This window comes from Ascaphus truei, chromosome 2 (assembly GCF_040206685.1).
Source record: "Ascaphus truei isolate aAscTru1 chromosome 2, aAscTru1.hap1, whole genome shotgun sequence".
NCBI lineage: Eukaryota > Metazoa > Chordata > Amphibia > Anura > Ascaphidae > Ascaphus > Ascaphus truei.
This window is the reverse complement of record NC_134484.1, coordinates 5,773,950-5,846,038: the sequence shown is the minus strand read 5'-3', so window position 1 is coordinate 5,846,038 and position 72,089 is coordinate 5,773,950. Positions and strand designations below refer to the sequence as shown.

The following is a 72,089-nucleotide window of genomic DNA, read 5'->3' as shown; positions in this document are numbered from 1 at the left end:
GCAATCTGCCCTTAGCAGAGTTTACACACAGGAGGAGGATAGAACTATAGCCCCATTTCTTACCAGGGCTACATAAGCACTTTCTGCCATGAAGAAAAGAGCAGATATTACAATTGGATATGGCTTGTTATAACGAAATACTGCTGTATACCTGGGCTTATTAAAAGGGGACATTAACAAAAGGTTCAATGGTTGCCTTTTAAATGCTATTCTCCCTGGATTATACGGGGGGGGGGGAGCAAATGCTCTTTTTATAAATACTGGCATCGACGCATCACTACCTTTTCCGGTACGACACAAAAAGGTAACACAAGGGAACTAAAATCAGTGCACCGGTAAACGTCAAATTGAAATGTGTGGTTTTGTTTCCCATTAACTTCGTTAAAGTGGAGTTAAGATTTGTAAGCAAACCCTTCAAAAGTCTGGACATTTTGAAATTAAAATAAACAGGTTTTTACAATACAATAAACACCAGAATCCCTAATTGTACCAATCCTTCTTTTTTTTTTTTTTAAGGCAGCTTCTGTCTTTAAAAGGCTGTGTCCTCACTTTCGTTGGGATTCCATATAGTGGGAAGTAAATGGATTTTTCCTGATCACCCTGGCAGTGGGCACCATTGGGTTAATCCCTTCTCACTCTAGGTAGGACAGGAAGTAGACTTTTGCAGGTAGGCCATATAAGGCCCCTCCCTCTACCTGCACCTTAGTCTTTTTCCTGTCCTCACAGCTAGGAGTAGGATTTTTTATTTTCTAACAGGGCTCACCTACTGCACCTTGTGCAGATAGCCAGGGTCTCAGCCTCTCTGCCCTGAAGCTCCGCGATGCGCCCTACGGGTGGCGAGACGGAGACCCCTTAGAGTCGGGGGAGCCCCTGTTGGGGGGGAACAGCTGCAGCCGCGGGCGGGGAAGCTTAGGTGCAAAGCCTGGGACCGATCGAAGGCGCACAGCAGCTGCAGCTGGGAGCCGTGGAGGCCCAGACTCACCGCATAAGCGTATGGTACGCTGCGGTAAAGTACCCAGCAGCCCGCTACAGGCGGAGGGGGGAGCAGCCATAGCTGCGAGCAGAGGAGGCTCAATTGACCGCACTAGCGTATGGAACGCGGCGGTGAACTACCACAGTAATTCTGCTGCGAACCGAAGGAGGTTCATATTGACCGCATGTGTATCTGAGATACTGCGGTAAAAGGGTACAGTGCACGCGGCCGCTCGGGAGCGCGCGCGTCACGGCACGCCGGCAAATGCGTGCACAGACACACGAGCCGTGCACGAGCACTTGATGACGTCAGAGAAGCGACGACCACACGGTGTATGTGTGAGTGAAAGCTGCAGCATGGAACGCTCAGCAGGGAGAAGCCAAGTGCTGGATATGGATTCAAAAATGGAAACACCCAAACTTCAGTTCCCAAGACTAGGTGAGTCCTTAGTTTTAGTTCTGCATGGGAAAGAGAGATGGTATATATACATTAGGGTGTATGTTTAGTATTTATTTTGTTTTTATAAATTAGTTCGGTGGTTACCCTCCCAGAAGCAGGATCTTCAAAAGGGACGGGGGAATCCCTGCAACATAAATGAAAGGTTGCTAAGAAAAACTAAATGGTGTTCAGCTTGTGAGAAACCAGCCCTAATAGGGAAGTAATTATGTGAAGATTGTCTTAAGACACCTGCAGGTGATACCAATGAACAAATGAGCATTTTTCTTTATTGATGAAGGAGGCTGTTAAACAGAGAGTTGATGCGGAAGTACAGCAAGCTGTTAACCCTGCGCAGGAAAGATCTAGATCCCAGACCAGTCTGGATAAGGGGAAAAGTTTTTCATCATATGGGTCTGAAATTGATTGTTTTCATGTGTCAGAGAGTGAAATGGATTCATCAGATCAAGATATTCAGGAAGGAATCTGAATTTGATGTAGAAAGGGTGGATCCACTCATCAAAGCCATGATACAGGTTTTGGAACTGGAAGACATTGAGGAGTTAACCCACAAAAAAGATAAAATTTTTGGGGCGAGACAAAAAGTGTCCTGGCTGCTTCAAAAGTTTCTGTACTGGCCTGCTTTGACAGGCTAAGCAGGCTGCTGCTACTGCTACTGCTACTGCTACTGCTGCTGCTGCTGCTGCTGCTGCTGCTGCTGCTACTGCTGCTGCTTTAAAAAGGTAGAGTCTTTACTATCCATCAAGTAGTTAAGGACCTCATTCAGGTGGAGTTGGCGCAACCAGACGCCAGAGTATTTACGCCTAAAAGGTTTGGGAAGATGTATCCATTCCCACAAGAGGAGGTAAAATTTTGGGATGTCAGCCCAAAGGTGGATACTACTATTTCCAGAATAGTAGAGAAGACCACAATTCCAATAAGGAACTTGCGTAATTGGAGGACGCTATGGATAGGAAGATGGATACGTATGGAAGAAAACATACGTTACCGCAGGAACATCCTCATACCTGCCATAGTTGCCAACATTGAAGAAGCAATACACAAAGCTGTGGAAAGAAGTGCTATTATTAAGCACTGTCCGAAGTAAAATGAGCAGCAAAATCTATGGTGCTGGCGGTATCAGCAAGAAGGGCTTTATGGCTCAGACAGTGGATGGCTGACACAGCATCAAAGAACAATTTGTGTGGATTACCATTGAAGGTGAGTTCCTCTTCGGTAACAAACGGAATGCAATAATAACAAAAGCATCAGGAGGTAAGAGCATTTTTACCTCAAGAAAGCAGAAGATTCGGTTTCCAACAGGCTAATAGAAACCAATATAAGGAAGCAAAGGCATATAGACCTGGCAGGTCATCTCCAAGACAAACAACATGGAGGGACGGCCAGGACCGTTTTCTTTGTGACAGTTGCCAGTAGGAGGGCGACTGAAGCAGTTTTTCTGCAACATGGGCCCAAACGATACAGGGCAATTGGATATTACAGACCATTCATCAGGGGTACAGTATAGAATTTAGAGAGATGCCAAGAAGAAATATGTTCTTAATAACATGGATACAGTCCAAGGAGAAAAGAAGGCAGAATAATTTGGCTTTAAAGAAATTATTACAAGCAGAAGTAATAAAGAAGGTACCTCAGGAAGAGGAAGTGAAATTTCCAGAATTTTTCTAGTAAGGAAACCTACAAGGGAATACAGAGCAATTCTAGACCTAAGAAGTGTGAACCTGATTATTCAAGAGCTACAACCAGGAGACTGGATGGTGGCAATAAGACTTAGAAGATGCTTATCTACAGGTGCCCATAGCAAAGGGACACCAAAGATGCCTAAGGTTTACAGTAAATCAAGATCATTATCAGTACACAGCACTGCCATTTGGTCTGGCGACTTCCCCAAGGACGTTTATAAAGGTTCTAGCCCCTCTAGTGGCAGAAATGAGAAGAGGGGTAGAAATATACCCATACCTGGACGACATCCGGGTAAAATCAGGGAGTCTGGAGAAACTCCAACAAGACCAGAAGATGGTATAACCTTCCTGGAACACCACGGTTGGTTAATAAACATAAACAAGAGCCATCTCATGCCACTCAGCTGTTAAGATTTCTGGGGGTAGAATTTGATACAGCAAAAGGAGAAGTGAGACTACCAGACGCAAAGAGGCAAGACATAGCCATGCAACAAAGAAACTCAGGAAAGCTACCAGGACTTCAGCAGAAGAATGCATGAAGCTCATAGGGAAATTCGCTTCAACATTAAGCGTCAGAAAATGGGCAGCAATACATATGACACCAAGAATCTTGTTACACCCACACACAAAACAAGAATTAAAGTGGAGGAAAGATACCCGAAACCTAAAAAAAAGACAAACACTACACCCAGTACACTGGGTAAGAATTACAACAGATGTGAGCAACACAGGTCGGGGTGCCCATATGGGAGAAACATTGGTGCAAGGAACCTGGACAAACCAGGAAAAGCATCTTCCATCAAATCTGCTGGAATTAAAAGCAGTACAAGGGCCTTAGAAACTTTCTAAGACCATATACGAGGTGGCTGTATAAAAATAGAATCAAACAACAGGTCAGTTGTCAAGTATATAGCCGAACAAAGAGGAACCAGGAGCAGAAAGCTGATGAACCTCACAGCAGAAATCCTCTTTTGGGCAGAGTGCCACTTGTAGGAAATTACAGCCATACATATCCCAGGACTAGAAAATGTCACAGCAGACTTTCTAAGTCGGAGCATCATACACCCAGGAGAAGGGGCATTATAGCCACAGGTGTCAAGAACTGGTAGAGCGATGGGGTCAGCCAGACATAGATCTCATGGCGACACACCAAAACCGCAAGGTAAGGAACTACTGTGCCAGACAGTTTCATCCAAGCGCACAGGGTACAGATGCTCTCAGTTTCAAATGGCACTTCAAGTTGGTATACCTGTTCCCTCCAATTCCCTTAATTCCGGAAACAATCAGGAAAACAGGGAAGACCAAGCAGAGGTGATATTCATAGCACCCTACTGGCCAAGAAGGCTTTGGTTCACACACTTGGTAAATATGGCAGTAGATACACCATGGCACATACCAGATCGCAAAGGGTTGATGCGACAGGGGTCAATATGTCATCCGAATGCCAAACAATGGGCTTTGATGGCATGGCAATTGAGCAGGAAACATTGAGACTGAAAGGTGGTTCAGACAAAACAATCCAAACCCTTTTACAAGCAAGGGAAAGTTCCACATCGAAAGTATACCATAGAATCTGGCTTTGCTTTCGCGATTGGGGTGAAAAGGGAAAACAGAAGTCCTTTCACCTAGAATTGTATCAATTGTGGAGTTCCTGCAAAAAGGATTTGAGAAAGGTCTCAGTCTTAGCTCATTGAAAGTACAGGTGTCTGCACTATCAGCCTTGTTGGAAAGAAATCTGGCAATGGAAAGATTGATCATCAGATTCTTTCAGGCAGTTAAAGGTTAAGGCCTCAAATCAAGAACAGGGTACCTACAGGGGACTGGTCCCTAGTATTGGATGTACTAACAGCAGCTCCGTTTGAACCTATACAGGAGATAACCATTTCAAGCCTATCATGGGAAATGGCGTTTGATAGCAATCACCTCAGCAAGGAGAGTGGGAGAACTACAGGCTCTATCAGCCAAGGAACCATTCCTAGTCATACATCAGGACAAGGCAGTTCTCAGACCAGTACATCAATTCCTGCCAAAAGTTGTATCACAGTTCCACATGAATCAAGAAATTGTGATTCCGACATTCTGTCCAGAACCAAAGAATAAGAAAGAAGAAAGACTACACAAATTAGACGTGGTAAGATGTCTAAAAGTGTACCTGGAAGGATGCGAGATATCAGAAAGTCAGACAGACTATTCATCAATTCCAGAGGGACCGAAGAAGGTCAAGAAGCTTCAAAGACAACAAATTCCCAGTGGATAGTGTCTTGTATTAAAAGGCTTATGAAAGCAAAGGACAAGATAAACCTTTGAACATTAAAGCTCATTCTACAAGGGCCATGTCTACTTCATGGGCATTTAAAGCCCAGGATACACTAGGACAGATTTGCATAGCGGCAGTCTGGTCCTCATTCAATACATTCTTGAAATACTACAGACTAGACGTACAATCATCAGCTGACGCAAGCTTTGGGCGTTAAGAACTGTAGTAAAATAAAGTGTAAAGTGTATTAATAAAGGTCAAACTGATAAGGCATTAAACTGGTGTTGTCTATTCTGATGTATCCCTCCCTAAAATTTGCACTGCTTGGGTATGTCCCAATGGTGCCCACTGCCAGGGTGATCAGGAAAGGAGAAAATTTAAACAACTTACCGTAATTTTCTTTTCCTGGAACCATGGCAGTGGGCACATAGTTACCCTCCCTATGTATGTCTAATGCCTATCAGTTATATATTTCAGCTATGGAAGAATCGTAAGACTAAGGTGCAGGTAGAGGGAGGGGCCTTATATGGCCTACCTGCAAAAGTCTATTTCCTGTCCTACCTAGAGTGAGAAGGGATTAACCCAATGGTGCCCACTGCCATGGTTCCAGGAAAAGAAAATTACGGTAAGTTTAAATTTTCTCCTTTCTCCCCCCCGCCCCCTCCATGAAGGACCCTGATATCCCATTCCATTTAACCCCAGCTCCAATGCAGCTTCTTTTCTTCCTTGGCGTGATCGGCATGTGTGTGGGAATAATGGCAGATCCTTCCTGTTCTCCAGGTCTGGACGGTAAGGACTACTTCTTGGCTCACCCTAACCATGTTGTATTTGAAAGGAGCACTCGCATGTATCCAGGTAGTCGGCTGCCAACGGGGCTCAGCCTGCCACAGCGAGCGGCACATACAATTAGGAACATTATTAATAGCTGGCACACAGTGGCACTCCAAAGGAGTTGGTAACAAATTGAAGCATTTATTAAGTAATCGGATTAACATTTCATCCCTATTAGGAGTTCTTGACAAAGGCCCTAATAGTGACCCAAACGTTAATCTGATTACCTAATACATTTTTCACCAACTCCCGTGGAGTGCCGGCTATTAAGTTTTCCTCACCATAACCATGGCTGTCTTCCCACACCTTCTTTCAATGGCAGAAGTGTAGTGTGTTTGTGTGGATGTTGTAACATACCTTGTTGGTCATATGACTATCAGTCATAATGGTAAATACCACAATGGACAAAAAACGTATTAAATTCCCTATGCATGCACAATAACCCAAAGATCACAAATAGAGAGCGGAATCCTAAATCCAGATCAACTTATAAAGGCTTGAGGTGCACCTGTCATGTTACAGGATTGAATCGGGATCTAGATACAACTCCCAGCATGCTCCAAAACAAGCGGGTTGGCACAGACACCAATACGGGATAGGCTGGTGTGTAGTTAGGAATCACATATTAACAATGGGTTTCAATTTATTATAGCAGCAATCCTCCAGTTTCTTTATAATATACTATATTTGTTATGGTACCTCAACTGGGGGGCCCTTATAAATCATTGGACCCCATATATCTTGGGAACAAGAGATTTACGCCCTCCCCCTTCTAAAATTACGTTGCTTGATAACATAGCAGCTTCTATACGTCTATTGGGCCCCTCTGTGTGTGTTGGGCAACAAAGTTTGTAGGCTTAATCGAGCCACTAAGGCCATCTTGGGGCTCCTCCCAGAAAGGAAGAAGTCAGGGGTAGACTGAGTGACCTACACTGGTGTTTGAGGAAATCACCTCTGTGAGGCATACGTCTCCTCCCCTAACACCCTATAAGGTAGTGCCCCGGTTGGGACTGATCCTGATACCACGGTATCCTTCTCGTGGCTGTTCTTTAAAGACTATTTGGCACTCTTTCCTGGGGGTTTCTCTGCCAATGTCAGTCTGTAATAATGCCAACCTGCCTAGTTACCACCCTCCCCAGAGCTTCCTAATATTGGCTGTCCACTGGCTGCTGACCACAACCTAAATTGGTCATAGGAAAATTGCTGTTTTTTTTAATTTTATTTCCTGATAGTGGTTCTTTGATCTCTTTGGGGGTCCCTTACATCGACAAACCAGCCATCTACACATGTACAGTAAAGGGGTTGTCCATATACAATGCTGTTATTGCCTAGTTAAGTTGCCATTCTTCTCCCTCACATTGACGACCCCGCCTTCCACTCCGTAACGGTTCAGTAGCCAAAACAAATTACTTGACGGTCCATGACCAAAAAACATTACATTTTAATAGGACAAATCAGAATTTACTGCCGGAGTGATCAGGGGGGAAATGAAACCTGAACCAGGGAATACATGGAAACAATTTAAAAAATAAAATGGGCATGATTCTCCCTGCCCCCCACTCCCCTAATTTTGGAGCAGATGCCCTGAATGTGTCACACTCTGAAAGCTGTAATGGATCTTTTCCCTCTTTCAGATGAAAACATAGCAAGGAACGGAGATGTGTATCCAAGCTCAGAAAACATAGAAGGAGCGGCCAGGAAAGTGATTGATGGGAATAAAGACACTGACTACAGAAGTGGCTCGTGCTTCGAAACGTCCTATGAGAAACCTGCCTGGTGGGTCCTGGACCTAAAGGAAAGCTACAAAATTGACACAATTATTGTGGTGAACAGAGGAGACTGTTGTGCGGAGCGTTTGATGGGAGCAGAGGTCCGTGTAGCAGAGTCTCTGCTGAGCACGAGTACAAGGTGAGTCTCCGTAAAGATAATGGGAAGAGGGGTATAGAGTATATAGTATAGAGTACAGATGCAGCCACCAGTATTAGAACGCTTGCCTGGGAAATTCTGGAGCAGTCTCACAGTAAATGCTTCAACATTGCCATGAGATTCTTAATGGCCCATCGGATTAACACAGCAGGGGTCCCTACAGTTCAGTTTAAATGGGACTGCAGGGACCTCCCCGCTGTGTTTATCCGATGGGCCATTAAGAATCTTACAGAAATGTTGAGGCATTTACTGTGAGAATTTCCCAGGTAAGTGTTCTAATACTGGTGGCTGCATCTGTATGTCGATAGAAATACTCCTTGGTGTAAGGCTCTTGGATCTTTTTTCCATTGATTCAGCAAATTCTTCTGGAGTGGCCTTATGTGGAGTCTAGCCCACTCTACTGTACAACGCTTGCCGTTTAATTGAATTTCTCCAGCAAGGTCATGCAGTCTTTTGGCCGAGACCTGACTTTACCTTCTTGGCTTTGTGGCTTGTACTGTATTGTCTCTTGCTTCATTCTGCTTTGGGTTAGACAGACCCTTGTTCCATTTGGAATATGAGATGGAATTAAGTAACTCTATGGGAGTTTATTATCCAGAAGTGCCACTGCAGGAACACAATCACTTTCTGCATATGCTGTATCAGAATATCTTTGCTGAGATTTTATCGGCTGCCCGTTTAGATGAGGCTAGATCTGAATTTGGTGACTAAAGTAGCCGACACCTTGGTGAAGATTCTGGGAGACATCGCCAAGCCCAATGGAACGCGGTAGATTGTTAATGCCTTCCGTTTACGGCAAACCTCAGATATTTTTGATGTTCTTGCACACCTGGTATGTGTCTGCATGCCTCCTTTTTTAATCCATTGAAAATAACTAGTCCTTGGGCTTGACTACTTGACTTACGTTGTTCAAGGCTGTTGCTTCTGAGAGGAAATTTGAATTTCCAGCTCTCCGACACTGATTCTGCCAAGGCTCTTGTACACATTTCAGTTGTCCTTTTATGGGTTGTGCCCATACAGTAGCGAATTGAGGTAGTTTTTCTCCGGCATACTGCACGGCTCCCCTCATTTAACGCAAAACTGCACCACCTGTGCTGAAGTGGGTTTATCCTGAGAACCTGAACTGTTGGTGGCCTTTGAGGATTGGATTTGGCCACCTCTGCTCTGGCAGAAGACAGTGACTGGGGAGGAAGGTGATCTCTTCCTGGAACACTCCTTCCATAGTACGCCCATGTTGCTTTTTTTTTTTTTTTCCAAATAGACCAACTCTCTGGATTTTCTCAAGTAGGGTCTATTGTCCAAACTTCCATAGCCATTATTGATTGGCTGCAAACAATCGTAATCAATGGCTATCATACATTTTTTATGTTGTATTTACCTCTATCTTCTTGCATAATGATGAACAGAGATGGTGCTCTGCTACCATCTTTTCATCTAATTCACTGACAGCGGATCTGGACATCAATTTGGACTTCATTTAATTACGTGAGTCCTTCAATATTCTTCAATCAAGCTTTAAAAGGTTTTTCGACCCTTTTTAATTAACACACCATCAATTTTCTGGACACAGGATTGTGTTTGTCTCCACTATTGCAAGTGGGAGTTATTGCCGTTAGGTGTGTTATGGGACATTTAACAGCTTTATTGTATATACCTGTGTAGCGCACTTTCCTGCCCCCCTAGATGTGTAGCTACGGTGTGTAGGGTGCAATACCTGGTGGCTCACAGGCCCGAGCCTCCGCTGCTGGGAGCCTGGGGTGTATCCTGGAACGGTGCTCGGTACCGCCTCCACCTGTACGGGATTCTATAGTGTAGAATAACCCCGTTACAGGACCCACATACAATAAACAATGGTATACTTAGAACAGCTTACTGTATGCATAATCAACACACAATAGTGCCACACTAAAAGACTAGTCATCGCAGGGCTGTAACCCCTCAACAGTGTCCTCAGACTCACACCCACCCAAGTGTGACAGCGCTGCCCACTAAAACTGAGGTGTAAGTTGGTGTACGTGTTGCGGTGAGGTACCTGCCGGGTGATGCCACACCTGGGCGCACAGATGCTGTCATTGGGATCCACGGATCCAGAAAGGTGCTCCATGACGCCTCTGTCAGATGGCTCCCGCGTGGAGTGATCCACCTTTAGAATGTCTCTCACTCTGAAGCTAGATCTAGCTGCAGACCACCAGGGGCCAGGATGCCAACATGTCCTGGCTGTGTCCCTCACTCTAATACTTAGGGCAGTGTCCCTATACTATGGGCCTGTCCCTGCAGCAACCAGAAGCTGAGGGGAGTCGGGGCCTAATTGCGGTTTTCTGGCCTAGTGCAGATGTCAGACACCTTCTCGTACCTCCTACCCTGTCCTTGTCCCAGCTCCGACTGCTGTGGTCTTCAGCGCGCAAATTGTAACTACTGTATCTGCAAGCAGGGGAATCCAGCTGCGCGATTGGCTGCTAGGCATCATGTTTGTACAGCCCCATGGCTGCTGTGAAGTGTAGTTCCCCTGTGGAGCTGTTGGGTGTAATGGCTGCCTCCGTAAACCTCTGCGCATGTGCAAGGTGTAGCAAGATGGCACATAGAATGCCACTGTGCATGCGCGAAACGTCGCCATGTGTGCGCACCAACATGGCGGTGCCCTGCAGTGGGAGCTGCCGGTAGACTCCGGCGAGTCCACCGCCTGCTCTCTGCGCATTCGCCATGATTCGCATCCTTCCGCTGGCCACCTCGCGCCCCCCAGAGGTAAGGGGAATGAAAGGGGACCCAGGGAGACGAAAAGGGGACCCATGCTGCACTTTTTTTTTCTCTTAAGGTACCATGCTTTAATTCATAGTGATATTTGGTCTGTTAAGGGTTCTTTGATCATCCCACAGTCTAACAAAGTTCTTGAATAAAGATGTCACCTTTCATTGGGTTCTTTGCATACATGCTAGTGCTATAAATGTATCCTTTAACATGCAGTGCTCCTGTAGAATCATACTGTACATCACTGAGCGGTTGAAGGGTCTACACAAGCCTAGAACAACTTTGCTTACAGTTTTTCCCATTCTTGTCACCCTCCAGATGTGGCACCATCACTGATATCCGCTCGCCCCAGATAACGCTCTGCTGTGACGGTATGGTGGGAAGGTACATCACCATTATCATTACAGGACGCGAAGAGTATCTCACCCTATGTGCAGTGGAGGTCTATGGTGTGTCCGTCAATGACCGAACGGTGTGTGAGTAGAAGCACTTCAAACAATAGGTGGCTGGAAAGAAAATCCCGTCTATTGTAATACTGTACCTACAGTACACCAGAACTTACTCCGCGTTCCCTGTCTTTTCAGTTTACTTGGACACTTCTTTGCACCTATATTCTTTCATCCTATATTTGCTGAAACAAATTTGTTATACCTCCAATAGACTTCAAGAGCTGCCTTATGTACAACCGGCAATTAAATGCTGCTTACCATGACAGGTCGGCATCTTCTAGTGTCTTTAAATGCAGTGAAGATCCCCTGAATCCGTATATTTATAATTTTCTGGGCAGAGGGGGTAAGATTTTTACTTGGGGTGACCAGTTGATTCAACAGATAAGGTAAAGGTGTGATCTGTGCCATTGGGTAGGTTTTCCATGGTATTCAATGTTAATAATTGTGCAGTGTAACATGAAGTTATGCGACAGGAATAATAACAATGTTATGGCTGTATAATCACTGTAAAATACAAATTCTGTAATGAAGTGCTTTAAAGTTGAAGTCATGAGATCTAATAAACTGTTTCACGATGTGTTGCCGTCTCCTCTCCCTGATTCTTAAGGAAAGAGAGATGTGTAAAATCTTCATGCAAGGTCCTGAATTGTGACTATTAGACTTTTATAACTTCATAAACATTCTGCAGAAATTCGGTAAGCTTGAAGACAAAAAAAAAATACGTTTTTTTTTACATTTATTTATTTTGTAATCGCGAAGGAACAAACTGCCAAATAAAACAAATTGAGGTACAGTTTTTTTTAAAATTATTGCATCAAAGTATGTATTAGTTTAATATAGGTACTGATGTTGCACTACTGCACAGAAAGCCATATTTAAGTCACTGGGATCTTATGTTTGGCAGTGCTGAATCTGCTTAATCGCACTTTATTAAATAAGCCACATTGGCTGGGAGTCGCTATTTAATAGGAGTTAATATCGCTTAAGCCAGTGTATCCCAACAGGGAGTTCGGAAACTACTAGGGGTTCATGAGGTGTCCCCAAAAAATCTGTAAGGCCGGTTCCCAGGCAGTATACTTGGAACTGAGCCAGTGTGGGTATTATCACTTGCTAGACCCCTAAACTGCACCTTGGCGTGGTTGGCATAGCTGTCAATTACAGCAGAAGCTTCCAGAGTTGCTCCCCACAATGTAAGAAGCGGTGATCTGGCTGGGCACTCGCCCAGGGCACAAGCCCTTGACTTATCGCCGCGCTCCGGTGCCATATTTACATGACAGTCCAGCGCACCCTTGTCAATGTCAAGGGAGATTTAAAAGATTGATCAGGACTCGCATCAGCAGTAAGGGACATGGGTTGAGCAGCAATGAGGGACAGGGCGCGCAGGACCTGTTCCACGCCGCCGCTCCGTCAATGTTTTTTTGTGGTTGAGCGCCCTCGTGAATAGCCACTGCGGCCGTTGCGTCATCTTTTTAAATGTCTCTTAACATTGACGAGTGCCCGCAGGATTCAGACATTTAAAGATGGAGTTGGAGCCACCGTGGCGCAAAGTCGAGCAGTGGCGCGCTGGTGGCGGTTTTACAATGTTGCACTTACACTTTTTTTTTTTTTTGCCATCCCGGCCTCCTTTCACCATCCTGACGTCACGTTGTGACACGTTTCCAAGACAACAGGATGTCATGCGGCATCGCGTTTTCATGGCGATGCATTGCTATGTGACGTAATTGCATCATTTGACGCTGCAAGAGGACGGGCGCCAAATTTTTAGCCTACTCGAGGCGCAATAATATCTCGGTCCAGCCCTGAGTGTTTGCCCACCCATCGCGGTAAGGCATTGTGGGGCGTGACTTTGGAAGCTGCCAGTGGTAATGACAGTAACAGCTGTACCCCCCATGCTGTCTGCACACGCTGAGGTGTCATTTGGGGTCTTATTTAGTCTGTGTTTCTCCTGCTAGCTCAGGACACAAGACTGTTGTGTTGGCAATATTCTGGTGACTAGGTAATAAGATTAATTAGGGGAACGCCCATCAAATATTTTCTAGCAGGATTACCCAATGTAAAAAAGGCGGGGAAGCCCTGCCCTAAGCGATCGATTTTTACCAGATCTATCTACAGTATAAATTTCTGAAAGCATTATATGTATATCTCTCTGTCTGTACTGTCCCTAGCGGCAATCACATTGGTCCCTTGGCCCGCCCGCCCCCGCACACCTCTCATTGGCCTGAGGCGGAGTGACGGGCCAAAGGTCACACACACACACACACACACCTCCTGCCCAGGTAAGTCACACCACTGCGCTTCCCGCCTCACCTTATGGCCCCAGTAACTCAACTATTTCAGGCGCACAACCTCGTGCCTCAGGCCGGGACCCAGGCCCACACATGCACGCGCTTCCTGCCGCTGCCTGCACGTGCCTCCGTCAGACACATCGGGGGACCAAGCGGTCGCACGGGGGGGGGGGAGCGAGTCACGGGGAACGAGTCACGGGGAACGGGGGAGCGAGCCCCGAGTCACGGGAAACGGGGGGGGAGCGGGGGGGCGAGCCCCGAGGAACGGGGGAGCGAAGCGCGAGCCCCGAGCCATCGGGGAACCAAGCAGGGGGAGCGGCCAGCCGCCGAGCCAGCGGGGGAACGGACGCCCGGAGCGGGGGGGGGGGCATGCAGATACATAAATTATGACAAGACATATGCCCCCTGCTCTCCACCCTCCCCCCTCCGCTCCCCTTTCCCTCCCCCCCTCCGCTCACCTTTCCCCCCCCCCTCCGCTCACCTTTCCCCCCCCCCTCCGCTCACCATTCCCTCCCCCTCCGCTCACCTTTCCCCCCCCCCTCCGCTCCCCTTTCCCCCCCCCCCCTCCGCTCCCCTTTCCCCCCCTCTGCTCCCCTTTCCCTCCCCCCACCCCCTCATCCCCTTCCCCTCCCCTCATCCCCTTCCCGGCTTCCCGCCTCTGCTTTCGCGCCCACCCGCCTCGGCCTTTCACCCGCCCTTACTCCGGCCGCCTCTGCCTTTCACCCACCGCCTCACAGCCGCTGCACGCACTCAACAGACACTCGACACATACCTGCCGCCACACACACCTGCTGCCTCCCGCCCCTACGCACCGACATCACTGACCCACCGCCTCACACCCTAGCAGGACCCCCACTCACAGACAGCACTCACAACCCACGCGCCACCTGCCGCCTCACACCCTAGCAGGACCCCCACTCACAGACAGCACTCACAACCCACGCGCCACCTGCCGCCTCACACCCTAGCAGGACACACGCCTCACATTTTTACATCTGTTATGTCACCAAAATATACATTGTACTTTGGTGTGTTTACAATAAACCATTTTTATACAACATCGTATTACATTTTATTCCATCTTTCTTTTCAACATTATTATCCAACCTTTACAACAAATAGTCACCTATTGTTCCACGATTTATAAATAACACTACCTATTACGCATTTACATCCCGGGCAACACCGGGTCTCTCAGCTAGTGCAATATAAAAATGGCTACCCTATGTCCCTCCTCTCTGCCTGCACAGAGAGAGGGGGGGGGGAAGGGGGGATCTCTCCTCTCTTCAAGCATAGTGGGGGATCTCGCCTCTCTCCCAGCATAATGGGGGGGGGAGGGGGGGAGGGTGCGCAGTGGGGGTCCCTCCTCTCTCCTTGCACAGGGGGGGGGGTGCAGTGGGGGATCCCTCTCTCCCTGCAGTGGGGGGGGGTGGGTTCAGTGGGGGATCCCTCTCCCTGCACAATGGGGTGGGGGGTGCAGTGGGGGATCTCTCTCTCCCTGCACAGTGGGGGGGGGGGGGGGGTGCGCAGTGGGGATCTCTCTTCTCTCCCTCCACAGTGGGGGGGGGAGGGGGGTGCAGTGGGGATCCCTCCTCTCTCCCTGCACAGTGGGGGGGGAGGGGCAGTGGGGATCCCTTCTCTCTCCCTGCACAGTGGGGAGGCGGACAGTGGGGGATCTCTCCTCTCTCCCTGCACAGTGGGGGGGGGGGAGGGCAGTGTGGATCCCTCCTCTCTCCCTGCACAGTGGGGGGGGAGGGGGGGGTTGGGGTGCAGTGGGGATCCCTCCTCTCTCCCTGCACAGTGGGGAGGCGGACAGTGGGGATCCCCCTCTTCTCTCCCTGCACAGTGGGGGATCCCTCCTCTCTCCCTGCACAGTGGGGAGGCGGACAGTGGGGAATCTCTCCTCTCCCTGCACAGTGGGGGGGGGGGGCAGTGGGGATCCCTCCTCTCTCCCTGCACAGTGGGGGGGGGGGGGGCAGTGGGGGATCTCTCCTCTCTCCCTGCACAGTGGGGGGGGGGGTTGCAGTGGGGGATCCCTCCTCTCTCCCTGCACAGTGGAGGGGGAGGGGGTGTGTGCAGTGGGGGATCCCTCCTCTCTCCCTGCACAGTGGGGGGGGGTAGGGTGTGTGTGCAGTGGGGGATCCCTCCTCTCTCCCTGCACAGTGGGGGGGGGGTGCAGTGGGGGATCCTTCCTCTCTCCCTGCACGGTGGGGGGGGGGGGGGGTGCGCAGTGTGTGTTCCCTCCTCTCTCCCTGCACCTCTCTGCAGATCTCAGTGGGACAAAGAGGAGGGGCGGGATCAGGCCGGCACAGGAGAGGGGGCGGGTCAGGCCGGCACAGGAGAGGGGGCGGGATCAGGCCGGCACAGGAAAGGGGGCGGGATCAGAAGCAGATTGACGTCACTTCCTGTGGGGGGGGGGGCGCTCCTCACTGCCCTCAGAGCCCCGCTGCTCCCCAGTCACATCCGGGTTCCTTCTGAGGAGAACCACTGGCTATGTGGCTCGCGCGGCTTCCCGCCTTTCCCCCCAATTTGTTCACGGAAAAGCACCGGATCCCTTCCTATTGGAGCAGGAATCCCGCGCTGCGCGGTGATTGGCTGCCGGCCGAGCGCGGGAAGTATAAAAGGCTGAGGTGAGAGAGGTCTAGTGACAGAAGCAGCCAGGACAGGGAGGTGAGAGGGAGGGACACCATACAGGGGGCACAGTATCGGGGAGCACAGTATCAGGGGGGAGACATTGTGTGTGTGTATATTTATATATATATATGTCACACAGTGACAGTCACACACAGGGAAGTATAAAAGGCTGAGGTGAGAGAAGTGTAGTGACAGAGTCAGCCGGGACAGGGAGGTGAGAGGGAGGGACCCCATACAGGGGCCACAGTATCGGGGGGCACAGTATCAGGGGTGAGTCATTAGTACATAACACAGGTGCACATATATGTATATGTGTTTTTATATACTTATAAATGTGTGTGTGTGTGTGTTTATAAAAATGTGTATATGTACACACACACACACACACACACACACACACACACACACGACAGGGGGAGGGGGACTGGAACGGCCGCCGATCCGAAGAGGCTGCTCCCGCGCCCATCTTCCGCCCGGGCAATCAAGGGAGCGCCGTGGGCAAAGTGACCGGAGGGAAGGGCATCTGCTCCTCCCCCCTCCCATGTCACGCTGCGCGTGGCGGGAGGTGATGGCGGAGGAGGGGGAGTCGTGTTGAGCGGGGAAGGTAAGCTGGGGGTGACGGGGGGGGGAGCCGGCGGCAGCTACCACATTGCTGTCGCTTGTGGGAAGGCTGGAGGCTCCCCGTGTCCACCCCACCGGCCGCCCCAGGGAACAGTCAACCGCGCTCCCGCCCCCCTGCCCCCGCGGCCAAGCAACGTTAAGGGAGGAGGAGAGCGGGCTGTCTGGCTGTTGGGCAGCAGGTGGCGCTGCAGAGCCGGTCACATGGCAGGAGGAAGGAGAGGGGGCTGTCTGGCTGCTGGGCAGCAGGTGGCGCTGCAGTGCATTCCTGCTCTGAGCTGCTCCTCACTACATCTCGTGTGTGTGTGTGTGTGTGTTTTTTTTTTTTATTTCATGCACTGTGCGTATATATATTGTGTGTTTTGAAAATCTGGTCACCCTAGTTGTAGTCCCTGCGGAACCTTTGGCCTGGGACATAGTAAGCGCTTAGGTGCTGCTGCTCGCTCTCGCTTGCTGCCGCTCGCTCTGCCAGGAGCTTTTTGCTGTCCTGGCAGAGGAGACAGCAAGCGCGCTTGGGAGGCGGGTATCACTGTGTGTGTGTGTCACTTTGAAGTGGTTTGTGTGTCACCGGGGAACCTGTGTGTGTATGTGTATATATATTTGTGTGAGTGTGTCACTGGGGAACGTGTGTGTGTGTGTGTGTGTGTGTGTGTTATATAATATTTTAAATTATTATTATAATTATTATTTTAAATTTTAAATTACAGCGTGTGCGCTGTACACTGCGCATGCGCACCCTGTCATGGCCACCGCTACTCTCCTGACTTCACAGTAGACCACCGCATGCGTGAATATACAGCGGCTGCGCGCGCACCTCCAAGATGGCGTCGCCCTTGAGACGGACCCACTGGAGCCCCCGACGATCCTATCACCAGTCTCATTCCCCCCGCAACCTCCTGTGAGTCAGCGGATGTAAGGGGCGTACAACACAAACCCTGGGAACCGAAGGGGAGCTGGCTACACATATATCTGCGTTCCCCAGCACATCCAATCAATTTAATCTTCTGCATTAACCCTCTTTGTACCAGTACAGGTTTAGGAGAACACGCTTCCTGTGAATATATTATCTTTATTATCCCAAGGATGAGCGACAGCGAGGGAGGATCCTCCGACTCCAGTCATAAGGTTAAAAAGCAGCATTTAAAGGGACAGTCCTTAGGGACATTATGGTCCATATTACTAAGCTGTCTCCTATTATAAGTAAGGCTTCACGTGCACTGCAGCTGAGTTGCGGACAAGATATGTGAAAATCAAGAAAAAGTAATAATTAATCTTTATTATTAGCAGTAATGTGTAAAAGCCAGGAGAAGACCTATGTTCTAGAGAACAATCTGCCGATATGATATATATATATATATAAACTCAAGCATTGTTATTCCTAGTTTTTGATAACCAAACATTTTGCTGCAAGTATACTACTGTACATCTGTGAAATTGAAGAAATATTGCAAAATCTACGGTAGTTACGGACTCGGCAGGTAATACAAATAAGGAAAAGGGTGTGTTGCAAATCTCAAAATGTATTCAGAGTTGTGGACATTGCAAAGTCAGTTAATTAAAATCGAAATTGCCGTGAAAGCCAAAACTTGCAGGATCCGCAATATCGCAAATAAGGAAGGACCTAAATCATAAGGCACCTTCCAGCGCTGGGAGACACATCGCAGCACCATATGGGATGTGAGGTGTGGAAGGCTGCGTCCACGTGGGCGCTTGCCGTATTTTCTTCAGTGAATGTGAATCGTCTCGCTCACGCGGTGCGCTCGTGCACGGGCACGTACGCTCTCCCAAGCTCAGCGCTCGGGGAGACAAAGAATTGAGTTTGAAGCGCGCTCAGCAGCAGTAAATGCACACCGCCACAAACACGCACATTACACACACAAATATCCCTGATCCACGCACTCACGCTTGCAAAATTATGCAGGACACCCTGCACTCATGCTTGGGGAGTTGGTGACGTCACCGCTCTCAAGCATGAGCGTGCTCAGCGGCAGCGTGGCCGCAGCCTTATGCAGAAGACTGCTTAGTAAATATGGACCATTATTCCTTACCTCTCAAGTTGTTGCTATATTCACATGTATAATTTGGTTATAATGCATGTTTATTCTTTACCTTGAAGGTCACTGACACCTACAGAGATATCTCGCGCTATTTCTCTAAAGAGGAATGGGCTGAAATTGGAGATTGGGAGAGTCCGCTACAGAAACGTAAAGCAAAACTATGCAAAGCTGCGTGAGCTGGGTAATATCCTGCACCCCTAAGTACTTCTCCCACCGACAGTCAGTTACCCTCACTCCAGGCACGGCCACCCATTGCATCTACTGTGTCTGTGTGCCTCCCAACATTACACTTAGAGTGTAAGCTCTTCAGGACAGGGTTTCACTTTCCTATTGTGTGCTTCAGTGTCTCCTGTACTAGTAATTCCCTGTATCCCTGTCTGTTGTATAAAGTATCTATTCTGTAAAGTGCATTGTTATTGCTACTTAAATACAAAAATATATCCATACTTAGCAGGTACATAAATGTTCTGCATACAGGACACCTACAAGCTCATATTGAACCCCCAAAATAACCACAACATATATATAAGCATATGTGTCACAGAGGAGTGCTACTGAGCATGGCAATATATATTTAAAACCAGAGACGGAACATGAAACACAGACGGAGCTCAGTGCACATCCAGTGAAACCTATACACGGTACAGTGCCTAAATATATATGTATAAATATCTTTTGAATAAAATGGTCTTTTAGTTTAACATTTTGGCCTAAGTGTTGTAAGCCCCTGAACCACTACACGGTAGACCACATCTCAAGGGTCCCTAACACTAATATAAATTCTTAATAACCTGTGCATTACCAGGAAGAATGATTTATAATAAATCTGTCAAAATTAGTTGCATAGTTCTAAGTCTGATTGAAGCTCTTATTAACCTGTACATTACCAGGAAAAGCATTCTTTATTAGATTTGTCACAATCACACTGCAAGCAAGCAAGTTCCCCTGAGAGTGGGAGATGCTATGGAGTGAGCTTTTAACCATTTGAAAGTGGGAGGGGGTGAGCTTCAAACTAGGTAGGAGGAGCCACCCTCCAATCAGCTAAGACCAGCTGAACAAGAATTGTAAAACATACAGGACACCTACAAGCTCATATTGAACCCCCAAAATATGTCCTGTATGTTTTACAATTCTTGTTCAGCTGGTCTTAGCTGATTGGAGGGTGGCTCCTCCTACCTAGTTTGAAGCTCACCCCCTCCCTCTTTCAAATGGTTAAAAGCTCACTGTGACACACAGACAGACATACACTCTCTCACTGACAGACGCGCGCTCTCACGCAGACTCATATACGCACACTCTCATACAGATGCACGCTCACACACCATATTAACTCTGTGCCCAGGACATACGTGAAAACGAGAGGTAACTCTCAATGTATTTCTTCCTGGTAACACATTTTATAAATAAATATTAATGAACATACATGTATATGTTACAATGATATACACATACAGAGAAAATAGGAGCACAAGCAATGAAAAAGTAAAGAAACATGGAATTGTGGGACACAGAGAGAATAAAAATATATTGCCCCGGTCTCTAGGAGCCTACAGGGCTCTACTCTCATCTAATGCCACGTTCTTTATTCTGTCAGGGTTTTATTTAATTATATTTCAAACAATCCAGGAGGAGCATGTATGGGATAAAAAGAGAGAGAGAATACACAAATATAAGTGCAGATGTATAGGATGCAAGCAGTATGGCTTATGCTGTAATCTTGGCTCGAGTGTTCAGCCTACTCACTAGATTCAGATGTATTAAAAGCAGTTTGCAATTAGGGCTGCTACCCGTATGGAGTGGACGCGGTCTGGATCTCCCTCAGGGACACACTCAGCAATACGCGGTTATGTATAGGAGAGACAAGAGAACACTACATAGTGAGATCGGTCTGATATTCAAATTTATGTAAAAAAGATATAAAAGTGCGCACTTACACGGTGCATATTAAAAACAAGCATTTATCACATAATTTGTGAAAAAACGAAGGGTCACCGCCTCCCCTGGGTCTTTTGAGCCTCCTCTCCGTGTGGCGCAACGAGACAGGCCCTGACAGCACACTACACGGAGAGGAGGCTCAAAAGACCCAGGGGAGGCGGTGACCCTTCGTTTTTTCACAAATTATGTGATAAATGCTTGTTTTTAATATGCACCGTGTAAGTGTGCACTTTTATATCTTTTTTACATAAATTTGAATATCAGACCGATCGCACTATGTAGTGTTCTCTTGTCTCCTATACATAACCGCGTATTGCTGAGTGTGTCCCTGAGGGAGATCCAGACCGCGTCCACTCCATACGGGTAGCAGCCCTAATTGCAAACTGCTTTTTATACATCTGAATCTAGTGAGTAGGCTGAACACTCGAGCCAAGATTACAGCATAAGCCATACTGCTTGCATCCTATACATCTGCACTTATATTTGTGTATTCTCTCTCTCTTTTGATCCCATACATGCTCCTCCTGGATTGTTTGAAATATCTCTAACGTCTTGGAACCCGTGACACAGGTCCCACCAAAGGGTTGAGCAGGGCTATTTAACATCACATATTTTACTAATTTATCACATTATCCTATATCACTTTAAATAATATTTTATTTAATCACAATTTTGTTTAGATCACTTTAAGTGGTTTAGCGCCTAAGATCACTTAATTCACAAATATACTGAGGGTTTTATTTAATGGCACCATAGACACGGCCTGTAACTATTTTGGGGGGAATGAAAAAATGGTTACCATTTTAACTTATAGGAAGCATTGATTTAATGTATCTGAATATTATATGAATACTTTTAATTTCCTCCGCGTATCTCTATCTCTTTGGGAGGACTGCTCTTGTAATAAATCTGTGATGGGATATAAAAAAGATACATTTGGAGGATAGAGGGCGAGACATTCAGAGAAGCCGATAGCAGGACTATGAAGGAATATTGTAGCGTGTCAGATTCTTTGCCCAACTCCTGAAAACCAAAAGGGAGCCCTCATTTCAGTGTATTTAACCAGGCATTCAAAAAGTTTGGCAGGTAAAAAAAAACCAGTGACAAACCCTCCACGTACAGTATACAGCAAATAAAAATACCACGTGTGGGCACATTCTCATGTCTCAGTCAGGTCTGCAACCCTGCCGTTCCCCATTATCTCTTGGCAAACAGTGCTTCCACTGCAGCCAGGGATTCTGGGTGATATGCAAATGAGCACTCAGTGTGTCACACTTTACTTCTTAGGCCCAGATTATGGTGCCGGCGACGCGTGTGCGCGCCCCCGGCAAGCACTCTGCTTTTTTTTATGGGACCTACCTCCGTGCCTGCGCGCGGACAGGCGCGTTTACGTGGCCACGTTTTGAAAATACAACACATTTTGTATTTTCAGGCAGCTGCTGTGTGACGTCGGTGCACGCGACCTGGTTCAGCCAATGAGGGCGGACCAGCTTCGTGACGCCCCCGCCACGGATCTACGATCTACAGCCAAGTTCACAAAACGCTTGGGCTGCAGGAGTGCGCACGGCTGCGCAGGGACCATTATCCCTGCCTTATCCACATGAAGATGGACCCCCTATAAGCTTACGCGTGCCGTATTACACAGCTTTCTCAGCACAAACCCCAGGCTGTGCAATGCAGCAGGCATAAGATTATAGGGTTCCATGTTAAAATACCATGAGTGCTCATTTGCATGTCATTACCCAGAATCCCTGGCTACAGTGCAAGACCTGTAATGCAAACATAACCACAAGTGTATTTTTATTTAATGAAACATTCAAATGAGTAGCATAAGCTGGTAAAAAAAGAAATGGTATAGTAAGGGAGGACATGAGAGCCACAGGAACATAGAAGAACAGCCTGAGCAATAAAGGGAAAAGCAGCTTCCAGACACAGAGTACATGTGGATTAAATGGGACTTTAAAACTAAATGAAAATAATGATATTTTATAAAGGATAAATAAGCATTGATAGTAATCTCAGGGTGTTCCCCGACACAGTATCTAAGTGACAATTTGTGTCACCGGGCAGATATTAGTGAGGGATTGAGGTCATGTTCAGGGCAAAACCTAGAAGGACAAAACATTTACAATGATGTTGGAATTATTGGTAACACAAAAGGAGAAACTCGGGCTGATAATACCAGTTTCTCTATCCTGCCAGCTCTACATACTGTAACAAAACAGCAATGTGGAGGGGCACCCGCTCTAACGTGCTTTATTCCACCCATCTGTATTCTTACACGGACCTCTCTGTCCCTGACTCTGGTCTCCGTAATCATCAGCCTCTTCATATTAAAGGATAGCATTTAAAAATAACTTCCCATTAATGACTATAACTTCTTTCAGGTATGAATGCTCCCAAACCGTTTTTTATGTCACGTGGACGGAGACCGCCAAAGCCCCCAGTGTGCAACACCAGTGACTCTGACGAAGAATGGACGCCAAAATGTCAAAGTAAAGATGGTCGTTTAACAATTTGGGGAAATGTTCATAATATTATCAGTGGTATTTGTTAGAAGGTCACAGTCCGGTCATCACTCTGTGATTAGGATGTTCTAGCCATCCTACATTGTATCTCTGTTACATAATGATAATATTTCCTGAGATATTTGTAGGGAACATCACTTAAGAGACCGCTCTTTATTATACTGTAGCCTTTGCACACACAAGATGAGCGGTGTAAGCGAGTAGGCCGGGTTATTTCCCCAGGTTACACCTTCCCTGAAACATTGTGGTTGATAGAAAAGTAGAAAGTCATCTCAATCTTATTCTTAGAAACCCATTGGAATTAGTGCTTGGATGTTTCCCACATGTACAGTAAGTGAGGTTAGTTACAGCTGTTTCACAGTGTACTCCCCTGTGAGTGGGTATTGCCAAGTCAGACAAGCTAATGTATGTATTTTTGCAATGTCAAAAGAGGGGAGTGTAAAAATAGTTACCATTTTACCTTACATGTAGCATTGATTTAATGTATCTGAATATTATACGAGTACTTTTAATTTACTGCGCGTATCTCTATCTCTTTGGGAGGACGGTTCCTTTTAATAAATCTGTGATGGGATATACAGCTCAACCCCGTTATAGCGCCATTTAATTGGTTTAAAACCATTTCATAATATATATATATATATATATATATATATATATTAAATGGTTTTAAACCAATCAAATGGTTTTTATATATATTTATATTTATATATTGAGTGCAAAAAAAAACAATTAAAATTTTTTTTTTTTTAAATTTGGGCTCTATGCTCACACCGCGTTATAGCGGATCGCGCTATAACAGGGTTGAGCTGTAATAGGGGCAGCAATAAAACAATACATCTCACATCAGCAAACCGGCTTGTTTTTGAGGATTTTCTGCAAAAAACACAAGACTTAATAACAGTATAAAGATAAAGGCTTTAAAATGATATAATAAGATATTTGTAGGAATGTTTATTGTAATATGAGAGTTGTGTGTACAGATGCAGCGGCCGTTATGCGATCATTTCTCGAAATGGATTTTGAGAGTTGCCCGAGATTCTCTCAAAATTGGCCGCGGCAGACTAATGGCCACCGGATTCACACTATAAACAGAAGGGTATGCAGCACAACAAAATGTAAAAATATAAATACATACAGTTTACCGGTGCTGCTGGTTTAAGAAGTACCTGTCAGGATTATTCCAAGTCTATACTCGGGGGGGAAAAAAGGGATCCAACACTCTATGGATTTTATATTAAAGATAATTTATTAGTGCCGCACAACGTTTCGACCTAAATAGGTCTTTTTTAAGGACTAGTCACTAAAAAAATACCTATTTAGGTTCAAACATTGTGTGGCACTAATAACTTAGCTTTAATATAAAATCCGTAGAGCGTTGGATCCCTTTTTTCCCACCGGATTAACATTCCTAATGGTGTCTGCCTGTCTGTAAGAGACGCGCAGTAAGAGGCTGAATTAATCAAAGCGGGGGTTTTATTTAATTTTAAACATTACAGTAATATAGCAGGGGGTCTCCGGAGCTGAACCGCATTGATTTCAGGTCCGGGAACCCCCTACTTCCCGAGCTATAGACTGGGGTGCCAGTATCCCCGCCATGTAAAAATCCTGTGGATCACGTGACTGAGGGATTTTCACATTGAAGGTAATACCGGCACCGCATAACGGGTTCTGTATCTCAGCAAGTACGGGGTTCAACTTTGTACAGCTCAGGAGACCACCTGCTCCCGCATACTAGTATCCAACACTCCCCCGCCCCGCCCCCCTACTCAATAAAAAATCATTACCTTAGCTGATGGCTACTAAGGTAATGAAGCTGCTTACATTTTATTTTTATTCATGGTGTGCGTGAGCAGGGGGTCTCGTGAGCTGATCAAAGTTGATTTCAGCCTCGGGGACCTCCTACTTTCAGAGTTACAGGTATGAGGTGCCAGTATCCCTCTGCTTTGTTTAGATCCCACGTGGATTTTAACATGGCAGGGATATTGGTATCCAAGGGATACAAGACGCTATTGCGAGAAATCGGATCATTGTAAGAGGACGTGGGATCCGACGGGCCAGATGCCTCCAATTGAAGCGAAGGAACGCAATGACGTTGGTGAACCAGGAGACAAGGATACGTGACACGCAGCAGTAGGAGGATGCGTTCCAGGAACACGCGACGTGAGGAGGATGCGTCCACAACGAGGGAAGCGTGATAACGTCGGGGGATCGAGATCACGTGATACAGTGCATAACATAGGCAAACAACACGGCCATGGCATACAAAGACGCCGGATTCACTGGAAAGTGGATCACAGTAGGAGATAGCTGACAGTGCACGGCTGGATGGTACGCAGCGTGGAGAAGAGGGGCATCTTCACGTAATGAAAGACAGTGTCGGCGGATGATGAGGAGGCACTTCAGTATATGAATGTCATCTAGGGTGATTAAACTGAGCTTTGTGGGTGCTATATAATGAACTATTAAGGACTTTTTCATTACGCCACTTAGACTTCACTTGATAAGGACCACTTAGGTCGAAACGTTGTGTTCAGCTTAATAAATTAATTGGTTATTCTACAAATCCGTGTGCCCTGTCTTCCTTTAGCCATTACGTGTATTGGATTGGATACAGCCTATCGTTCAAAGACGGGAGCACCGGTAACTATCTTTTCATTTTCATGTTATTTTGGTGTGCAGCACTAACCCTTATTCGTAGGGGATACTCGCACCCTATACCAGGGCCTGTAACTCGGGAAGTAAGGGGTCCCCAAGGCTGAAATCAACTTTGTTCAGATCAGGAGACCCCCTGCTCACGCACACTAACAAATAAAAATTAAATGTAAGCAGCTTCATTACTTTAGCGGGGCTAACAACTAAGGCAATGAAGGGGTTAAAGCAGATTACTGGGGGCAGAGGGGGTGACTGAAGGGGGTAATAGCCCCAGGATGGTTGGTTAGGCCTCTCGGGTGGGCATTGGGAGGGGTTAAACCCTTCATTACCTTAGCAGTAGTAACCGCTATGGTAATTAAAGGGTTAACCCCTCCCACTACACACCGAGGCCTGACCACCCACCCTGTAGCAACTACCCCCTTCACTCAATCCCTCTACCCACAATAAACATTAAAATACCTACTACCAAATGTACCAATACACAACACACCCCCTGTAACCCCAACAACACCCCTAACACATACAGTACAGTAATGGGCAAAATTACTATTATCCAGATATGGATAATAGGGCATTTGCCCATTTAAAATAAAACATACAGTAAATCAGCAGCATAAAGTAAATTAAACTGCCACTTACCCCTGCCAGGATGAAGGATGTCCTCATCCTCATGCATGGCTTTATATATATATATATATAGCAGTATACTAATAGAAAAAGCTGCACACCAAGGTAAATTGAATCAAAATACTTGCAATGACCGGTGTTCCTGGTTTAGAGATATCTGCCTAAAAGAATCCAGTATATGGAGTAAAATGGATGATCCAGGGCACTTTGTTTTTTTGTGCTGATGAAATTTTTGAAAAAGCCGATGTGCCCTGAATCATCCGTTTTACTTTATTTATATTACGCCATTAACGCACATAGCACTTCCCAGTAGTAATACACGTGACAATCATAAAAACCAAAATAATACAAATAACAGATCATGGGAATAAGTGCTTCAGACATAAAAGTACCATTGTAGAAGAGGAGTCCCTGCTCCGAAGAGCTAACAATCTAATTGGTGGGGAGAACGTACAAAGACAGTAGGAGGGCATTCAGGTAAGTGTGTCTGCAGGGGGCCAAGCTTTATGTATTCTGTATACTGTTAGCCACGGTGCTACTCATATGCTTCTTTAAGCAAGTGTGTCTTAAGGTGGGCAGTAACCGCTATGGTAATTAAAGGGTTAACCCCATCCCACTACACACCGAGGCTTGACCACCCACCCTGCGGCAACTACCCCCTTCACTCAATCCCTCTACCCACAATAAACATTAAAATAACTACTACCTACTGTACCAATACACATGGAAAATAGCTGAAGCGCTCAAATGCAGGTATATCTCAAAATGATAAGCCAGACCACTGTACCAGGGTACTAACAATTGATATAGTACCTATTGTATCATATAATGGGTACTATCCTCCTGAAAACAGGTGGTGTGTGGTGCAGCCCACTCACCATCAGTCTCATTGGCAGGTTCCCCTGAAAAATATACAAGTACTCACATCCTGGTAGGGCAGGCAGGCAGGCTGTGCAGCTACTCAATGCAATACAGGGAAAAGGGAGACCAAAAAGCGCACCAGCACAAACGGAACAGGAAGAACCCAGGACAAAAAAATGATTAAAAGGGCACTTTAATGTGACAAAAGACCCATCCAATGCATTTCGAACGTCGCAGCGTTCTTTTTCAAGGATAAACGGCCCACAGGTAAGAGGGTATATAATGGATGTTATCACATTGTGTTTTATCCTTGAAAAAGAACGCTGCGACGTTCGAAATGCATTTGATGGGTCTTTTGTCACATTAAAGTGCCCTTTTAATCAGTTTTTTGTCCTGGGTTCTTCCTGCTCCGTTTGTGCTGGTGCGCTTTTTGGTCTCCCTTTTCCCTGTACCAATACACAACCCACCCCCTGCACCCCCAACAACCCCCCTAACACATACAGTACAGTAATGGGCAAAATTACTATTAACCAGATATAGATAATAGTGCATTTGCCCATTTAAAATAAAATATACAGTAAATCAGCAGCATAAAGTAAATTAAACTGGCACTTACCCCTGCCAGGATGAAGGATATCCTCATCCTCAGGACCGTCCTTGTCCTCCATGGGCATCAACAGCACAATAAAAAAAATTGCATGGTGGCACTCCCATGCACTGTGGGCATGAGCTGCCACTGCCAGGCAAAAACATGCATTCTGCCAATCTTCAAAACAAGCCACTAATAAAACACATTCAGTTTTAATTTGAAAAATGCCACCAAAAAAATTGGATTGGCATGATGGCACACCCATGCCCTGTGGGCATGAGATGCCACTATGCCATGCAATGGGCAACTTGCAAAAAATAAATACATGCATTAAATAAAACCACACTGCAATTACAGAAAATAAAAAGGCCGAAAAAAACATTGAATGGCATGGTGGCACATCCATGTGGGCATGAGATGCCATTATACCATGCAATGGTGAACCTAAAAAAAAACATACAACATTAAAAAAAAAAAATCTTTTTCTTACTTTTTGATGTCTTCACCCACCGAATCCGACTCCAACAGCATTGGACACCGTGGACAGCCCTCTTCTCCTTCACATTCTCCATACTCTTAGTATTCGTAACAAAGCTCTATCCTGGATCTCCTCCTACTGTACCTCTCCCATCGTACTTTCAGTGTCTCTTTTGCTAACACCCTCCTCTATCGATCTCTCTGTGGGGGTACCCCAGGGCTCTGTCCTGGGACCTCTTCTCTTTCCTCTGTACACACTTTCTCTGGGTGACCTAATCACTGTAAGGAACCGAAACACGTCCTATGCGGCGTGTTCCCTCCTTACCTCCTGCTGCACAGCATCCCGCTGCAAGTGGTTTGAGAGTGCGTCCCCCGCTGCGTGCTTCCTCCTTGCCTCCTGCTGTACAGCCTCCCGCTCACCTTACAGAGGGCGCGCACCCACGCAGGGCTTTCACAGTTCCTATGGAGCTAGGCTCCGCTCCTCCGCTTATGCCGTGTGGTTGCCCTGCACGACGCGCACACGTGACGCGTGTATACCACTCCCCAGCTGCGCGTCAACTCTGATATCGCCCTCACCTGTCTCCTGCCTCTCACAGCCTATCCCTGCCTCCGCAGAGGTCGCTCTTCCGCTCCACCCCCTTCTCTCATTGGACTCCTGCCTCCATATATGCTCAGCTCTGTCACTTCCTCTTTGGCTGAGCATAGTTATTGGTAGCCTTGTGTTCCCACGTCTCTGTCTCTGCCTTGTGCCTACTGCTGTGTTGAACCTGTTGCTGCTTGCTTCCCTGTGTACTGACCCGGCTAGACTTTGGACCCTGCTATGGATTATCGGCCCCGGCTTGCCTCAGACCATCCTACCTTCTCCATTCCTGACCACGGCTAACGGACCATTCACTACTCTCCCGGCTCCAACCCTTGGCCACGGCATTGCGGACTCTAACTATCCTCCTGGCACCTACCCACGACCTTGGCAAGTATCACGCCTAACCCACTCTCTCCAACCCAGACCCGGCGATCTTGACTATCCACCCTCCAGGCGTGCCTCCTCTGCTGTGGGTGCACAGTTTTATACTTTCCCACCTCAGTACCGGGGTCTCGCCTTGTTTGTGGTGAACGCCAGCGTTACAATCACATCTCTTGGGTTTAAATATCACCTCTATGCTGACAACACACATTTACCTTTCAACCTCTGACCTTATAGGGTTATACAGACCAACGTTTCTGAATGTCTCTCTGGGATATCATCCTGGATGACCATCCGCCGACTTAAACTTAACATGGCAAAAAACAGAGCTCCTTATACTTCCTCCCAAACCTGGCCCTACTACCTCCTTCCACATTACTGTGGGAGTACCATCATTCACCCAGTAGCTCAAGCACGCTGCCTTGGGGTCACACTTGACTATCGCACATTCGCCTCTCACATTCAAAACGTATCTAAAACCTGTTGCTTTTTCCTCCACAATATAACAAAGATACGCCCTTTCCTCTGTTACTCGACTGCAAAAACCCTGACTCAGGCCCTCATTCTCTCCCGTCTCGATTACTGTAACCTCCTGCTGTCCGGCCTTCCTGCCTCTCGCCTGTCTCCCCTACACTCTATCCTAAACGCTGCTGCCAGAATCACTCTACTCTTTCCTAAATCTGTCTCAGCGTCTCCCCTGCTGAAATCCCTCTCCTGTTTTCCTATCAAATCACGCATCTCACACTCCATTCTTCTCACTTTTAAAGCTTTACACTCTTCTGCCCCTCCTTACATCTCAGCCCTAATTTCTCACTATGCACCACCCCGACTCTTTCGTTCTGCTCAAGGATGTCTTCTCTCTACCCCCTTTGTATCTAAAGCCGTCTCCTTCCTTAAACCTTTCTCACTGACTTCCCCGCACCTCTGGAATGCCGTTCCCCATCAATACCTGACTAATCCTCTCTATTCACCTTTAAGACCCACCTTAAGACACACTTGCTTAAAGAAGCATATAAGTAGCACCGTGGCTAAGACTATACACGATACATAAAGCTTGGCCCCCTGCAGACACACTTACCAGTATGCCCTCCTACTGTCTTTGTACGTTCTCCCCACCAATTAGATTGTAAACTCTTTGGAGCAGGGATTCCTCTTCTACAATGTTACTTTTATGTCTGAAGCACTTCTTCCCATGATGTTATTTGTATTATTTGTTATTTATATGATTGTCACGTGTATTACTACTGTGAAGCGCTATGTACATTAATGGCGCTATATAAATAAAGACAGACATACATACATACATACATACATACATGAGGATGAGAACATCCTTCATCCTGGCAGGGGTAAGTGCCAGTTTAATTTACTTTATGCTGCTGATTTTAATGTATGTTTTATTTTAAATGGGCAAATGCCCTATTATCCATATCTGGATAATAGTAATTTTGCCCATTATTGTACGTGTTAGGGGAGTTGTTGGGGTTACAAGGGGTGTGTTGTGTATTGGTTTAGTAGGTATTTTAATGTTTATTGTGGGTAGAGGGATTGAGTGAAGGGGGTGGTTGCTACAGGGTGGGTGGTCAGGCCTCGGTGTGTAGTGGGAGGGGTTAACCCTTTTATTACCATAGCGGTTACTACCGCTAAGGTAATGAAGGGGTTCACCCCTCCCAATGCCCGCCCAAGAGGCCTAACCAACCATCCTGGGGCTATTACCCCCTTCACTCACCCCCTCTGCCTCCAATAATCCTGGTAGTCTGCCTTAACCCCTTCATTGCCTTAGCGGTTAGCCGCTAATGTAATGAAGCTGATTTTAGTTCTATTTACAGTGTATGAGCAGGGGTCTCCTAAGATGAAAAAAGTTGATTTTCAGCCTCGGGAACCCCTTACTTCCTGAGATACAGGCCCCAGTATGGGGTGCCGGTATCCCTCTGCTTTGTTTAGATCCCACATGGATTTTAACATGGCGAAGATACCGGCACCCCATACCGCTGCCTCTGTATGCAACCTGTTCATGCACAGTAACTGGGAGACGCGTATAAAATCATCTAGCAACTTTATTGTTTCCTTTTTTGACCAGAACATTTTTGGGGGAAAAAGGCAGAGAAACAAATCTTTTTACCAGTACAACTATATTTTCTTAACATAGTTACATAGTAGCTAAGGTTGAAAAAAGACGTATGTCCATCAAGTTCAACCTATGCTAAATTTAGACAACCGATACTTTATCCTATATCTATACTTACTTATTGATCCAGAGGAAGGCAAAAAAAAAACCCTTAAGGGGAAAAATAAATTCCTTCCTGACTCCAAGAATTGGCAATCGGATTAATCCCTGGATCAACATTCTTCCCGTGTTTACTTATTTTGGTATATCCCTTTATACCTTTCCTTTCTAAAAAGATGTCTAACCTTTTTTTGAACAAATCTATTGTATCTGCCATCACAGTCTCCATGGGTAATGAATTCCACATTGTAACTGCCCTTACTGTAAAGAACCCTTTCCTTTGTTGCTGGTGAAATCTCCTTTCCTCCAACCTTAAGGGATGCCCCCGAGTCTTTTGTACTGCCGTGGGATGAATATTTATTTTGAAAGCTCCTGGTATTGTCCCTGAATATATTTGTATATAGTTATCATATCCCCTCTTAGATGCCTCTTTTCTAATGTAAATAAATGTAATTTAGCTATCCTCTCCTCATAACTTAGATTGTCCACCCCCAGCATGATTGGGTTGTTAAAATTAATGGAGATTGGTGGTCAATAAAAAATATTCCCTGTTCCTTCTTTCTCTAATCTTGCATTATAAGTATTTTTCGCATTCTTCCTAAACCCTTTAGGGTGTTTTGCTTCATACCTAGAATGTTTTACTTCTATTACTGTATTTGCTCCCCGTCTGCTGAAAGACTGGTCCGTGTACCCAATCATTTGTTCTCCCTCACATTTCCCCCCCAAATCTACCTTTTAGAGAACAACATCTTATTCTGCTCTTCCCATTACTCGGACAAATAGTTTGACAGGGTTTTTTCCTGTCCCCTACAGTATGTGGATGTCTATAAGTCTTTACTCTTAAGGCTTTCAATGTTACATTGGTTTTGTCTCCCATAACTGTGCCCAGGAATCTAGGTGAAGTATCACTAAAGATTTCAGAAGCTTTCAGACTGGGAAACTCCTAATACAATGTGTTGCTCTCCCAGCTCCTCTGTACTACATCCTCTCCCATAGCATCAAAGCCACTTTGAGAAGATCTATCTCCTCTTTTAATCTTTCCCTACTTCTGCACTTTCATCTCTTCCCCAAACCCCTTCTCTGTCAGACCCACCTTTCTGTTGTTCTAAGCTGCTTACCTGACACCCTAGTTTTTACCTATTTATCGCCTTTAACTTTCCCAAGTACCGTATTTCCTCGATTGTAAGACGCTATTAATTATAAGACGCACCATCGATTTGGCCCTTACGAACGAGAAAAATTACTTTTTCACTTACTGCTGCGGCAGACTTTATTCTAACAAATCACCGGTTTTTACCTGGCTTGTTCCTGGAATGTGACGCTGTTCACCCGGAGCATGCCGCGTTCCCAGCCAGGGGTCATGCTCGGCTGACGCGCGGTTGATGTGTTAATTGATAATGTTTCAGGATTTAATGGGCTGCAATGCTTCGCGTGTCCGCCAGATGGCATAAATTCATGAATTGCAATGCAGTATATACTGATATATATATATATATCTGTATAACAACAACCCCTATAACCCCTAACATACTGTACACATACAGTACTGTATATGCACATCAATGATACTACAGTATAGGCCGGCGGGGCCGAGATGTGTTTGCAGCAGAGAGAGATCCGCTGCTCTCTCTGCGCAAACATCGGCACATTAAAAATTATTTAAAATACATTTTTATTCATAGTGTAGATGTGCAGGGGGTCTCCGGAGCTGAACCGCGTTGGTTTCAGGTCCGGGGACCCCCTGCTTCCCGAGATACAGGCCCCTTTATGAGGTGCCGGTATCCCTCTGCATTTAAAGGTCCCGATCACGTGACCGCGGAATGTAAACAAAGCAGAGGGATACCGGCACCCCATAAAGGGGTCTGTATCTCAGGAAGCAGGGGGTCCCCGGACCTAAAACCAACGCGGTTCAGCTCCGGAGACCCTCTGCACATCTACAGTATGAATAAAACACACATATCAATAAACACTCGTTCCTTACCTTTGCGGCTATGTGCTATGGTAACAAAGCAGCATGAATGTATTTTTAATAATATTGTACAGTGAGCAGGGGGTTCCCTGAGCCACAAATCAAAACTCAGGGGACCCCCTGCTCCCGCACAATATTATTAAAATAAAGAAATGCTGCTTCAATACCATAGCTGATAGCCGCTAAGGCAATGAAGGGGTTAACCCACCGTGCCCGCTTTATTGTGGGTAGCGGGGGTGGGTGAAGGGGGTATTTGGCCCTTGGTGTGAGTTTAGGACTTGTGGGGGGGTTGCGGGTGCACTTAACCCCTTCACGACCGTAGCAGTTAATACCGCTACGGTCATGAAGGGGTTAACCCCTCCCGCTACACACACACCCCACCCCCCCCCCCAAGCTCTAAACAACCACCGTTGGGGCTAATACCCCTTCACCCACCCCCGCTACCCACAATAAAAAAAATTCACACACAGCAGCCGCCCCAAAAAATAAATAAATCTAAATAAATACATGAATATAAATAAATATATATATATACTGTATATATATATATATATATATATATATATATATATATATATATATATATATATATATATATATATATATAACAACAACCCCTGTAACTCCTAACATACAGTAATACACTTACTGTATATGCACATCAATGATACTATAGGCATGAATGTATTTTTAATATTGTACAGTGAGCAGGGGGTTCCCTGAGCCACAAATCAAAGCTCAAGGGACCCCCTGCTCCTGCACAATATTATTAAAATACAGAAATGCTGCTTCTTTACCATAGCTGATAGCCGCTAAGGCAATGAAGGGTTAAGGCAGAATAGCATGTTTATTGGGGACACTTGCCCCCAATAAACATTGCAATAAACAACATACAGTACACCCCCTGTGTATTTAAAATACATAAACAACAATAAATACATTAAATACATATATTTAATGTGTGTGTTAAACCTCCCTGCCTTGACTGTAATCTATGTAAAGCCCCCTCCCCCTATTGTGTCGGTTAAGCTTCCCTGCCTTGACTAATCTGTGTAAAGCCCCCTCCCCCTATTGTGTCGGTTAAATCTCCCTGCCTGTGTTTCTGTGAGTGCAGCGTATGTAAATGTGGGGAGGCGGATCTCGATGTCCATACACTATAATGCAGCGCCTCACTGCCAATGACCCACCCGTAAGGCCTAACCACCCTCACCCACTACTCACAAGGGAGGCCTACCCACATACCGTTGCCACCGCCCCATCCTGCCCCGCCCCATCCTGCCCATGGTCCCTCAGCTGCTGCAAAACAGAGACAAAAATTAAAACATCCAAAGTAATGTGCCCTAACCCCTTAATCACCATAGCGGTTATTAACCGCTACAGTCATTAAGGGGTTAACCCACCCTCACCCACCACTCGGGACGCCTACATACCCTCCCACACTAACCTCCCACCCCGTCAGGCCTAACCACCCTCACCCACTACCCACAAGGGAGGCCTACCCACATACCGTTGGGGAACCCCCCCCCCATCCCCAGTACCCACAATACAAACAATACACAGCCCTACAATAAGCATCATTATATTTATTAAATACATTACCCACCCCCTGTGCCCCCCATAAATACAAGATGTATCCTTTTACAAACAGGGTTCATAACGCAGCCCCATGCGAGTCCCCGGTGGGCTGGCGGGGCACCTGACAGACCTACAGGGTACCAGCAGCCCTTTTCAAACAGGTTCTGGAGGCCTGCTGGTATATATACAGTGGTCGACAAATCACCAAAAAATCTACTCGCCGAACAAAAAAAATCTACTCGCCACCTAGTACCACACGTGTGCTGCTTGGGCAAATAGGAGCTCGCCACGATGTTAAATCCACTCGCCCGGGCGTGCAAATGTATATGTTTGTCGAACACTGTAACATATCTATATTTATTTATATTCATTTATTTATTTATTTAGATTTATTTATTTATTTTTTGGGCGGCTGCTGTGTGTGAATTTTTTTTATTGTGGGTAGCGGGGGTGGGTGAAGGGGGTATTAGCCCCAACGGTGGTTGTTTAGGGCTTGCGGGGGGGTAGCGGGAGGGGTTAACCCCTTCATGACCGTAGCGGTATTAACTGCTACGGTCGTGAAGGGGTTAAGTGCACCCACAACCCCCCCGCAAGTCCTAAACTCACACCAAGGGCCAAATACCCCCTTCACCCACCCCCGCTACCCACAATAAAGCGGGCACGGTGGGTTAACCCCTTCATTGCCTTAGCGGCTATCAGCTATGGTAATGAAGCAGCATTTCTGTATTTTAATAATATTGTGCGGGAGCAGGGGGTCCCCTGAGTTTTGATTTGTGGCTCAGGGAACCCCCTGCTCACTACAATATTTATAAAAATACATTCATGCTGCTTCGTTACCATAGCACATAGCCGCAAAGGTAAGGAACGAGTGTTTATTGATGTGTGTTTTATTCATACTGTAGATGTGCAGAGGGTCTCCGGAGCTGAACCGCGTTGGTTTTAGGTCTGGGGACCCCCTGCTTCCTGAGATACAGACCCCTTTATGGGGTGCCGGTATCCATCTGCTTTGTTTACATTCCGCAGTCACGTGATCGGGACCTTTAAATGCAGAGGGATACCGGCACCTCATAAAGGGGCCTGCATCTCGGGAAGCAGGGGGTCCCCGGACCTGAAACCAACGCGGTTCAGCTCCGGAGACCCCCTGCACATCTACACTATGAATAAAAATGTATTTTAAATAATTTTTAATGTGCCGATGTTTGCGCAGAGAGAGCAGCGGATCTCTCTCTGCTGCAAACACATCTCGCCAGGAGACGGCCTATAGTATCATTGATGTGCATATACAGTACTGTATGTGTATGTTAGGGGTTATAGGGGTTGTTGTTATACAGCATTACAATTCATGAATTTCAGGGGACGGCTAGACAACAGCTCGCAAACGCCCCCATGAGTTTTTACATGGCATTGCAGTATTGCAGACAGCGGGAATAAAATGCTTAAATCACGGGTGCGAAATAACGCAATACACTCCGGGCGAAAACGATACAAAACCGCACATAACCAGGATAATCTGAAATTCGCGAAGTTAGCCGAGTTAGAATAAAGTTGGTCGCCTCTGTACCATGTTTCAGGAGAGGTCCCATGTCAGTGGAGGATGAAGCGGGCGGTGGCAGCAGGAAAGGTCCCACATCTGCTGGTTGAAGATGGATAGTGGACGGGAGTGCGGCGGGATAGGTCCCAAGTCTGCAGGTGAATGAAGATAAGAAGACAGCGGGCAGGCGTGCGGTGGCAGGATAACATAATAGCAGAAGAGCTGAGCAGGAGCAGAACTGCATAGGGAAACGGCTTGGGAGGTGCAAACGAACGCCAGCCCTCTGTCTTATCTTAATTCACCTGCAGACTTGGGACCACAACCGTCGCACTCCCGTCCACTATCCATCTTCAACCATCTGCAGACGTGGGACCTTTCCTGCTGCCGCCGCCCGCTTTGTCCTCTGCTGATATGGGACCTCTCTTGAAACATGGTAAGTAAAAAGAGGGGGTTAGTGATGTAGAAACTTGTTTTTTTTTTTTTATATACATCGATTCTAAGACGCACCCCGATTTTAGACATGTGAAAATCGGAAAAAGGTGCGTCTTAGAATCGAGGAAATAGGGTAATTGTAATCTTTCCCCAAGCGTCCTGGTCATTTATTCTCCCCATCTCTATCCACTTACCTTCCCTATCTTACCCATTTTCTGTCATCAATTTCATTTGTCTCCTTCCTCCCTATACTGTAGCTGCCCTTTCACTCCCCTTGAATTTTAGACATCGCTGAGCAAACAGTGCTTCCACTACAGCCAGCAGGGATTCTGTGTAAAAGCAGGCAAATGAGCACAGTGGAATACACAAATCCTTATTTTTCCCATATTTTGTTTTATTACAATTTTGAACATTTTGCATAGAACTTCACTAAATTTTGGTGGCAACAAATATACAGGATTGATCAAAGAAGATACAAAAGAATCCTCTTTATTTGCACACACGAAAAAAGATAATAGGATGAGCGGTTTGATTTCATTCATTGTTTGGTGGAAAGGCTAAAAGCCTTTCACGCATACCGTATATACTTGTTTTATTATCCCAAAGGAATGTACGTGTAAACTGATACCTTAGTAACTTCATGCAGCTACCTCTGAGGCAATCTTCATACTGGAATATAGATTGAAATAGATAGCAGTCTCTGTACAGTAAACACCAATGTTGTTATAGCACAATGACAGCTAGATACAGAGGGGCACATGGGTTATTGCACCTGTTCCAGCGCTAACTACCATTGCCTTGAATAGAACTTAATGCCGGACTGGCTGTAATAACCTGTCCTGGCTCTCGATGAGTCTATGGGGTACATTGAAAGAGATTATGTTATTTCCCCAGGATCACAAATATTTCCCTTTAGGTAAAGCATTGTTTATATGAACCATAAAAGAAAATGTCTTTAACTTGATTTTATTTTACCGAATTTTATTACCATGTCTCTTATTTCACTTAATGTTTTTTTGATATTTTAACATATTCCAGTTGAAAAGTTTATAAAAATAGGAAGTTTTCAAAGCAAGATGCAGGAATAAACATAATCTGTGTAAAGCGTGTTTCCTCTCTCCACAGCTATTGTAAAAAATGTTAGACAACCACGTGGGTTCACAAAGAAAAGAATACAGGCTCAGAATGTGTGTACGGTAAGAATATATTGTATGTATATCTTTATTCATATAGCACTCACAGTGTATACTCAGGGCTTTGCAAAAGAGACAAAAATAGTACAGGGAATTACAATACGTTAAGTGCAACAAAGTCGGACAATAGGAAAGGAAATCCCAACCCTTGGGAGCTTACAATCTAAGTGGTATATTGGGAGACTTACAGAGACAGATGAGGGAATAAGTGCGATAGATGGCAGTGCTTGGCCATAAGGGTTGGTAGGAGCGACTGGGTTTGGGACAGTAGCCATGAGTCCAGGCTATTAGCATGCTTCATTTAAGAGGTGAATTTAAGGTTTGCCTTAAAGAAGGAAAGACAGTACTTTGTGTATACTGAGTTAGGGTGTTCCACAGGTAAGGGTCAGTGAGAGAGAGAGATTTTCTTTTATGGATAGAGCACAGGGGTATAAGAGGATCGCAGCTGATATGTAAGAAGGAGCCAGGAGGCAATCCGAGACTTGGGACTGGATTGCAGGAGTGAGGATAGGGGTGGATACATATATCTGCGCATCATCTCCATAGAGGTGATACCTGAGGCCAAAAAAGTTGATGAGGCCACCAAATGATAGTGTGTAGAGAGATAAAAGGAGAGGCCCCCGAACAGAGCCCTGAGGTTCACCAACAGACAGATCAACTGGAGTCGAAGAGGCGGGTGAGGTGAATGAGTGTTGTTTTATGATAGGAGGTGATGGTGAGAAAGCGGAAGGGGTGGGGGGTGGAGGTAGAGAAATCAGATAGGGAACAGTTTTTAGTAAAGACCGGGTCTAAGTAGTGTCCATCCTTGTGGGTGCTGGAATTATTCCATTAGTGGAGGTTACAGAGAGAAGGCGAGATGCCCAGGAGACTGAGGGATCATCAATATGATGTCCGAAGTCGAATACAATCAGGATACAAATGTGAACAAATGCTTGACACAAGGGGAACAGACACCTTGCTCTGGCACTGGCTGGTTGCAAACGGCTGCTAAATATAGGCCTAGGGAAGGAGTAGTCAATTACTGGGCTCCATCTTAGTTCAGGGTGAAGCAAGGCCACTACCTGTCTTTGGCCATCTTTATTCAGGGCGACTGTGACTACTGTTTTCACCATCGTGGTTGAGGCGAAGGGAAAATAGAATGTCAACAATCTCACGGATGTGCCTGTGCCAAAGGAGGATGGCCGCAACAGCGGGTCCTGACATATGACGGTTGAATCCCCCAGTAAGAGGATAGAAGAGGAAAGAAGGAAAGCCAGGAGTCAAAGTCAGAGAGAAAGGTAGAGATAGAGGCTGCAGAGGTAGAGGTAGGCGGTCTGCAGATGACTGCCACTGCAGAGAGAGGATAGAAAATCTGGACAGAGTGAACCTCAAAGGTAGAGAAAGAGACAGATGGAGGCATGAAGTGGAGCTGATATTGGCAGCGGGAGGAGACCTACCCTACAACCCCCAGCCATTGCTGCGTGGAGTGAGAGAAAGAGAGAGACCACCATAGGGGACAGCAGCCTCTACAGCAGAGTCATATTGTGAGAGCCAGGTTTCTGTTAGAGCAAAGAGATGAAGAGAGTGAGAGCAGAAGAGGTCATGTATAACCAGAGCCTTGTTAGTCAGAGAGCAGACATTCCAGGGGGCACAGGAGAAGGGAATAGAGAAGGGAGACAAGGAACATGTATTAAATTAGATAGGTTAACACCCTTAGCAGAGTGGAAGGAGGCAGGGAGGTGTGGGCGAGAGCAGGTGTGTATATGGGCAGGCCCAGGATTAGGAGAGATATCCCCAACAGCAAGTAGGAGTAGAGAGAGAGAAAGGAGGTGAGAAAAGGATTTCTGGGAGTGATTTTTTATTGAGGGGTGCAGAAGTAGCTGGGATAGAGGTCTGTAAATAGTGGTGCAGTGTGTGGGGACATGCAACGATGGAGAGATGTGGCTAGGAGGAGGAGAGAGGAGGTTGGTGAGATAAGAAAAGTTTACAAAGGAATGAGGACACGGCAAACAGCAATAGGGAGGGTATATTGGGATGCAGTGCAGGTGGGTGGGAGAGAAAGTTAGGAGGAGAGAGTTTCCAGGTATTGGAGGATATGAATTGAAAGTGCAAATGTATAAATCAGGCCTGAGAGGGAAGTGTAGCATGGACGGTTACACAGCAGATGATGAAGTTATAGTCTTAAAGTTGGGTATATATTGCCAGAGCATATAAGAAGGTAAGTTCTCACAGGTGCAGAGCTGATGGTCTTCTTTTCTAATTCACCTCCAATTCATCTGTAATATAACTACAGACACTTTACTTGTGACACTTAACATGTCGCACAGCTGATACAAACTGACTTATATACTCTAACAATATCACACGACAATGGAAATGAAGGGAGGTGTGTGACTAATTCGTATACACAGACATACCAAAAGGGTTGTTAATTGATATCCGTTACATATTGTGCATGTAATTAATATATCAGTAAAGGGATGTTTTAACAAACCTTATAGTTACCTCTGTGCCACTTTATCAGAATATAATATTCTTGGGTTCATTATCGTAATTTTTGCTGAATATATTACTGGAAACATAATGTAAAGTTCTGGTAAATACATAAAGGTCGAATTTGGTACTCTGAATCCCTCTTTTACTTGCTGTCAGGGGCGGATTGTACATTGCTACCGGCCCAGGCAATTCCTTGCAGTATGGCCCTTCTCCTGCGGCATTCTGACTTGGTCCCAAAAAGCTGGACTTAGGCTCTGGCGGGCAGACTTTTCAGGCTCGATATCGAAGCCGGTCGCTCTGCTATTCACACAGAAGCAACTTTGAAAAGCTCGCCCGCGCTCTTACTACCGGGACTCCGAATCTGATTGGCTCACAGGTTCTTATAGTATTTTCAGTTTCATTCACAAAACTGAGCAGCCAATCAACGCGTGGGAACTTTCCCAAGCAGCCAATCAGAGTCAAGCTGGCTGGAAAAGCTGGGTCAGCCCATCTCTCTATCCCTCCTTTCTAACCCCCCCTCACTCTTTCTGCTCACCATTCCTCATACCTCTCTCTCACTCCCCTCCCTCGCCCTCCTTTCTCTCTCCCACCACCCTCTCCCTCCACCTCTCACTCACCCCCGGAGGGACCTCTACTGTCTAATGGCCCCGCGATGGAAGAGAACTTGGACCCCGCAGCTGAGTGCAGAAGTTGGGCCTGACTTCTGGGTCGGAACAGCTTTCGGTGCTGGCCGGGTGCACCAGGGAGGGGTGGCGGGTTTGGCGAGAGAGGGACCCGCAGCTGAGAAGAGCTGGGACATTGCAGCTCTCCCCGTCGCCGACCCTGATTGCTTATTAAAACGTTTGTGTCTCATTCAAAAGCTTTTCTGCTCTATAAACCCACAAAGATCATTACAGAAGGCAGCTCACACATCTCACTGACACAGAGAAGCGGCGTCACAGCATATTGAATGAGATCACATGTCGGGTTTGTGAAAATTAAATTCAATGAACAAACGTCTTTAGGATGATACAAAGACGTTTCTTGCTATTCTGTAAAAGTGTATATGTACTTACTTTAGGATGATACAAAGTAAGTACATATACACTTTTACAGAATAGCAAGAAACGTCTGTATAATTCTAAAGCAAGTACACCTACACTTTTACAGAATAGTAAGAAACATCTTCGTATTATCCTAAAGTACTGTACTGTACATATACACTTTTACAGAGTAGCAAGAGATGTCTTGAGTTCTCAAGTAGTGAAGAGGTTGAGAAGAATGAGCAGATTCTGGCAGCTGATGGTGAGGAAAATAAGGAGCAATTGAAGGGTTTCCCAGAAGACACCTCAAACACTATCAGTGCTGGTACAGCACAATCTGTTCTTCATACAAACAGTAAGTTCAAGAAAGAAGTAAGAGTCACAGCTACCAAAACTTGCTGCAGTTTGTTTTAAAGATTCAGTTTCTGTCTCTTTATAAAGGGATCGTGTGGGTCACAGCATCCTCTGGCCCCAAAGCATGGTGTGACGTTTATACACATCTCAAATCGGTGCATTTACCATTCGAAAAGTTCAGCTCTATTCAAATGAATGAGATATTTTCTTCTTCTGCAAAGTAAAGTCATTCTCACTGCATTTTTATTTATTTATTTATCTATCAAATATTTTACCAGGAAGTAATACATTGAGAGTTACCTCTCGTTTTCAAGTATGTCGTGGGCACAGAGTAAAACAAATAATACATGGTTACAAGTACAGTTACATAATTGAACAGGGTACACATTATATACAAGACATTGCGTGCACAGTTAAAGAAAATATATATTATGAGCGTATGAAACAGTTACAGACCAGGTTAAAATGTGAGACAGCCTTAGATTTGAAAGAACTTAAACTGGTGGTGGATGTGAGAGTCTCTGGTAGGTTGTTCCAGTTTTGGGGTGCACGGAAGGAGAAGGAGGAACGTCCGGATACTTTGTTGAGCCTTGGGACCATGAACAGTCTTTTGGAGTCTGATCTCAGGTGATAAGTGCTGCAAGTGGTAGGGGTGAGGAGCTTGTTCAGGTAGCTGGGTAGCTTGCCCATGAAGAATTTAAAGGCAAGACAGGAAAGGTGAACTTTGCGCCTAGACTCTAGTGAGGACCAATCTAGTTCTTTGAGCATTTCGCAGTGATGTGTGTTGTAGTTGCATTGGAGAACAAAACGACAAATTGAATTGTAGAGGGTGTCAAGTTTGCTAAGGTGGGTTTGAGGAGCCGAGTCATATACTATTCACGAAGGGCCTGAGTTGGATAGATTGTTATTGAGAATAACAGGAAATATTTTTATTTAGCACAATAGTAAGCTGTATACAGTTCTTAACCCCATTACACAGAGCCATGTATGTCCTCATATACATCAGCGTTCACAGATATACAGTTGTGTGAAAAAGAAAGTACACCGTCTTTGAATTCTATGGTTTTACATATCAGGACATAATAACAATCATCTGTTCCTTAACAGGTCTTAAAATTGGGTAAATACAACCTCAGATGAACAACAACACATGACATATTACACCGTGTCATGATTTATTTAACAAAAATAAAGCCAAAATGGAGAAGCCATGTGTGAAAAACTAAGTATACCTTATGATTCGATTGCTTTTCTGTATGACTTTATCAGTCTCTCACATCGTTGTGTAGGAATTTTGGCCCACTCTTCTTTACAATGTTGCTTTAGTTCATTGAGGTTTGTGGGCATTTGTTTATGCACAGCTCTCTTAAGGTCCAGCCACAGCATTTCAATTGGGTTGAGGTCTGGACTTTGACTGGGCCATTGCAACACCTTGATTCTTTTCTTTTTCAGCCATTCTGTTGTAGATTTGCTGATGTGCTTGGGATCATTGTCCTGTTGCATGACCCAATTTCGGCCAAGCTTTAGCTCTCGGACAGATGGGCTCACATTTGACTCTAGAATACTTTGGTATACAGAGGAGTTCATGGTCGACTCAATGACTGCAAGGTTCCCAGGTCCTGTGGCTGCAAAACAAGCCCAAATCATCACCATGCTTGACAGTTGGTACTGTATGAGGTGTTTGTGCTGATATGCTGTGTTTGGTTTTCGCCAAACGTAGCGCTGTGCATTATGGCAAATATCTCCACTTTGGTCTCGTCTGTCCAAAGGACATTGTTCCAGAAGTCTTGTGGTTTGTTCAGATGTAACTTTGCAAACCTAAGCTGTGCTGTCATGTTCTTTTTAGAGAGAAGAGGCTTTCTCCTGGCAACCCTTCCAAACAAACCATACTTGTTCAGTCTTTTTCTAATTGTACTGTCATGAAAGATTAGATAGGGGTAAAGGTCCCCCCAAAGTAGACAAGTGCTACAGAGTAAACAGTCTCATGTTATAAATAGTAAATCACTTTTGCCACGACATCCGGACACACATGGAGTGAGAATTTAACGTAGTTATATATAGCCTTTGATACTGCACTGTATGCCCCTATTGTGGGAATTGACCTAGCAATGAGTATTATAAATCAAACAGGGATGACCAGTGGGTTTCTCTCAACCGACACTGGACCCCTTAAATGACCTGCATATATGGTCAGTTCACCTGGGGCAGCTCCATAGAAGAATGTGTAGATAACTCACTGTTTGTTGTCTCGTGGCTCCGTCCGGGTAGGCGTGCTCTACTATACATATGATCTGAGACGGAACCTCTCTGTTAAGGGAGGATTTAAGCAGGCAGCGCTGGACAAAAATAGAAGGCTGGACTGTGCTGGTACAAAAAATGTATTTATTAAGTCATACCAAAAAATGGGATAAACCCCCTGCTACACTAACGCGTTTCACCCCTGTGGGGCTTTGTACAGTCCAGCCTTCTACTTTTGTCCAGCGGTTCCTGCTTAATTCCTTCCTTCACAGAGAGGTTCCGTGTCATGTACTGTCATGAACTTTAACATTTAACATGCTAACTGAGGCCTGTAGAGTCTGAGATGTAACTCTTGGGGTTTTTGCAATTTCTCTGAGCATTGCACGGTCTGCCCTTGGGATGAATTTGCTGGGATGTCCACTCCTGGGAAATTGTCAATTGTCTTGAATGTTTTCCACTTTTGAATAATCTTTCTCACTGTAGAATGATGGACTTTAAATTGTTTGGAAATGGCCTAATAACCCTTCCCAGATTCACGAGCAGCAACAATTGCATCTCTAAGATCATTGCTTCTGTCTTTCCTCCTTGGCATTGTGTTAACACAGGGGAGCGCAAACTTTTTGAGCTGCGCCCCCCTGTCTCTCTGCCCCGGCTCTCGCGCCCCCCTGCCTTCCTTCAGCCACGTCAGATGACGCTGCGTGGGCGTGTGACGTCAGGTCACATGGTGCCGCGGCGTCTATTGACGCCGCGTTGCCATGGTGACGCAACACAGACAGCTGAATCCCGGTAAGTAAACAGTTGCAGGGGCCTCATGCGAACCCCCGGCATTTAATTTAAATGCCTGGGGGAAGAGCGCGGGGCCTCTGCAACTGCCCGCGCCCCCCCAGCACAATCTCGCGCCCCCCACTTTGCGCACCGCTGTGTTAACACACACCTGAATGCTCCAGACCAGCAAACTGCAAAAACTTCGGCTTTTATAGAGGTGGTCACACTTGCTGATCAATTAATCAAGGCATTTGATTAGCAGCACCTGTCTGCTACTTAGCATCTTAATTCCTATGGAAGCAGTAAGGGTGTATTTAGTTTTCCACACGTGGCTTCTCCATTTTGGCTTTATTTTTGTTAAATAAATCATGACACAGTGAGTTCACAAAAAACACTCACAATTTAAAAGAAAAGAGTTTCGCCTGGTAAAGGAGGAGATATCACTCCCACTTGTAATAACTCCTGGAATTGCTCCTCTCTGTCCAACCCAATCACTGGAAGACAGATGGAGCCCATGTTAGCATGTCTGGTGGTGAAAGCAACCTCTGGGGATTCCGTCAGCAGGCGTCCCTCACACCGTGTGCTCATGTGGGCTGGCCTCGCTTCTATCGTGTATCCAGGAAGTGACACGTCTGGAAGTGCATCACTGTGTACCGGGTTGGTGGAAGTGGGGGAGGTCAAGCAGGAGCTCAATCGGTGTAACCGGCAGCAGATACCATATGGTTATTGACTGTTCTCTGCAATTCAGCATTGTCAGTGACTAGACGCTGTGCCTTTAAATACCATTTATTTGTTCCTATTTCTATCAGTGGTTCTCTGTATATGTTTCATTAGTTTTTATTTATTTTTTAGTTCATTGTTTGGTTCTCTTCACCTTTTCTGATTGACCCTATCATTATTGCAAAGGCACTCCGGTAGACAGTTTCTGTCTCTGGTTAATGTTTTTTTGTCTAGAGTTAACTACACTAAGCGCATCAATTTTATTTTTTTTGTTTTAATTTTGTTTCACAGTTGTATTAGTGATCTAACGCAGCAGTTGAGAAGCGCCACTGTCGCAGCATAATTTTTATACTTTTGCGCTCTACTGCCACTTAGTATCACTGAAGTCGCTACTGGTGATGTCATACTAAGTGGCAGTCAAGCTCAAAAGTACACTGCGACCGTATAGTTTCTCAGCTGCTGGTTTAGCTCACTGCTAGAAGATGCCACCCTGTAATAACAGAGGTTGTGGGTTCTGATCCTGTTGGGCCTGACAGTATTCCTCCTCACAGATTCCCTTAGGACCTGGCTTGTCAGTATAGGCCTTGTAGCAATCTTCTATGGGTGTGGGGTGTGAGTCCTTTAAATATACTTTGCATATCTCCCAGGTGTGCTCCTTTTTGAACATAGGTGTCTCCCCACATGTTTGGAGGGTAGTTTCCGTGGATATACAGCATGGTACTTGAGAATTTGGATTTGCAGATATCCGAATCAGCATATAGATTTCTGCTATGATGCAGATTTTGAGTTGAATTTGTACTTTTGAGACTAATCCATGGATTTTTCCCGCTAAAATGAATTTGTAAATTTGAGGCGGATTTGAATTTGGAGGAAAATTTGGCACATCTCTACTAACAATACCACAGGGAAACATAAATAATTACTGACTCCTTTATTCTTTCTAGTTTCTCAGCAAGAAGGTTCCGGGAATGAGGACACGGGCACGCAATGTAACAGGACATTCGGTTTGCGAAAGAGAGAGAGAAAAATATATACAGAAATGAACGAACTAGAAGACGATGACTATTTATGTATGTTTCACTCCTTATTGTGTCAACCTGTTTCAAATGTTACCAACATTCAGAGCTCATCACATTAAACCTGGGCTAATGCTGAAATGTTATATCAAAATGCATGTATGTTGTAGTGTTTTGAGCATGTAGAGATTTTCAATCACTAATACATTATATCACATTTTAAATGCACTCAGTGTACCTGTGTCTAAATGTAACATATAAAGGCTTTGCAAATAAGACACTTGTCATTAGATAACACTTTGTGCCAGTCATTGGTTATTATTTCAAACTGTACACGTGGGAGTGCACTGAATACGGATACAGTAGGTTATCCCTGTCATGAGATGAGCCCAAAAGAGGGGTGGCTTGGCATGGGGCCAGGGGAAACTATGGAAATATATACTGTGTGTATATACACCCACACACACATACATATACGGCCCACTGGCATGTACAATTTCCCGCCTGCTGGTGGCGGCTCACTGTCGGCCATCTTGCTGGAGACAGGACTAACAATCACTATGAAATTGCTACTTCCTTGTGCAGTGTTTGGTGTTGCATTTCAGTTTATACACAGGACGTGCTGCTCCTGCAGCTCTACCCCCAGTGACACTGAAGACAGCAGAGTGGCCAGATGAGAAGGCGGAGCTGCAGCAGCAGTGTGTGCTGTGTATCAATTTTGTGGGACTTTAGATGCAAAACAGCAATTCCAAAGTGGTGGTGAAACCCATCACGTGTAAGGGGTATAATGTGGGGGGTCTAGAGAAGGAATGTAACATGTAGTTGGGAGGAGAATAATGTGCAGGGGACTTTACCCCTTGAGTGCCAGAGGGGTCAGTAACATTGTAAAATTGCTTTGCTAACCTCTCTGGTGCTCAAAGGGCCAAAGTGCAGTGATGTGGGGAGTGGTGTGTTAAGGGGATAGGCGAGGACATTGGTGGTGTGAGGGATAGGGAAGGTGGGGCAGTGAGAGGCAAAGAGGGCATCTGTTTCTTAATGTGCGTTTTTGAACAGGTGCAATGGCTGGACAAGGGAATTAAAGAACAATTGTGCAGAGAAAGTCCTATTTTATAACAAAATGTTGTATTGTTTTATGTGTACAAAAATACTATTTTGTCTGGCAAACATATGTACAGTTTTCTGTGCTGGGGGATAAAGCTCCCACTGGGAATTTAATATGACCAGTAGGAATGTGCAATATCATTGGTTGCAGCTTCCTATTGGTGGACACCGGCAGCCATGTTGGTTTTTACATGAGGGCGCACCAGCACTGAACACTTCATGTATCCTGGTAATCAGGGGGTCCCCGGAGCTGAAAATAACACGTTCCAATTATGTGATAAAAACAATTCACCATTTGGGTGGGATTGCTGCTTTAAAGTGACGAACAGAACTGCATGGCTACGTAACATTGGAAGAACTTTTAAGTATTGATGTTGCTGCATGAGTCTTATCTTTCCATCTGCTTCTCATACTCCGTCTAGTTTGTGAGGAATATCAGGCGTTTTTCATCGATGAATGTGCAGTCCATGGATCTCCAGTCTTCATCCAGGACTCTGCCGTTGAAATGGGAAATGTGAAGAGATCGTACCTTACTCTGCCTTCTGGGATGAGTATCAGGCCTTCTAGCATTCCACGTGCTGGGCTTGGTGTGTGGAATGAGGCTGCAATCCTTCAGAAGGGTGTACATTTTGGACCTTATGAGGGGATCATAACGGATGAGGAGGAAGGAGCTAATAGTGGCTACTCTTGGCTGGTTGGTAGTTCAATCTTATATCGTGTAATATTTGAAATATGGAATTCATCTACATACTAGTTTCTGCTACAGTATGTTCATCATAAATCATTCCGTTTCCGACCTCACACAGTATTTAGTGTCGGGTAACAGTTACTAAAGTGTCATCAAGCCTTTCCATCAAAAATTATTCACTTGTGAATGTACTAATGTAACTTTTTTTTTTTTTTAATGAAAACAGATCACTAAAGGTAAAAATGATTATGAGTATATTGATGCAAGGGAAGAAAAGAGTTCTAACTGGATGAGGTAAAGTATTTTTATATATATATTATTTAAATCATCCCTGACATTTTTAATGTGGTCACTTTTTCTTATAAAGCAGCGCTATCAAGCACGGCACGTTACTAAACAACGCATGAGAAAAGAATGACATGGGATTATTACTTGCTGCCTACTTTACAGAATATATAGGGCACATTCATCAAGTGCTGCCACGGGTTATCACACCTGGTCTGCTGTTCACTCCCTTTGACTTGAAAGGGAGTTAACGTGTCCATATATACATATTTGAAATGCTGAATGACGCCTGTCTTTGTTGTGTGTGGTACAGTAACTCTCCTTTAATTTTAATCCAGGACACCTCTAATTATCCACTTGCTTACATTGAAAACAGCTGCACTGCATCTTTGTTATGGTTTAATACTCCACACGCTTTCCTCAGTGCTTGGGGGGCTTTACTTGGGAATGAAGCTGTTGTTATCACTATATTTTAACTAGTAATTATTACTGCTGCTTCAATGACTCTTTAAAGTAGCTGCAGGTCAGAAGCATTATATCTTTGTAAGGATGCTGCCCAGCTCCATGTAAAAGCTGCCTTCCTTGTCGGCTGTCTATGTGATTGCAATGTGGGCTTAAGTACTTTCCTGCACCCGATCCCTCTCCTATTTATTCAGCATCTTTGTGTTACTCACATTGGCACTTGCCCCTGTTTGTACTTCACATTTCAGTTTTGTCCTGATACTCTACTTTTACTCTGTACTTAGGGTTGCCATATTTCAGTTTTTATAATACGGGACAGCGATATCCAGTATGAAAGTGTGACGTAATAATGAGGGATGAACGATTTGTAAACCCTTCGAGCTGAACGGTATCTCCCGTGTGACCGCTATATTTTTTCTGTTTTATCCTCTCTGTGCTTGGCGTGACGGGGAAAAACATGCGCTGACCTAACATGTAGCGATGGGAGAAAAAATAACGCCTATAGGGGTGGGGGACAGGGTATTATGAGATGACAAGGCAGTGCCATAACTTTTATTTTAATAATTTACTAAGGCGACATCTATCTGAAAAGGGAACTATTACACTCACATAGCAATCTATTATGTTTTTATAACTGATTTCATCACAGTTTTATTTTAAATTCAGACATTTCCCGTCAAGGCGCCAAAATATGGAATAGGCAGACTTTCTTGGCTCCAAAAATGAAGCCGGTTGCTCTGCTATTCGCAACAGAGCAACTTTGAAAAGCCGCCTTTGCATCACCGACTCAAGCCGCTAGATGGTCTGGTTCTCTGATCGGGCCGACTCCTTACATACACTCCGCTGAGCTATCTCTAACATGAAAGACGGAGTGGCGACCAATCAGAGCGTGGGGATTCCTCCCACCAGCCAATTAGAATGGGGGCTCGTCTGGCTGCTGACGTCAAAGGAGGGGGCGTGCCAACCCAGCTCGAAATGCCCAGCGAGCGGGAAATGTGAATCGGCCAATGAGAAACATGCTTACCAGCAGCATATTCCCCCAGACAGCCCATTGCCACCCGCTGGGCAGGCTCCACCAGGTCTGCCAGACCAAAAGGTGCCCCAGCGGGGTGCTCTTTGTTCTCCGGACTTGGTACTTCGCCCTCTCCCGCTCACCAAACGGTTTTCTCACCGCTGGACATCCTTTCTCTTCTTTGAACTCGGATGTCTATGCAGACATCCCGGTGCCTATATAGATGCCCGGGCTGACTGTATAGACATTAATACATACAGTATACAACATTAAAACATTGTTTTAATAAACACACATACACATTCCCAGCTAGCTCAAACTCCTACACCCATCCCATCATGAATACAGTATATATATTTATGCCAAAATGAGTGCTACTGAGCGTGGCAAATGTATACAGTACAACAAAAGACGGGTGCTCAATGCTACATCAAATTGACAAAACATATATGGTAATAAGTATAAAGTTTAAATACTTCAATAAAAATAGTAATTACTTGGTTATTTAGTTAAAACCTTTTAACTAAACCAGGGTTTAACTAAATAACCAAGTAATTACTATTTTTATTGAAGTATTTAAACTTTATACTTATTACCATATATGTTTTGTCATTTTGATGTAGCATTGGGCACCCCTGTCTTTTACTGTTTTAATAAACTCATATCTCTGGGGAAACCTTACACATGTGCAGCGCACTTTCCCCCACCCTATGGAAGATATGGCGAATACGGTGTGCGTGGTACGTTACCTGTGGCTCACAGAGGGCCGGAACCTCCGCCACTGGGAGTACCTGATTCTTACAATGACAGCGCCTCCACCTACAAGGGATCCTGACTTGGAGGGATGTACCCTTACAGGAACAATAATAATGAGACACGCACACAAATATATATGCTAACAACCTTTTACTGAACACAAATAATATTGGTACCCTGTACCACACAGTAAAATAGAACCCAACCTGATAACAATAGTGAGAGTCCCCAGAGTACATTGGGTGCCAGGCACCAATTCCTTGATGTCCCTTTCCCAATGTCAAGGCCCACCCAAAGTGTTGGAGATAGCGCTATCCCATGGAGTGTTAGTGCACGTGGTTAGGTACCTGCACGGGGCTCCAGCACCCAGGTATTGCTGAATAACAAAGAGGATCCGTCTGATCAAACATTATCGACCGCTATGGCGTCCGCCTCCGCATTAGGTGAATTACGGCGCGGATAATATAACCTTACCGTCTTTACCATGTGGAATAAACAGGGTAACTGTGGTGCTCAATAATTGTAACCAATTCCATATAAAAAGAATGAGAACATTATAGTTCCATAATAATAGTCCAATAGATGGAGTGCCCTCAATGATTATAAATAAAGCTGGAAGGGAATAGTGACTAGTGGAGTCTGCTTGACATCCTCAAAAATGAACACTATAATGAATACCCAACCAGCTATACTAAATATAAAGGACAATGTCTGAGGCATACAGGAAATGATGAAGCACTGCGGCTATTTACCTGTGTAACCCCAGGGGCAGTCTGAACATCAAGGACGTGCAATCCATCCAGGGTAAATGCAGCAGGGTAGAGATGAAGACGAAGCACAGCAAGAGGAAATCCTTCTTCCGGTATCCAGAAAGGAAAAAAGGCCAGGCCACTCCAAAATTGACAAAAAGGGGGATAATTTATTGCAAGTTTACATACAGAGGATAAAGTGGGACTAGATGAACGCACCTACGCGTTTCGTACCGAATGTACTTTATCGAAACGCGTAGGTGCGTTCATCTAGTCCCACTTTATCCTCTATGTAAATTTGCAATAAATTATCCCCCTTTTTGTCAATTTTGGAGTGGCCTGGCCTTTTTTCCTTTCTGGATACCGGAAGAAGGATTTCCTCTTGCTGTGCTTCGTCTTTACCATGTAGCTGGTCTGGTCCCAGACCTCCGGCCGCAGTCACCGCGTGGCGTCTCACCGGTTCTGTACCTTACTATAGGTAGCTACAGGGGAAAGGTCCCTGACTATGGGCTCTCTCTATTGCAGCCACAAGCTACAGTGAGTCGGGGCCTATCTGGGGCCCAAGGGGGAAAAGCTCTGGCCTAGTCCCGGAGAGAACTCAACTAAACATGTAGATTGACTTCTCTATCCCACGTGCCAAAACTGATAAATATAAGTTTAAACTCTGGTGCAAAGGGACAAACCTATAGACATTTGTACACAAATAGTAAGAAAAAGAGTTCTCAGTAAAGAATCCCTATAGTGGCACTCTAAGTACATTTGTTATTTAAGAGATATAAATGATCTCCGAGAATATTATTCTCACATAGAGAACACTATTGTATATATTGGTTCTCTTATGTACCACTGAAAATACAAAAACTAAAAAGTTTTATTACAAAAATTCGTCGTAACTGTATAATTATTTACAATGTGCTTAAAAATCCCCAGTGGAGAAGCTAATTGCCGGATTCTGATGTAAGTACAATAAGGTTGTAGCATACCTTTCTCTGCAATGTCACCAGTGTAATTGACCTCAACAGCGATAATACCATAAATTGGCTAGCTGAAGGTTAATACAGCAGTACTACCTTTTAAGTACTGTAGGTGCACTATTAAGGGGTTTAAACAGTACAGATAGCAACCTCAAAAATTGCTACCATTATTTTAGCCCACCTAAGGTATTGTTAAGTGGGGCATGTAACTTTGAATACTCTATATACCATCAACCCACAAAAATGTGACGATCTGTGACCATAATGTAGTGGGTGTAATTTGGTATTAGTAAATACTGCTGTCACTGTGAGCCTATTTAAGCTCTAGGGAGTATGGTAATTGTAACAGGGTGTGTATCTAATTGCTAAAGTGTTCACGGGAAACGTACGTTGGGTAGTCGTGTTTAAGGGCTGTTATCATAGACAGGAGGAGGAGTTTTGTCATTTTATGTAGTTTTCATTAAAAAGTTTTTTTAACCTCATATATGGTGAGTTCCCCACTTCTTTTCATAGCAAGCGGTAGTCCACTCGATCATTTTTTGTTTCACATGATGTAATAGCTACGTCCTAATAATCCTGCTGGTTTTCCTAGGGGAGATGTCATTCTGTGCTCCTGTGCAGAGCAGGACGGGGATCTATCGCTACGTGGGATAGTAGGGATCGTGTCTCTCTGTCCGTTCTGTCATCAGTGAGGGAGTGGTCACGTGACCCCTCCATCACTCAAAGGGTTAAAATAACAGCTTTACTTATTTGTGTCTTGTGAAAAAATCATGTTCTGTATTTCTCCAGGAACATCGGATACACGCATTAGTTGCTTTGACTAATGAGGGTATTATAATCATTTTTGTTTTTTATCAAAATGTTACATTTTTGTTTGCTAAACGGGGTTTTGTCCTTGCTAGCTATCCTAAGCAATCCTTTTCCTCTCACCCCACACACGTCTTTCCCCGTCTTTGGAAAGCAGGGCCACATATTTCTAAGCTCTATTTAACCAGAGGCAGCTGTTTGACATTATGGATAACTTTAGTTGCTGTCACCTACTATACACTACTTTACTGGGCAGCTAATGCCAAATCTATATTCCCCAGACTATTACGCTAAGTGCCCATTACCATCACTTATTGTCCTACCAAATCCTAGCCAAACGTCCCGAACCTACTGAAGAACAGAAATATTCATTTCATTTATTAATTAAACAGCTTGTCAACTTATTTCCCCAATACCCCAACAAGGGAAGAGTTATCTGTCTCACGTTGTTTGTCTTACTGTGTTCACATTGCTGTTTGTGTTCTGTATCCCCATACCTCCCACACCCTTTATCTTTAGTTGCCTCCCAGGTACTGATTTGCAGGTGGTTATTTTTCCTTATCCACTTTGCCTCCTCTGTTTACCAAACACTACTTTCACTAGAGTGCAATAGCCCCAATTGCACTTTAACAGCCACTAAAGTAAATGGCAATGAGCATGTGATGACAGCTGTTCTTTACACCTCTGCCCTCACTCCTGTCTTCTCCTCACAGCCTTGTTCAGCACCATTGCTGCCTGTATGTAGCCTTACACAGCCTGTTAAAACAATGTTCAGACAAATAGAGGTGAGGAGACAATATGAAAAAGGATGGAAGTAAGACTTCATGTGCGCTCTCACCCTTTTATTCTCCTGCTTTAATACTATGATGCCCTCCATCCCTTAATCAGAGACATCAAGGTTATGCCTGCCTTCCTCAGGGGTATACTTGCATGAGACCTTTTCATACTTATTCCTTTTAAGCTTTAAGCCGCATTTCTGAATTTGTATTTGATCATATATGTTTATGACCCTGCACTTGAGCATAATGTTAGACTTCTCTTACAGGAACTGGTTCAACTTCTTTAGTTTTATTTTTCCTTATTCAAGCCCAAACCAACACTGTTACCTCATTAGACTTTGGCTCAAGGTTTTTTCTATAGTCCAGTTTCCATATCAGTCCAGGGCATGTTATAAGCTCAGGTTGCTAATGGAACACATTCCTGCGACTGTACAACACCTTGTTACATCAACCCCACTTTCTATATAGTTCCACTGGAAGAGAACACACCCTTGTGGCCCTCGTGTCATCTTGTCGGGGACTTTTTATTACAGCAGTATTTTTTTGCTTTTTTTAAGGAATGAGAAAGTAGTCAGTGGCCTGTGATTCCCATGTGGGTACATACACGTGAGCCGTCGTATATACATTGGTCTCCATTAACTTCTGTTTCAAAAACTAGAGAAGAAAGAAAAGTAAAGTCACATTACTAACAACTTGTTTCTTTTTTTAGCTCTTCCTTTTTAAAAACGACATTACTTTGAGACCTCACTAACTGTCCCAATTTTAGGTTTGTAAATTGTGCGAGAAACGAGGAAGAACAGAACCTTGTGGCGTTCCAGTTCCTATTACAGAACCTGCACAGACCTCCCCCCACACACAGAGCTCCTCGTCTGGTATGGAGATGAATATGGGAAAGAGCTTGGTATCAAGTGGGGTTCGCTGTGGAAAAGTAACGCGCCAGAACTAGGTAATCAGGAATATGTGTGTTATGTGTTTTTTTACATCTCTATTGTCTTTTTACTGATATTAAATTGCAAATATTGATAGATCTGCATTTACCATTATGGGTCAACTAGAACTTAAAAATCACTAAACCTGACTTGAGTCAAAGGGCCAGATACATCAAGCTGCGGTAACCAAAAATGCTGCATTAACGCCCCCCAAAAAAGTGCCTTCTTTTTATTGTGCAATATATCAGTGTGTTGCACCGCCAAAAATAAAGCACCTTTTACCAGACCCGTTAAAAGCATCAGATCCAATAAAAGCCAGGCATTATACCTCATGTTTAGGAAAACACTGCCATACATCAAGTTCCGATATTTATCAGAATGGGAAGAACGCCAGAAATACCGCAAATATTTTATCACCTGCTCCAGGCTGATGTTAGCCCTGTCTTTCCTATGTATATACTGGGCAATATACTGGTCATTTTACTGTATACATAGGCCAGATAAGCTAAACCAACCTGAAAGAGATGATAACATTTTTATTATAATACATTACAGAAAATATTAACCCCTTAGTACAGAAGTACAGACTCCTTGTTTCCTTTAAAAAAAAAAAAATCAACAATTGTATTAAATAACTACTGTAACACAGTTCTGGAACTCACTGGATGATATTGGTATAGCTTAATTAAGTCTGAATAACATCTGTGATGTCAAATACAATAATTAGGTATTTGTTTTCTGCTTTAACAATGGAGATTTAGCAGAAAGTTGGGTCATCCTATAACTATTAGAGATCAGGTACATGGTGCGGTAACGGGAACACCCGGTGACTGATATCTGAGCACCTACTGAGACACGTATTCTATTCATTGTACAAGCAATTTTTAATGATGCCTTCACATCTGAAACTATCGACTTACTTTCTGTCTAAGGATTTGTGCCACTTTAAATGGTGTTTTGCAGCTAGTGACTGTGACGATAGCTTCCACAGGCTTATTAATATTACACAAAAATAATTGGGTTTGAACTGAACGAGGCTTAAGATATAATAAATTGTATTTATTCCTTAGAATAAAGGTGAACACAACAGATAATACAGTAACAAACAAGAAGTACACTTACTTAAGGGTTGGGGAATGAGAAGTATGATGTAGCATTTCTTTCAGCAGTGAGGAAATCATTCAGGTGATATCAGGTAACCATATCAGCAAACGAAGACAAAGGATATATGGGTGGACAGCCGTTTATAAACCATTCTCCTTCTATTCTTAACCTTAAGCACAGGGGATTGGTTTACAATTACCTCCAGCCACTCACTAACGTGGGAAAGCATTCTGACCCATGCCCCCCTGCTAGTTGGCACATGGGCAGTAGAACTCTGGGGGTCTCATTTCTGAAGCCCCACATTTACGTCAGGAATGCCAGAAAGTCTACTATTTGGAGTTCTGGCAGGAAAACCTTTGTTGAAAGGTGTTAACTGGAACACTTAAGACCTGCCCTGGTTTGGGCTTCGGATAAACAGTGAGGGTGATAAAACTCTTTGAACAGCACTTAAATCCTAGACATAGCGGCGTCCCCAGGGCCATCTGCTACCTTATGGCCCAAAAGAATTTCCTTTTGAACTTATCCCTACCTTAGGATACACTATTAAGCATAAAACATAAACGTATTAAAATATCCGGTTCCGTTAGGTTTAGCAGGTCCAAACTTCCCAGTTCGCATTGCCAGAACTGGGACACCATATGGTCAAAAAAGCGACTTGCTACGACCTAAGAAACCGGAGTTACACAAATGCACATTAAATCATTTTAATACAAAAATCTCCATTGAAAAAGAAATCTCAGCTTTTCACTAAATCCCCATTGAAAACAACGGGCTGCTCCGCCATAGACTTTCAATGGTAAATCGCCGCCATTGAAGTCAATGGGGGTTTTCTGCCATTGAAGTCTATGGGAAAAGTCCCGAACTTCAAGGGGGTCCATACTCCGTCGGGTTGGTCCAAGCGGGTCAAGGATGGTTCTGCAGCGATGCCGGAGCAGTGGCTACAGATACCCCAAACCCTGATCCGCTGAACCCTCCGGAACCGGAGATATGGATTCCTAAAATTCAGCATTTCTCACTTAGTCATTTTTCTGAGCCGTTTCTGCCGCCGCCGGCAAAGCCTATGGTGCGACCCGCTCTATCTGGTTCGACCCTTATCGGGGGTCCAGGATTCGGGGACCCGGTGGTGGTCGAGTGGGGGGACGCTTAGGAACTAGGGGCAAAAATAATTTTATCCCTAGGTGCCCTAGAACAGTTTATTTCCCCGCTAATTGACGTTGAACTTGACCCAGTGATTTTAGCTCTTTTGAAAGACATTGTATCCGCTTTGCGGTTTGCGGTCTGGACGGCAGCCAACTAGGTTACCTCGAGGCATCTCCATTGAAGTCAATGAGCCCATTGACTTTCAATGGGAAACCGCCGCTCTCCCCCTCGGACGCCACCTGCTGGTCACTACAGGAAACAGGACGAAAACAGCACCAATTCCTATTGAAATGCATTGAGCCCTAATGGCGGCCAATGGGGACCTGCAAAATGGTGCCTGAAAAGGCGGGAAAACTACACAAAGAGCTATAATCATTAAAGAATTATTAACCCTTGTGCTCCCGGATGGATTCTAGTGTGTGTGTGATGCAAACACTGAGTAACCAGACATTACAATGGAACAGGGGAAATACATTTACATGTCATAACAAGGGTTACATCACATTTCTGGACCTCAGCCCAGTTAACCCCTTGTCTCCCTGGTGCGGTCAGGGGTGGCCAAATGGGGTGCAACCCCTTTAATACCGGGCCACCCCCTCTCTCCCTCTACACCTCCCCTTCTTAATGCGTGTCCTGTGGCCCACTGGCCCTGACGGGGAGTGGGGCACTGCTGGCACCATTAATGAATTCAGTCTCAGAGGGATAGTCCTGGCGTGAAAGCCCATCAGCATTGCTGTTTTCACTGCCCTTTTTGTGCTGAATGGTGAATTCAAATTCTTGCAAAGCCAAGCTCCATCTCAGCAGTTTGGCATTTTCCCCTGATACCCTCTGTAGCCAGCTCAGGGGATTGTGGTCGGTAATGACCGTGAAAGCCCTCCCATAGACATAGGGCTGGAGCTTTTTGAGTGCCCACACAATGGCCAAGCACTCCTTTTCAATGGTGGCATATGCCACCTCCCTGGGGAGCAGTTTGCGACTGAGATACACCACAGGGTGCTCTTTGCCGTCGTCCCCCACCTGGCTCAACACAGCCCCCACACCAAAGTCTGAGGCATCAGTCTGAATAAGAAAATGCTTGGTATAATCTGGGGCAGCCAGGATGGGGGCCTCAGCAAGCGCAGCTTTCAGTGCCTGGAAAGCAGTTTCACAGGCAGGAGACCAGGTAATAAGCACAGGCAGTTGCTTCTTAGTCAGATCAGTCAGGGGTTTGGCCACGGCGCTGTACTGTGGGACAAATTTCCTGTAGTACCCTGCGGTGCCCAAAAAGGCCATGACCTGTTTCTTGGTTTTTGGAACAGGCCACTGAACTATGGCTTCTACCTTGGCTGGCTCTGGCTTGAGATGCCCTCCACCCACCCTGTGCCCTAAGTACAGGACTTCTGCCATCCCTACCATACACTTAGTGGGTTTTAAGGTAAGCCCAGCCTCCCTGATTCTATCCAGCACCGCAGCTACATGTCCTATGTGGGATTCCCAGGAATTACTAAAGACAGCAATGTCATCTAAGTAAGCCCTGGCATAGCTCTGCATCCCTTCCAGTAACCTATTGACCAGGCGTTGGAAGGTAGCCGGGGCATTCTTCATCCCAAATGGCATCACCAAAAACTCATAGAGGCCACTTGGAGTGATGAATGCTGACTTCTCCCTAGCCTCCAGGGTCAGGGGAATTTGCCAGTAGCCTTTGCTCAGATCCATGGTGGTCAGATACTTTGCCCCCGCGAGTTCATCTAGTAACTCATCCATGCGGGGCATGGGGTAAGCATCTGACACCGTCCCAGCGTTGAGCAACCGGTAGTCCACACAAAACCGGGTGGTTTTGTCCTTCTTAGGCACTAGGACTACTGGACTTGCCCAAGGGCTCTGGGACGGAGTAATTACCCCTAGGGTCAGCATCTCCTAAATCTCTCTCTCCATACTTGTCTTGACCTCTGCTGACACTCTATAAGCGTGCTTATGCAGAGGCTGCAGGTCCCCTGTGTGTACTGGGTGTTTGGTGAGATGTGTGGTCCCTGGCATGTCAGTGAAGAGGGCGCTATACTGAGCTAGCATGTCCCTGGCTTCTCCCTTCTGCCTAGCACTCAACTGTGCCCCGATCTCTACCTGCTCAACAGTGTTTCCTTGCTTTGCCTCCCCTAGGAGATCAGGCAGAGCATTGCTCGCCGGATCCTCCAGCAGTGGGCTACAAATGGCCATTACTGCTCCCATACTCGGTGCTCGGTATTCCTTTAACATATTAATGTGATATGTCTTGTGCCTCTCAGGCGCTACCTGTACAACATAGTTGCACTCATTCACCTTTCGGATGACCGGATACGGTCCCGACCAGGCAGCCATTAACTTGTTCTCCCGAGTGGGTTTGAGAACAAGCACCTGCTGTCCTGGGATGAACTCTCTGCTACGGGCCTGCTGGTCATACCATTGCTTCTGCTTGGTCTGAGCAGCCCTGAGGTGGTCCTGGGCCACCCCCATAAGCATCTCTAACCGGTCTCTGAGATCTACTACATACTGGATCACTGAAGCATCAGTAGCAGTAGTCTCCCCCTCCCATCCCTCACGGAAGAGGTCCAGAGGTCCACGTACCCTGCGGCCATATAGTAGCTCGAAGGGGGAGAAGCCTGTAGATTCTTGCGGTACCTCTCGGTATGCAAACAGCAAGTGCTGCAGGTGAATCTCCCAGTCTTTCCCCTCCGCCTCTATAAAGGTCCGAAGCATCTGCTTCAGGGTACCATTAAACCTCTCACATAATCCGTTGGTTTGGGGATGGTAAGGGGTAGTGCGCTGGTGCTGTACACCGCAGGCATCCCAGAGACAATGTAACAGTTCACTCATGAACTGCGACCCCTGATCAGTTAGGATCTCACTAGGGAAACCTACCCTAGCAAAAATGTTCAGCAAAGCTGCTGCCACTGTCTTAGCACTTATGGTGCCCAGCGCTACCGCCTCAGGGTACCGGGTGGCAAAATCCACCACCGTGAGGATGTAGCGCTTCCCTGACCTGCTAGGAATCATGAGGGGTCCTATCAGGTCCATCGCTACCTTCTGGAAGGGTTCCCCTATTATCGGTAGGGGTCTCAGGGGTGCCTTCACACGGTCGCCCGCCTTACCTACTCGCTGGCAGGCATCACAGGAGCGGCAGAAATCAGCCGCATCCCTGGATGCCCCCGGCCAGAAGTAACGCTGCAATAACCGGGCTCGCGTCCTGGTGACCCCCTGATGTCCCGCTAACGGAATAGAGTGAGCTACCCGTAACAATTGCTGTCGGTACCCCTGGGGTACTACTAGCTGTTGCTTACCGGTCAATCCCTTCTCTATTCCCGGGTTCCCTTCTTCTCTGTATAGGAGTCCCTTATGCCATAGGCAGCGCTCAGTGCCCTCCCCTGCCTGAGATTCGGACGCCCGAAGTCTCACGCCGGCCAGGGTAGGGTCTACCTTCACTGCCTCCCTAAACTGGGCTCCTAAATCTGGCCCCCCCCCAGTCATGTCATTGTCAGGGGAAGGGGACACGGTAAGGGGGAACAGTAAGTCAGCCTGTGGTTGCAACTGATCCTGGCTTACCTCCCTGGGCTCCTCTGTGCCCTCCGCTAACGTTGGTCCCAAAGGCTGGGGGACTGGGGTGGCCACCGCCGGCATTGCCGCGGTCTGGCTCCGGGTAACCGCCGCCACTGCAGCGGGCTGGGGCACACGGTCGTAGGTGCAGGTCATCGGTCCCAGGTCATTGCCCAAAAGAATTTCAGCATCCAAACCTGGTAGAACCCCCACCTCCCGCACACCCTTGCCCACCCCCCAATCCAAAAAAATGCGGGCCACCTGCAGGAAACGGGGCTCTCCGTCAGCCACAGTGATCTGCATCCCAGGGCCTGGGATCAATTCCTCTGGCCGGACCATATCAGGTCGGACCAGGGTCACTGCAGCTCCTGAATCAAGTAAGCCAACTGCTTGCCGGTCACCGACTGTGACCGGGGTGAGATGCTTGCTCCTGCCGTCCATCTGCTGCAGGTCTGCGCTGTGATGTCCTCCGCTCCTGGCTGTAGGCACTGAAGAAACCGGGGTAGGGGTGACATGGGACGTCCCGCTGGGAGTTGTTTCCATGACCGGTCCTGGTTCTTTGGTGGAAGCCACCCGCACGCGGGCTACCGGCTTTGCAGCTGGGGTGCGTTGCCCTCGGTAGGGTCCATTGGAACGCAGGGGTTCCGGGCAATCTGGTCTGAGGTGACCAGTGCTGTTGCAATTGTAGCACCGGCGCTCATGCCGGAGCTCTCCCGCCTTCTGTGACCCGCTGCCCGCAGGCGGCTTTTGGGTCCACTGGGGGGTACTCACAGCTTTCTTGGCCGGCGCCGGTGGGGTTACCGCTTTGGCTGGTACCTTGGCGGTCATCTGGGACCGGCTGACCACATAGTCATCTGCCATCCTCGCCGCCTCGGTGTAGGTCTTGGGCTTTTTATCATACACAAAAGCCCTCACCGCCGGCGGGCACTGCTGCATGAGCTGCTCCTGAAAGATGAGGTCCAGCAGGCGTTGGTAAGTCTTGGCCTCAGAGCCCTCCACCCAGTGTAACCCGTACAAAGCCATGCGGGTCACATAAGTGACATAGGTCTCCTGAGGGTGCCTCTCCTCCAGCCGGAACTTACCCTGGTAAGCTTCAGGGGTAAAACCGTGCTGAAACAGCAGAAGTTCTTTCAGGTGGTCATAGTCATCAGCAAACTCATCTGGAAGCGCCATCAAGGTCTGCTTAGCCAAGCCGGAGAGTAGCGGGTCCAGGCGTGCAACCCTATGCTGGGGAAGCACCCCGTACCGCCGACACTGCGTTTCAAAGTTCCTTAGAAACATGTCAATCTGATCAGTGCCCTCCACATACTTGGTGAGGCTGTGCTTGTCCAGTTGAAGTCCATCTTTGGGGGGTCGGACCGGGGGGCAATAAGCGGGTCTGTTCACTGCCATAGAGATAAACTGTAGCCGCTCCTCCGGTGTCCCTCGGTCTCCCCACGCTGTTATCAGTGCCAGCATTTCAGGGGTAAAGGGACTGCTAGCCGCAGCTACCCGTGCCCCTCCTGCTGCACTTGTCCTGGGAGGTGCACTTGGTCCCTCCCCGGGATCCTGCCAGCCCGGCACTGGGTTCAGTCCCTGATCTCCGGGCGGCTGTAAAAGGGCAAGCTGAGCTACTTCCAGGACCTCTGGATGCTCAGCTTCATATGCGGTGACTGCAGCAACCATGTCCTCGACCTCCTGGTCCACATATTCCAGTCCATAGGCACGGCACTTGTCTTTTAGCGGATTTCTAGTTCTCAGGTAATAGAGGTTCTCCGCTTCACTCATGGCTCTTAGTTCTGGGTCACAGCAGTGAGGTGGTGTGACAACTTGCGTTACTTGTTGCACTACTGTGTGTTCAATATCTTTAGTCCCAGGAACTTGCAATTACTATCAAGTTCCCACGGGATCACAGTACCCCGCAGAATACTGTAATCCAGGTCCAGTTCAGTCCCACCAGCTGCCACCAGTTATATTAATACGCCTGTGACGATAGCTTCCACAGGCTTATTAATATTACACAAAAATAATTGGGTTTGAACTGAACGAGGCTTAAGATATAATAAATTGTATTTATTCCTTAGAATAAAGGTGAACACAACAGATAATACAGTAACAAACAAGAAGTACACTTACTTAAGGGTTGGGGAATGAGAAGTATGATGTAGCATTTCTTTCAGCAGTGAGGAAATCATTCAGGTGATATCAGGTAACCATATCAGCAAACGAAGACAAAGGATATATGGGTGGACAGCCGTTTATAAACCATTCTCCTTCTATTCTTAACCTTAAGCACAGGGGATTGGTTTACAATTACCTCCAGCCACTCACTAACGTGGGAAAGCATTCTGACCCATGCCCCCCTGCTAGTTGGCACATGGGCAGTAGAACTCTGGGGGTCTCATTTCTGAAGCCCCACATTTACGTCAGGAATGCCAGAAAGTCTACTATTTGGAGTTCTGGCAGGAAAACCTTTGTTGAAAGGTGTTAACTGGAACACTTAAGACCTGCCCTGGTTTGGGCTTCGGATAAACAGTGAGGGTGATAAAACTCTTTGAACAGCACTTAAATCCTAGACATAGCGGCGTCCCCAGGGCCATCTGCTACCTTATGGCCCAAAAGAATTTCCTTTTGAACTTATCCCTACCTTAGGATACACTATTAAGCATAAAACATAAACGTATTAAAATATCCGGTTCCGTTAGGTTTAGCAGGTCCAAACTTCCCAGTTCGCATTGCCAGAACTGGGACACCATATGGTCAAAAAAGCGACTTGCTACGACCTAAGAAACCGGAGTTACACAAATGCACATTAAATCATTTTAATACAAAAAATCTCCATTGAAAAAGAAATCTCAGCTTTTCACTAAATCCCTATTGAAAACAACGGGCAGCTCCGCCATAGACTTTCAATGGTAAATCGCCGCCATTGAAGTCAATGGGGGTTTTCTGCCATTGAAGTCTATGGGAAAAGTCCCGAACTTCAAGGGGGTCCATACTCCGTCGGGTTGGTCCAAGCGGGTCAAGGATGGTTCTGCAGCGATGCCGGAGCAGTGGCTACAGATACCCCAAACCCTGATCCGCTGAACCCTCCGGAACCGGAGATATGGATTCCTAAAATTCAGCATTTCTCACTTAGTCATTTTTCTGAGCCGTTTCTGCCGCCGCCGGCAAAGCCTATGGCGCGACCCGCTCTATCTGGTTCGACCCTTATCGGGGGTCCAGGATTCGGGGACCCGGTGGTGGTCGAGTGGGGGGACGCTTAGGAACTAGGGGCAAAAATAATTTTATCCCTAGGTGCCCTAGAACAGTTTATTTCCCCGCTAATTGACGTTGAACTTGACCCAGTGATTTTAGCTCTTTTGAAAGACATTGTATCCGCTTTGCGGTTTGCGGTCTGGACGGCAGCCAACTAGGTTACCTCGAGGCATCTCCATTGAAGTCAATGAGCCCATTGACTTTCAATGGGAAACCGCCGCTCTCCCTCTCGGACGCCACCTGCTGGTCACTACAGGAAACAGGACGAAAACAGCACCAATTCCTATTGAAATGCATTGAGCCCTAATGGCGGCCAATGGGGACCTGCAAAATGGTGCCTGAAAAGGCGGGAAAACTACACAAAGAGCTATAATCATTAAAGAATTATTAACCCTTGTGCTCCCGGATGGATTCTAGTGTGTGTGTGATGCAAACACTGAGTAACCAGACATTACAATGGAACAGGGGAAATACATTTACATGTCATAACAAGGGTTACATCACATTTCTGGACCTCAGCCCAGTTAACCCCTTGTCTCCCTGGTGCGGTCAGGGGTGGCCAAATGGGGTGCAACCCCTTTAATACCGGGCCACCCCCTCTCTCCCTCTACAGTGACACTTCCTTTTAAATCTCTTAATATTATGATCCACTTTAAATGTATGATCCACTACATCTACTCTCCCGGCCCTAATGCTGCACATGTGCTTTGCAATGTACATCTACTCTCCCGGCCCTAATGCTGCACATGTGCTTTGCAATGTACATCTACTCTCCCGGCCCTAATGCTGCACATGTGCTTTGCAATGTACATCTTCTCTCCCGGCCCTAATGCTGCACATGTTGGGCTTTGCAATGTACATCTACTCTCCCGGCCCTAATGCTGCACATGTTGGGCTTTGCAATGTACATCTACTCTCCCGGCACTAATGCTGCACATGTGCTTTGCAATGTACATCTACTCTCCCGGCCCTAATGCTGCACATGTTGGGCTTTGCAATGTACATCTACTCTCCCGGCCCTAATGCTGCACATGTGCTTTGCAATGTACATCTACTCTCCCGGCCCTAATGCTGCACATGTTGGGCTTTGCAATGTACATCTACTCTCCCGGCACTAATGCTGCACATGTGCTTTGCAATGTACATCTACTCTCCCGGCCCTAATGCTGCACATGTTGGGCTTTGCAATGTACATCTACTCTCCCGGCCCTAATGCTGCACATGTGCTTTGCAATGTACATCTACTCTCCCAGGCCTAATGCTGCACATGTTCGGCTTTGCAATGTACATCTACTCTCCCAGGCCTAATGCTGCACATGTTGGGCTTTGCAATGTACTTCTACTCTCCCGGCCCTAATGCTGCACATGTTGGGCTTTGCAATGTACATCTACTCTCCCGGCACTAATGCTGCACATGTGCTTTGCAATGTACATCTACTCTCCCGGCCCTAATGCTGCACATGTTGGGCTTTGCAATGTACATCTACTCTCCCGGCCCTAATGCTGCACATGTGCTTTGCAATGTACATCTACTCTCCCGGCCCTAATGCTGCACATGTTGGGCTTTGCAATGTACATCTACTCTCCCGGCCCTAATGCTGCACATGTTGGGCTTTGCAATGTACATCTACTCTCCCAGGCCTAATGCTGCACATGTTCGGCTTTGCAATGTACATCTACTCTCCCAGGCCTAATGCTGCACATGTTGGGCTTTGCAATGTACTTCTACTCTCCCGGCCCTAATGCTGCACATGTTGGGCTTTGCAATGTACTTCTACTCTCCCGGCCCTAATGCTGCACATGTTGGGCTTTGCAATGTACATCTACTCTCCCGGCACTAATGCTGCACATGTGCTTTGCAATGTACATCTACTCTCCCGGCCCTAATGCTGCACATGTTGGGCTTTGCAATGTACATCTACTCTCCCGGCCCTAATGCTGCACATGTGCTTTGCAATGTACATCTACTCTCCCGGCCCTAATGCTGCACATGTTGGGCTTTGCAATGTACATCTACTCTCCCGGCCCTAATGCTGCACATGTTGGGCTTTGCAATGTACATCTACTCTCCCAGGCCTAATGCTGCACATGTTCGGCTTTGCAATGTACATCTACTCTCCCAGGCCTAATGCTGCACATGTTGGGCTTTGCAATGTACTTCTACTCTCCCGGCCCTAATGCTGCACATGTTGGGCTTTGCAATGTACATCTGCTCTCCTGTACTTTTACAGTTTACTTTCATCCTAAACTGTTTGTGATATGCCACTTTACGTCTCCTTCATGACCTTTTGTAAGACAGTTTGTGTAACAGGGATTTTTTTTGTCTCTCGTCTAGTACAAAGACCAGCACAAATACCCCACCCATGCCAACACTGCAAGGTTGCTTTTAGCAGTCAGGATTACCTACTCAAACATCTGAAGTTCAAACACCCAAATGTGTATATGGAAAAGATGAGGACAGAACAATCTTCCAGATTAGAGAATCGATTAGAAAGCAGCATTCCAATAACTATGTCAGAAAATGCAACTTTCAACCAGTCAACGCTATTTATAGAGAAAAAAACGAATGGCGCACAGCCAGGGAGCCAGGTGTGGAGTAAAAAAACTTTTCTTTATTGCAGCATGGTGAGAGACAAATTCACCCCCTTGGGGGACACAGATAGAGTCCTCCTACGCGTTTCAGACCAACCGGTCCTTTATCAAGGAGTATGGTATATGATCTGGATGGGCACCTTATATATCTGAAGTTTAATTGTTAAATTACAAAAATCTGTGGATGGTTGCGTCGCGGACCCACCGCGCATGCGCGTGACGTCACACGGAGCGTCACTCCAACAACCCATGGGATTGTGGGTAAATACCGCCCCCAAATGACGCCCGCGCATGCTCCTGGTGCTCCGTGAGGGCAAGAAGATATTCCCTTACTCTCAGCCACCTCTCCTTCCCCGAGTGACGTCACGAAGTGATCCGACTGGTTGAAGCTCACCGCTGCGCCACCAATGAATGTGTGGGGCAGACGGAACGGCTCCAATCACACGGAGCCCTGCACGACCACACTGTAGCTGGAAGGGACAGGCAGAGAGGACAAATTTGTGTAAACAGAAGTCACAATAGGAGCAGACTGAAAAATAAAGTAAACAGAATCCTTTTAAGCTCCTATTGGAAATGGTGCCCATTCTAAAATCAGATCCCATTTAAACAAAGACATACAAGTGAATACATATCCAGGATCTAAGATCCTTATCAGCACAAATGCTGGCAAAATTAACATACAGATATAAAATATAATAAATAAATATAAATCAGATCAGCAAGACTTGAATATAGTGTCTTGTTTTTCTGAGTCTTCCAAAGGGGAAGAGGAATCAGTTATGCTATTCCTGCGATTACTCAATTATCTACTACAAATCATGGCCTTAGATTAATCAATGGCTCTTGAAGGTAATCACTATGACAGCCCTAAACAATAAGCTCAGGTATTAATCTGTGGCAATGCCACCTCTGTTGTGAGGGCTCAACCCGTATGTCCGGGTCTAGTACAATACACAATATATTAAATTAAAAAAACTGACATAGAATACTATCAAAAACATAGTGCTAAGTTATGGGATAGTTCATGCAATTTTTGTTTTATATCTGCGTGAAGATCTCATAATTATGTCAAAAAGTGATGATGACCATAGGATAAGTATTAACATTGTTATTTTACAGCATTAACAGGTATAGTGGGTTTTAATTAATTATTTAAGAAAATGACTCAAATTCCACTCTACATTCAGACCGCAGGGGGTTCTAGTCTGAAGCATAAATATCCAATATGCCTCCCTGCGGTCCAGAAGGTTGAGTGAGTCACCTCCCCTTTCATTTCGAAAGATCTGTTCAATACCTTGAACTTTTAGCCTATTTAGGCTCCCTTTTGGGCATTGTGAAAAATGCTTCGAGACCGGGTGGGAAGTGTCTCCTTTTCTGATTAACCTAATATGTTCAAGGATTCTGTTTTTTAGCGGTCTAATTGTCCTACCCACGTAGTTTATCCCACACCCACATGTTAAGAGGTACACTACGTTGTTAGTATCACAATTTATAAATGATTTTATACGAAATTCTTGTTTAGAATTTAAACCCCTAAAACATTGTGAGGGTGTCACAAATTGGCAGATCTTGCAGCCTCCACATCTGTATGAGCCCTTGGTTACAAATTTTCTTGTAGATAAAGTGGAGGATGCAACATAACTGGGCGACACATAACTTGCGATAGTTTTTGCCTTACGGTAGACAAAACGGGGGCCTTGTTTAACGCATTCCTTAAGGCTGCTATCCATTTGGAGAATATTCCAATGTTTGCGTATGATGTTTTGTACTTTATGACTACATCTGTTGTATTGTGTAATCATGAGTGGAACCTCCCCTTTTGAAAACCCAGTGTCTTTTTTATTATATCTCGATGTAATTTTATCCTTGTCAGGATCACCCTTGGTCTTTTTCAATAAATCCTCTCTATTTGTCAGTGCAATTTCTTTGGAGGTGTCAATCAGACCCTCCATCTCATAGCCCCTCTGATGGAAACGAAGGCATAGTTCCTCAGACTGACGAGAAAAAGCCTCCTCGGTGGAGCAATTCCTCCTCAGTCTGAGGAACTGGCCCTTGGGGATACCCCTAATGACCGCAGGGGGGTGGCAGCTGTCAGCTCGTAGTAGCATATTCCTGGCATTCGGTTTCCTGAATGTTTCCGTTTGGATTTGGCCTTTAATGTCAATGAACAAACGGAGGTCCAGATAGTCAATGTGCTGTGTGTTAAAATGATGCTTTGCAATGTACATCTACTCTCCCGGCCCTAATGCTGCACATGTTGGGCTTTGCAATGTACTTCTACTCTCCCGGCCCTAATGCTGCACATGTTGGGCTTTGCAATGTACTTTTACAGTTTACTTTCATCCTAAACTGTTTGTGATATGCCACTTTACGTCTCCTTCATGACCTTTTGTAAGACAGTTTGTGTAACAGGGATTTTTTTTGTCTCTCGTCTAGTACAAAGACCAGCACAAATACCCCACCCATGCCAACACTGCAAGGTTGCTTTTAGCAGTCAGGATTACCTACTCAAACATCTGAAGTTCAAACACCCAAATGTGTATATGGAAAAGATGAGGACAGAACAATCTTGCAGATTAGAGAATCGATTAGAAAGCAGCATTCCAATAACTATGTCAGAAAATGCAACTTTCAACCAGTCAACGCTATTTATAAACAATGTAACTGCTTCTCATTCAAAAGGAAATATATTAGAAGGTGCCAAAGGAAAAGAGCTTAGAGAAAGTGGGAAGAGTCAGACTTTGTTATTAGACCACAAGAGGACACACACAGGGGAGAGACCGCATGTATGTGGGGAATGTGGGAAGGGATTTAGTAAATTATCCAACCTGAACACACAGAAGAGGACACACACAGGGGAGAGACCGTATGTATGTGGGGAATGTGGGAAGGGATTTAGTCGGTTATCCCACCTGAACCTACACAAGAGGACACACACAGGGGAGAGACCGCATGTATGTGGGGAATGTGGGAAGGGATTTAGGGACTTATCCAGCCTGAGGACACACAAGAGGACACACACAGGGGAGAGACCGTATGTATGTGGGGAATGTGGGAAAGGATTTAGTGACTTATCCAGCCTGAGGAAACACAAGAGGACACACACAGGGGAGAGACCGCATGTATGTGGGGAATGTGGGAAGGGATTTAGGGACTTATCCAGCCTGAGGGAACACAAGAGGACACACACAGGGGAGAGACCGTATGTATGTGGGGAATGTGGGAAAGGATTTAGTGACTTATCCAGCCTGAGGAAACACAAGAGGACACACACAGGGGAGAGACCGCATGTATGTGGGGAATGTGGGAAGGGATTTAGGGACTTATCCAGCCTGAACACACACAAGAGGACACACACAGGGGAGAGACCGTATGTATGTGGGGAATGTGGGAAGGGATTTAGTCAGTTATCCAACCTGAACACACACAAGAGGACACACGGGGTAGAGACATCTCTCTCTCATGTTTAGGATAACACGCTCACATATAAGTGCAAACATGTGCTTAATATCTGGGGTTTGCCTGAGCGAGGGCTTAGAATATGTGTTATGCTAAATTATATTGAAAAGTTACTTTACTTTATTATGTATAAAATAAGTATTTTAAAAGGATAAGTTATAACTTTTTAAAAGCAGGTTATTTATATAATCCCCATTATAGTTTTATTTAAAGTTAAATGTTGTATATGTCCATGCTGTTGGTTCTAATAAAATGTGTGTTCCCCATTATACTAAAGTTGTCTGGTCTCACTTTCTGTAGCTGCGGAATGGGACATTTTGTCATGGCCGTTTCACCACGATCAAATAGCCACCGGCGTTCAGATCGGACCCTGTGGGGGGGCACAGGACTGTGAGGGGGATTGGACTTTGGAGGAGCACGGGACTGTGGCGGGGCACTGGACTTTGGGGAAATAAGGGACTGGGGGGGCATGGGACTCTAAGGAGGTACGGAACTGTGGGGGCCCCTCGTTCACCTCAGGGTTTTGATTTGGTTTCCGTTTTGGCGGGAAAGTGAGCTTTGTGATACCAGGCAGATGTGGGACAGGTAATGAAAAGTTCAGTCCGCGCTCTGGCTCTTTAAGCTTGGATTGTTGGTCCCTCTCAGTTCTCTTGCTGCTTCTGTGTTTATGAGGTGTCTCCCCCACCTCCAAATGTGGTCTCCACCGGAACCCCGATGGTGATACCAATATCAGCAAAACAAGAAAAAACACAAAAGCGCACCAAGATGAGATAGATATTGTATTAGCAACAAATAATAAAATTAGTAACTTACATATAAAATTTCTTTAATAATCCCCGATCTGGTGTCTATCACAGGAGTAGGGCATCACATAGGAAGTATGAAGGGTAATCTCAGTTCTAAGAGATCAGACCCGCGCACTGGGGCTGTCTCTGTTTCCTCTCCTGTCCTCCACGTGTGGTAGCGTGGTGCAGAGTGTAGCACACATGTGCAGGAACCGGGGCCTTCAATAGGTGTCCTTAGGATGCCTGTCCGTTTTTGATAGCATAAAAACGATCGGAAAAAAGCAGGAACGGTACACTTGAGTGTGTACTGATGGTGGGTAATTAAACCGCCAGCCACAACAGTCACGACGCGTTTCGTTTACCTAAGTAAACTTCTTCAGGCGATATCGCAGAGGGTGGGTGATACACAGAGAGAGAGAGGCTGGGTGAGTGACTGGCTGGGTGAGTGGTTTGCTGGTTGAGTGTCTGGGTGGGGCAGGGGTGACTGGGTGGGTGAGTGACTGACACTGACGGGGTGGGGGGGTGACTGACACTGACGGGGTGGGGGGGTGACTGACACTGACTGGGGGTGGGGGGGTGATGGACACTGACGGGGTGGGGGGGTGACTGACACTGATG

At 45.8% G+C, this 72,089-nt stretch overlaps 2 protein-coding genes across 2 annotated transcripts; both read left to right on the top strand.

Moving 5' to 3' along the window:
• The first annotated feature begins 16,033 nt into the window (after positions 1-16,033).
• Positions 16,034-53,904, top strand: LOC142474612 (histone-lysine N-methyltransferase PRDM9-like). The gene is made up of 10 exons (XM_075580878.1): positions 16,034-16,234; positions 17,890-17,981; positions 18,973-19,094; positions 23,236-23,343; positions 38,409-38,479; positions 42,163-42,328; positions 46,995-47,120; positions 48,590-48,692; positions 52,137-52,232; positions 53,883-53,904. Exons 4-10 carry the CDS (start codon positions 23,238-23,240, stop codon positions 53,902-53,904), a joined length of 690 nt encoding a protein of 229 aa, XP_075436993.1. The 5' UTR covers positions 16,034-16,234; positions 17,890-17,981; positions 18,973-19,094; positions 23,236-23,237.
• LOC142475158 (uncharacterized) lies at positions 48,618-70,946 on the top strand. The gene is made up of 5 exons (XM_075581137.1): positions 48,618-48,861; positions 49,082-49,149; positions 55,446-55,625; positions 66,971-67,260; positions 69,664-70,946. Exon 5 carries the CDS (start codon positions 69,771-69,773, stop codon positions 70,695-70,697), a length of 927 nt encoding a protein of 308 aa, XP_075437252.1. The 5' UTR covers positions 48,618-48,861; positions 49,082-49,149; positions 55,446-55,625; positions 66,971-67,260; positions 69,664-69,770; the 3' UTR covers positions 70,698-70,946.
• The last annotated feature ends 1,143 nt before the right edge of the window (positions 70,947-72,089 follow it).

Coding starts and splice junctions, on each gene's coding strand:
- LOC142474612 (XM_075580878.1), top strand. CDS start 23,238: ATGAATGCTCCCAAACCGTTTTTTATGTCACGTGGACGGAGACCGCCA. Junction 38,480..42,162: donor AGGCTCAGAATGTGTGTACG/GTAAGAATATAT, acceptor ACACTTTTACAG/AGTAGCAAGAGATGTCTTGA. Junction 47,121..48,589: donor AGAAGACGATGACTATTTAT/GTATGTTTCACT, acceptor TACTCCGTCTAG/TTTGTGAGGAATATCAGGCG.
- LOC142475158 (XM_075581137.1), top strand. CDS start 69,771: ATGGAAAAGATGAGGACAGAACAATCTTGCAGATTAGAGAATCGATTA.